Source organism: Suricata suricatta, chromosome 2, assembly GCF_006229205.1.
Source record: "Suricata suricatta isolate VVHF042 chromosome 2, meerkat_22Aug2017_6uvM2_HiC, whole genome shotgun sequence".
Lineage (NCBI taxonomy): Eukaryota > Metazoa > Chordata > Mammalia > Carnivora > Herpestidae > Suricata > Suricata suricatta.
The window spans coordinates 126387776-126459864 of record NC_043701.1 but is presented as its reverse complement, the minus strand read 5'-3'; the positions used below and the strand labels follow the sequence as shown (position 1 = coordinate 126459864).

At 38.8% G+C, this 72089-nt stretch overlaps 1 protein-coding gene across 1 annotated transcript; it reads right to left on the bottom strand.

Moving 5' to 3' along the window:
• Window positions 1-11727: 11727 nt before the first annotated feature.
• REEP3 (receptor accessory protein 3) lies at window positions 11728-50878 on the bottom strand. The gene is made up of 7 exons (XM_029931756.1): window positions 50822-50878; window positions 39545-39621; window positions 36801-36921; window positions 36525-36638; window positions 25428-25575; window positions 16272-16417; window positions 11728-15192 (listed from the first exon to the last, which is right to left on the bottom strand). The coding sequence occupies exons 1-7, from the start codon at window positions 50861-50863 to the stop codon at window positions 15136-15138; spliced, it is 705 nt and encodes a 234-aa protein (XP_029787616.1). The 5' UTR covers window positions 50864-50878; the 3' UTR covers window positions 11728-15135.
• Window positions 50879-72089: the final 21211 nt, after the last annotated feature.

The window sequence follows — 72089 nt, the reverse complement described above, 5'->3', positions numbered from 1 at the left end:
TCAACAGTAACCAGGATGATAACACAGTGCATCTCACGGGGGTCACATCTTCATTCCCTTTCCCTCTCACTCTTGCTGAGTGCCTCCTAAATAGAGTGCCTCTTACTCTGCTGGGCTTAGCTTGTCTTTACCAACACAGTGAATGCAGAGTGGGTGGAGGGGGGACAAAAATATAAGAGATACTTGAAGGTAGCATAGACACCAGTTTGGTGGCTGATCTCGTATGTGGGGAGTAAGGGACAAAGTGTATTTGAGATGGCTCCTAGGTTTCCAGCTTGAACAACCAAGTGGCCAGTACTAGTACAATTCTTGCACATACTAAACCCTCAGTCAGTATTTACTGGATGAATAATGCATGAATGATGCTATCATAACTAAGGTAAAGACTACAGGAGGTATGTTTATTAATGTATCGTATGTAGAATAATCTCAAAGAGATTTTACCAAACCAAAGGGTGTTTCCAATCCTTTCTAATGCAGATATGTATGAAGGAGTGATCAGGACCCTGGGAGGAAGAGTGAAATGTTGATCCCAGAGGAGTGCTGATAGACTGTTCACAGCTCAAAGAGACTTCATTCTTGTTGAATCTAATATTGAACTTAGTCTGTTGCAGACAATACAACAGAGTTGAAACCATCTGAATTGTTCACCATTCACAGAACAAACAGGTACAACTAACATAGTGCTAAGTCCTGAACCTCTTGTTTAAAAGCTATTTTTATTTTCATGAAAACAGAGCTAAAGAGACTTCCAGAGATTATCTGGCCCAATTCCCTGTTTCAGGGATGATTTGACACACAGGTTTAGAAAAGCATTTTTTTATGCAGGACTAACATTCAACTACCAAATAACAATATTATGTTATACAAAAGCTGGCCAAGAAAAGCTTAAAGATCTAAAGAGTAAGGAACACTTTTGTTCAATTATAATAGAGGGGGGTTACCTCCTGAAGGTACAATTTCTTTTTTGTGAAGTTAGGGATATTTTGGCTTAAATGGAATTTATGGCCAAGTATAAATGCTAGAGTAGAAAACGACTGCAAAATAATTATTATATTTGGCGCTAAAACTAAAATTTCTAGCCTAAAAAAATAATGAAAACTCCAGTGACAGTCATAGTAAAGCAGTATCTTATAGTAAATTCCCTGAGAAGGGGAAAATCAAGTAAAGTCAAACATTTAAAATAGATTCTCTTAAAAAGTACTCATACATAGACTACTATGTTCCAGGCACTGTCCTAAGAACTTTACAAATATTATTTATTTAATTTGTTATATTTGTTAAATTTGTTATAATTAACAATCTTATTGGCCCCTTTCACAGATGAGGAAACTGAGGCACTGAAAAGGTAAGTAAGTTGCCCCAGGTCACACACCAGCGTGGTGGGTTGAGGATTCAAACCTGCTTTGCAGGGGCCATGCTATTCAGACAATTAGCATGTTTAAACACCCAGCATGTTTAATCAGAGCACACACTGATTTTACTAAGAAAAGCAGGAGGAACAGAGAGGAACTGAGAAGAAAGTAGATTTGCGTCTCCCATCTCAGGTTTATTTCAGTACATACACTTGCTGAGTAAAATGGTAAATTAATTACCCACACTATTTACATTGTTTTCTTTCTCCATTTCTCTCTCTCCCCCTCCCCCATTGAGTGAGTGTAGTTTGATTCACATACTCATATGCACTTACAATTAAACTCCATTCAAAGAGTCAAGATCCATCTTGGAAGAGTAGTCAATCAGAAACAAGCTCATAAGATTCGGGAACCATGACATTTTCTTGAGCTTACACTAACTGAGGGCTATCTTGTTTCCTCCCTGCTGTTACAAGTGGAGACTCTATATATTCATCCATTTAGCAACTGTTTTCTAGATGCCCTTTATAAGACAGGCACTGGTTTAGACTGGACAAGCTTTGTTGAACAAGATCAACCAAGGCCCTACCCTCACAGAGCATACATTCTAATTTTTTGTTTTATAGTCTTCACACCCCCCACAGAGCCCAACACAGGGGTTTCACTCACGACCCTGAGATCAAGACCTGAGCTGAGGTCAAGAGTTAGATGCGTAACTGACTGAGCCACCCAGGCACCCCTCAGAGCATATGTTCTAGAGAGGAGACAAATAATAATCAAACACACAGGTAAACATATAAGAGATTTGATAAGAAATATGAAAGGAACAGCTCTTTCTGCCTGTGGGTCCTGTCCCTGTGCTTTAATAAAATCACCTTTTTCACACCAAAAAAAAAAAAAAAAAAAAAGAAAGAAAGAAAGAAAGAAAAGAAAAGAAAAAAGAAAGGACATAAACCAGGGTAGTCAGTGAGGGAGTAGCTATGGCTATGTCACATCTATATTAGATGGAGTGCTCGGGGGTCCTCTCTTAGGTGACACTGGCCCAGAGCCCTGAATGAATTAAGGAGCAGCCATGTGAAAATCTGGGTTGAAAACAGGGGAAACAGCAAACGCAAAGACCCTGAAGTAGGAGTCAGCTTGACATTTCTTGAGGAACAATGAGAAAGCTTGAATGACTAGAAAGGAACGAACAAGGGAGAAAGTGACAGAGGATGAGGTGAGAGAATCAGACAAGAGTCAAATCCTACAGGCTGTCATTGGAGTGTGGATTTTATTCCACATGTGATGGGAGGCTAGAGGATTTTGAATAGGAGAATGAGTGCATTTCATTTTTATTTTAAAAGTGCTGCAGCTGCTGCTTCACGGAGAATGAAATGAGGGTGAAGGAGTGGACGAGGGGACAACCATTAGGAGGCTATCACAGTAGGTTTCCCAAGAAACAGTGATGCTCGAGACCGTTGCTAGTGGTAAGACAGGTGGGGTTTGCCATACATTCACACCCATATCCGTATTTATAAATTAGAGTGCCTGACAGGAATGGCTGATCCTGGATGTGGAGTGTGAGAGGGAAGAATCTAGGGTGACAGGAAGTGGGGGGAGCTGCATTATTATTTGGGAAATCTCTCAGGGAAGATGATGACAGAAAATTGTATGGCCGATACTTTGAGGTAAAATGGGATTAGGGCTGTGGATACAAGGGCCACCGTCTTCCTTTCTTGGAAGACTTTCTTGTCAACATGACTGGAGGCCAGCAAAAGGGCACACTTTTCTCATCCAGTCAGAATAAGACACCCTCTGTTTTAGCCCATTCTGCTGGAAAGTCAGAGCCGTCATGGCCAGAGGAAGAAAATTCTACCTTTTTTTTTTTCCGGTGGTGGAGAAACTTAGTAGAGGAGGGATCTGTGTATATAGAATCTAAGCTGTTGATGTACTATAAATACACAGGTATGTACCTCCTAGATTCAAAACAGATACACCAATGTATGTGATATAAATATATCCATTGTGTGCATAAAAATATATTAGCATTTACCTGGTTATAGATACTTTACCTTGCTCAGATCAGGACTGACCTCAGTTCCTTCATCACCATCCCTCATCACCCAGTGATGATCTTTCTCAAGCCCAAAGCCTCTCCAAATCCCTTCCTTACCCACTGTGGGCCCTGGAAGTAAGTATCACCTGGACACAGCAACCTACAGAAATTAAAGAATGTTAGAGCAGGAAGGAAAAGGAAATCCAACCCCTTTACTTTAGATGGAGGAAGCTTAGCAGAATTTAAGACTCAGATACATTCCAACAGCTGCCCTGTGTTCGCAATAGCCTTGACTTTTTCAAACTGATGCATTTTGTGCCATCTAAAATTACTAAAAAAAGGTAGATTTAAAAAATAAAATAAAATATTTTTAAAAGTACCCACATTTCATTTGTTATGGATGCTGCCCTGCTCAGATTCCTCTGTGATTAGCAAAAAGAGAAGGGAATGTGCAGAACAGGAAAAGATAAAGAAAGATGGGTTTGGCACATATTACCACCGCCCTAGTGAAATTTTCTCAAAGAAAAGTGATCTTCTCTGGGAAGTGGATTTAACACTCAAGTCAAATCCATGTTATAAAAAAGTCACATTTATGTATCATTGTTCTTTCATCTAATTTCCTCTACTTACACTGAAAACTCTACCAGGGCAAGGATTTGGAGCTGTGGCTTGAGGGCTGCAGGTTCATCAGGTGTAAAGACTCATATTAAAGGGGTGAGCTCTGGAGCCCACCTGTTGCAACTGCCACTGCCCACGACGTTTATCTTAGTGATACACAGAGTCTGCTCTCATTGACAGTGCGAATAACAATACTGAATTCTTCCTATGCATTGGGCTTTGTGTTATGCATTGGGTTTGCACTATCTCAGTAATCCTCAATCCTTACAACCATCCCTGTGCTGTTATAAGTACAGTTACATTTCATAATGGTGAAGCTGAGGCACCAGGCACCCAGAGGTAGAGTACTGCACCACAGGCCACAGAGGTAAGCAGCGGAAGAGCTATTATTTGGACGCTGTACCCTGACCACTTAACGGACTATGTATTCTTTTGATTGTTCTCAGTGAAGCCCAGCCATCTTTGGGGAGAGGTAACTCATCCAGTCCAAACAAGCTCGTCCAGTTTCACCTGGTGACTAAGGTAGGACCAGAGCCCATTCATGCACTTTGCCCCTAATGGGGGAGATTTGCCATAAATTGAAGGCTGTGAATGGAGAATACGTGATGACTGGGGCTGTCAGATGAAGAAGAACCAACATTCTTTAGCATTTTCCTGTCGGCTGTGATTTTATTTAGGATATTTTTCTCCTCTGTTTTTCTAAATTGCCACAAAATATTTACGTAATGACCTAATGACGTTGTGACAGCCTTAGATGAAAATCTAAGGACAACTTGGATGCAGGGCAATTTTTAAGTAAGAACACGGCCCGCCCCCACCTTGGTTAAACAAATCAAAAGGAAAGGATTTGTTCACATCAGAGGATCTTCCAAGCAGCCCTGACTCCCTAGCAAACACTGCGACCTAGCTAGACGTCAAAAGTCCAGCGCACACACAAACGTTGGAAGGGGCGGGCCGGCAGGCGTCAAGCAGCCTCCACGAGCAAGCTCGGGTTGTTGAGAAAGTCTAGGGGACTTGTGTAGCCCCTCCCTTTCAGGGTCAGGAACTGTGTGAAGGGAACTGGTTCAGGGTCTCGCCAGGTCTGGGAGGACGCCCCTGGCGGTCACGGCGAGGCGCAGTGGAGGCGGAGGCGAGCTGCGAGGCGGGAGGAAACGCCTGCGTGTCTACTCAAGAGCGCTGGGCCTGGAGGGGGGAACCCCATCCGTGGTGCCCGCCGGATCAGCGCGCCCCTCCCCGCCCCGGAAAAACGTGCCTACCTGCCCCTCCCCCATCACTACCTCCTGGGGGCTTGCGTTGTAAAATCCCACGAAGTGGGGCCGACTCGGGAGCCGGGCGGGCCCTTGGCTCAACTCCAGCACCCGCAGCTCCCCAGCTTCCCCAACGCCGTCCTCGGCAAGTTTCTAGGCTTCGTCCACCATCCCAACACCTCTACCCCTATCCGTCAGTGTGGCTCCAGCACTCCAACAGCCCCCCGACCCCGGCTCCCACATCCTCCCCGCCACCCACCCTACCCATGCCCCGGGGGCGGTTCCCGAGGTTGGACCCCTTCCGTTTGGGCTGCGGGGAGGAGTTGCAGCTGCGGTAGCCCCGCCCTTCAAGTTCTTGGACTCCCCCTGCCCCTTGAACATCTGGGTATGGGGGTTAGTGTTCCTTCCAGATGTGGTTCCTGGGCGGCCAGATGTGCGCGCTCCTCCGCCCCGGGCCTGGCGACAGGCGAGCCTGGACGGACGTGTGGGAGGCGCTGGGAGCTTTCCCTCCCAGCTGACTTTAAAGCCTGCGGAACCTCAGCCCCCTGGGCTTCCAGCCTTGGCCTCCAAGCGCTCCCCGACGCACCGCCAAAGGAAAGATATTTCCAACCCGTTCCTGCTGCCCAGTCCTCGGAGCTTCTCAAACCAGCAGGCAAAACAGAGAAAGTGTACAGGATTTCCCAAAGAAAACCCTTGTGTTTAGACCAAGCAGGCCTAGCTCTGGCCTTGGGACTCCAGGTGCGCAGCCAGCAAAACTGCAGGTGTGGGAGAGAAGTTGCAATCGAGTTGCATCTGGGGCTTGCTCTTTGACCGGTTATGGATTTCATTTTTGAAGTTGGAGGTCGTCTTCCACCTGGTACTGGCAGTTCAGGACGGGAGGAAAGCCAAGTGAACCCTGTGACTCAAACCCCTTGGAATGTGCCTGGAATACTAACGGGGACTTGAAAGGTTTTTATGGCCGAGGTAGCTGGTGGAGACGGGGCTCCCGCTCCTGCAGTTGGCGGGCGGCCGAGGGGGGCAGTATTGCCTTTTGCAGTGTGGCTGCATTTGCTAACGGGACAAAAATAGCCAGAGCATCTGGTTTAAATCAACCAAAAAGCATTTCTATCAGCTTAACCCACCGTCTTATGGAACCGACAGGGCAGGACAAGCCAAATGCATTCTCGGTGCTCTTTTAACAATGCAATAATGGCTAAACGCAATCGTATTTTACCACTGGTATGTCTAAGTGTCCTAGTGCACAATTGTCGTTATTTTAATGTTTCAAATTAGACTTCCTTTTCTGAGGTTGTGTGTGGGCATCTGCTCAAGTATTTACATTTGCGAGCAACGTTCTGAATATGTTGCCTTTTATTTCTCTTTCAATTTATGTTGTTGAACCATGTGGCCCTAGAATAGCAAAAAAGAAAAAGTATCTGAGGCCAACATATGGGTTGTTTACACTACTAAATATATAGCCCATTTCCCTCCCTTTACGCCCTACTCGGGATTCCAAAGGCAAGTTGGAACAAAAGGAAAATGTGTCTGCGTGTAAAGAGAATTTGTGCCAAGAATTACAGTCACAGGGTAAATAACCTTGTTTTCTCCTTCATCAGTGGCCGCTACCAAATCTCATTCTTGGAAGGTGGCCAACAGTCTGTCTGGTGGAGGGTGCTGCTAATTAGAGAGAGCCCATAAACCTCTCTGTCAAAGAGGGCATATGACCTTCCCTTCAAGTCTAAACAATAAAGCTGGCGAACTGCAGACTGCACTCCACGCTGACCGCCCTGCGGATTCCCTAAATAGGAACAGGATGAAGGCCAGGCTTAAGAGGTTACCATAGCTCTGCTCTCACACTTTGAGGAATTGGTCACTCCACTTCCCAGTATAACTTGTTTCAATTACCCTCTACAATCTATTTAGAGGAGAGCAGCTTGCAAAGAGAGCTCATTGTCTAATCTAAATGAGGAAGCAATTATTACTTGCAGCAGTCTAATGTACTTTGAGATTGGCCGGTCAAATATCAACCAGATCTCATGTAACTGTGCTTTGCATTTTGGAAGACGTATTCTTTTAATGACAATTACTTATTCTTACCTTTCTGAAACTCCCCCCTTCCTAGTAAGGTTACAATATTAAGGGCTTTTCCCCCTCCTCATGCTTCAGTGTCTTCTCGAATTTTAGAATGTAAGTTTTTGTAAGGTAAAGACCACAACCTCTTCTATACATCAGCTAATGTTAAATATTTTTAAAACTATTTTTTTGGCATCTTCTCAGATTATAGCAAAATAGAGTACCCCAAGTCTTCCCTTCATTTACCCCCCTGGGAGCCCCTTGCAAGATTTCCTTTTATATAACATGTTGCAAACTATAAATAACAGTACCACTTTCTTAGAACATATGGAAACTGTCCCCTGCTATGTATATTAACTGTACTTACTTTCCACTTAAAAGACAGGACGTTCATCTCCTATGTAAAGAGGAGTTTGTCTTGTGTGTGTGTGTGTGTGTGTGTGTGTGTGTGTCTGTGTGTGTGTGTGTGTGTGTCTGTGTTTTATTGGTTAAAACCCAATGTGGAACAATGCACAAAAATTCTTGCAAACAGAGCACATGAAAGGGTTTACAAGGTGTGGTTTGAAGAGAGGAAACCACAGAGCAAGTACTGGTGGGGAGAGGAAGGAAGGAAGGAAAGCACTTCCTGAGAGGATACTCCTCCTGTTGAAGCTACATCCTTTCTTCAGATCTCTTCCTGTTTGTCTTACCCAATAATTGATAGTAAATAATTTGTCTTTATTTTTTTCCTCCATTTGGAAAGCATCCTTTCTCTCCTTACTGAAGCTGCTCCTACGAGTGAAATCTCATCTTAACATCAAATGACTCAAAAGCTTCACTCCATTTAGTTTTCTGAGAACTAATCTGAAAATTTTGCTTTAATAGATATGCTATCTCCATGTGAGCTGTTTAAATATTTTTGTAATTGCCAAGATAACCAAGTGTAATGGAATTAACAAGGGTCTAAAGTCACAAATATTGTGGTTGGGTCATAGGTTGGTCAATATTGAGTCCTGGTTTCTCTGTCTGCAAAATGGATGATACCTCTTCCCAAAATCTGAAAACAAACTGATTGATACACAAGTGTTACTTATCACACCTGAATACAAGAGACATTATAAGCCTTACAAGATACTATTCTTCCTCTTCCAAACCAACCATGTGCTGCAACAGTCCTCTTCTTTGTAAGATAAATAAAACCCAGGACCTGTAATTTTTACATGTAACTTTATATTTCAAGGTAAATATTTTCCTTTGGAACTTAATTAAGAATACTGTGATGGTTAATTTTATGTGTTAACTACATAGGCCAGAGTATTCAGACGTTTGGTCAAGAGTTGGTCTAGATGTTACTATGAAGGCATTTTTCAAATGAGGTTAATACTCAGTTTATCAGTAGACTTTGCATAAAGAGAGTATTACTCTTCATAATGTGGGTGGTCTGCATCCACGTAGTTGAAGGCCTTAAGAGGAATTACTTGTGGTAGACCTTGGGACTGGAGCTGTAATGTCAACTCTTCCTTTGGTCTCCAGTAAGCCATCTGCCCTGCAGATTTTGGACTTGACAACCTCCACAGTTGCATGAGTCAACACTTTAAAATGAGTCGGTCTCCCTTCCTCCCTCTTTTTCTCTCCACACCCATGTACATGCATGCACGGGTGCACACGCACCTGTGATCACCTTTGTGTGTGTGCACGCGCTCGGGTGCACACACACACACACACACACACACACACACACATCTGTTGGTTCCATGTTTCTAGAGAACACTAATATACAGACCCCTAGTATTGATTCCTGCCACTACCATGATCTGTCATAGCATTCAGATTTCGAGTAAAGAGGCCTCACGTTCTGAAGGGAGAAAAGCCACCTATTATCCCATATTCTTTCTTAACACTTTGGGATAGCTTCATGTCAAAACACATAATTCAGCCAGATACTCTAACCTGGCTTCACCAACTCTTCTCACTCACTTCTTCCAAATTTAGCATTAAACAATGCTTGGAAGAGAAAAACTTCTCTCCCAAGGCTGATGTGCAAGACCATCTGCCCCTGCTGAAATTCTGCCTTCACTAAACGGTATGCCCTGAGTGTTGCAGGTGAGAGATGATGGCTTAAGCTAGGTTACTAGGTTAGTAAACTGAACTTGAGTTTAACAAATTCAGAATACAGGTATACCTCATTTTATTGTGCTTCACTTTCCTGAGTTGTGTATATGTTACATTTTTTTTTTTTTTTACAAATTAAAGGTGATGGAGGTCTGTGATGAGTGATTAATGACTACCATTTTCAAGCAATATTTTAAAATTAAATGATGTACATTGTCTTTTTAGATATAATGCTATTATTGCACAGTTAATGGACTACAGTAAAATGTAAACCTAACTTCTATATAGATCGGGAAACCAAAACATTTATTTGCCTTGCTTTATTGCGATACCTGCTTTATTGCAGTGGTCTAGAAACAAACTGGCCCTTTCCCCACGGTATGTCTGTGTATTTTGGACAGAATCAAAAAGGTTTACGAATGTTCTGAATGTAAGAGGTAAGGAAAAGAAGGGAATCAAGGATTAAAAACAAAACAAATAAGCAAACAAAAAAAAAACTCTCTGAAAGAAACCAAATAATTTGATAACCTAGAAGAAATGCCAACATAAATCATACTCAAATAATCCAAACATCTGGTAATAATGAGTTTGGTTTTTTGAAAAGCAGGAATTATTTTCCTTGATTATTTGTTATGTTATCCTACTCGGATATAGGCATTGTTTCTTTTTTAAATGTTTATTTGGGGCGCCTGGGTGACTCAGTCGGTTCAGTGTCTGACTACGGCTCAGGTCATGATCTCGCGGTTCCTGGGTTTGAGCCTGGCGTTGGGCTCTGTGCTGACAGCTAGCTCAGAGCCTGGAGCCTGTCTTCAGATTCTGTGTTTCTCTCTCTCTGACCCTCCCCTACTCACTCTGTCTCTCTCTCTCAAAAATAAATAAAAACATTAAAAATAAAAAATGTTTATTTTGAGAAAGCACACACACACAGGGGTGAGGAGGGTGGGTGAAAAGTTGTGTGTAGGGGTGACAGGGGCAGAGAGAGAGGAGAGAATCCCAAGCATGCTCCCCACTCACGGCAGGGCTCCATCCCCTGCCCAACTGTGAGATCATGACCTGAGCCCAAATCCAGAGCTGGACACTTAAGCAGCTGGGCCGCCCATGTGCTCCTTGAATATAGGCTGTGTTCAGAAACACAATAGGAGCTACTAAAGGAGTATTTGAGTGAAAAAAATTGATGCTAATTTGATTTGCACATAATGCCAAAATGCCACGCTTTTTCTCCCTCTTTCTCTTTGATCTGGGATTGCCAGATAAAGTAAGGCTTTTCCTACTTCTGCTCAGCAGGTCTTTTAGTATCGTATACCGACGATTACCAGTCTTGTGCTTTAAATTTCAGTACAGGGGCACTTGGGTGGCTCAGTTGGTTAAACGTCCGACTCCTGGTTTCGGCCTAGGTTGTGATTTCAAGATTCCTGTGTTTGAGCCCCACGTCAGCTGTCAGCACAGAGCCTGCTTGGGATTCTCTCTCTCTCTCTCTCTCTCTCTCTCTATGCCCCTTCCACACTAGGTGCATTCTCTCTCTCACAAAATAAATAGATAAATGAAATTTCAGTTTAAAGCATTATTTTCTTATCTTATAAAAAGCAAAAACAGACCACAAGGAGAGTGTTTCAAGGCTAGAATATTGATGTGCAGGTGAAAGGGAGGAGTTTTCCAGGGAAGAGTCTCTGACATGATTTTTGTTCCATGAATCTCTTTCTCAAGAACAGTGAACCATTTAAAGGGAGAAGAAAAAGGGGAAAACGCCACGGTTCATATATTAACTGTGTTCTTTCGAATTTTATTTAAGTGTCTAGCTTCTTTGGATCATCACAAGGATGTACCTCCTAATAAAGATGAAAACATAACTCCATTTGTAAATACTTTAACACATTATATATCATAATGAAGTAACACAAAGAAGCTTTCTTAAACATGGGATTTCTCTGAAGCTTAAATGTGAGGCAGTCAGATGTCTGATTTTAAAACAGATGGAACTTCAGAACATTTCCAGGATACATAAAGCTGAATTCTGTGTTATATTTTATGTCTGAGGCAGCTAACCAATAAAAATTAATGGCTAGGGTTTCTGTAATTTTTTTTCCTCTTCTCATTCCAACATCCAATTTAACAATTCAGTGTTTCTTTTGTAATCTTGTGATCGTTCCAGTATGTTTATGATTTTTTGTAATTTGTTCTGTGATTTGGAATCTTCAGTGTGTGCATATGTCATCTATTATTTAATATATATATATATATACACACACATATTATATACATATTCAATAATAAATCATATAAATTTATGGAACCCAACATAGGTATTCTGACACACACATACAAATACAAGTTGTCACTAATAAAATGAGTTTATTTATATTAAATTTTCCAAAAAACACATCTGTAAAATTACCCCCATACTAGGCCTAAAGATAGCCTTTACAAAGAGTTTAAAAAATTCTAAAACTGCTTTCTCTTAATGATTAAAGTACACAGATTTAAGAGGTGTTAGAGGTGAAAATATTAATTCATGGTTAGTTTTTAGAAAGTTAATATACAATAAATCTGTATGACACTACTAGTAGATGAAGTCTTAAACATTTAGAGGAAAAAGCCATATTTTCCTTCAGAAAGTTTTACTCAGTAAAACTTAGTAAACCTAAGTAAACGTAAATGATGTTTACAAAGAAATATACACTGCCTACCCGGGTAACAATGATCGCCTCAAAATCACCTAATTGCTTTGCCAATGAACCAGCCTATATAGGATAACATGTAGGAAAATTGCCTGTCAATACATATTAACTCCTTAATTTTCCCGGTAAGAGAAAATCAAAATAAAAATTTAGTTCATTCCATTTAAACATACACATTACTAATATTTCATAGAAGATAATATTGGATTATTTTAAACAAAAGTTCAAGTATTACAGAAGCTTGAACTGTGTTATTTCAAAAAAAGAAATGAAAGAAAACGTATTTATCTAACCAGTGTTTTACAGAAATTTGGAATATTTACATATTTTATAACACTGTAGAAATCTTTGGTGGTGACATACAGATTTAGTTCCCTGAAGACACTTTAATAATTTTGTTCCATCAATCTGTGTAGTCAAGTACTTATAATTAGCAATGCTGACATTTACCACTTTCTAGCCAAATCCACATACATATATGGACTAGTGAATTGTGCGGAAGGAATCTTGTGCAGGGCCTAGGATGGCTTATGTAATTAATTACTTAGCAATAAGACATACTGCTGGCTCATTTTTTTATCCCAGAAAAAGCATGGTAAACCGAATAGATCAATTGTCACATCGAAAACCTCTGGAAACAGTTAATATTAATGCATGAGTTGAAGGAATATGTAATAAAACACCAGCTGCATAAACAGCTTCAAACAGCTTCTTCAACAGCTACCAAAACAGCGCCCTAAATAGGCGTGTGCTGCATCTGATGCCCATTCACCAAATGGTGGTGGTGGGAAAGCAAGGCACTGTGGCCTAGAGACAGATTTCCCTCTTTTAAAAGCAGTGGACTCAAAAGCAGAGAAAAAAAATGGCCTGCTCCCCCTTAAAAGAGGCTAAGATTTGTGAGCTTATCATACAGAGTTCAAAGGAAAGGGCATGCTAAAACACACACAAGAGAAAAGCAGCAAAATCTCAGAAATGTAAGAAAGGAGAAAAAGGAAATGATAGAACAGCAAAAATGACATCCACTGCACATAACAGCATAAGAGGAGAAATAGATGGGGTGGAGCACTGTGTGGAGAAAGAGATTTAAGAAGGACAGGCATTGTTACCGCTTTGTGACTGGTGTTGTCTTTGAGTAAATGTTTTCTTTGTAGGAGCGTAGAGTGACAAATAATTCCTCTGATTTAGAGCAGTATTTATGAGTTTACTATAATTACAGAATAGGTTTAATACTCAGATTAGTTTTGGAAAACATAAAATGGCGCAGAGCAGCCCCAGAGGTAATGTTTTCATAAAGTCACTTACATGACTTTGTCAGGCAATTTGAGATGACACTGCCTTTGGGTAGGAAAGACAAACATGGTGTAGCATTTACATCGGTAAGTCTAAGACTAGGCAATGAAATAAAAACTCTCTTCCAAGAGTTTATAATGAGGATTCCTAGGAATTTTGAACACAAATTAAAAGAGTCTTTTTAGAAAACGAAAAGGCTAAAAATTAGTCACGGAAAAGTAGATGAAGATACTCACTGAATTAAACTTTCAGAGAAGAGAAGTTGAGGGAAGTTTTTCTTTGTGTTCTATATCAAGAATGTGAGCGAGTCTAGAAAATGTTGTAAGAAAATGTATCAAGAAAAACGTATGAATTAAACTAAGTTACTCCTAAGTAAACATTCTGTCCTCTGCCAACACTCTGAGGAGGTCCTGAATATACACTGCCAGCTGGTTTCATTTCTTAAAAAGTAGAAAGGTCAAAGACCTCCCCAATCTCGCTCATTGTACTCTCTTTTGGACAAAAAGAACAGTCAAGTAAATTATCTGAATGGTTATAACTGTATGCATTTGATTAGCGATCGCTAAAACAACCACCAGAAACAGAGTTAATGCATAGTTATCAATGCAACCTAAAAAGCCTCCACATTTAGTAACTCAAAATCTCTTGGATTAAAACATTTTTCTGATATCTAGTCTAATAGTTTCTAACAGGTAAGATTAACATTTTGCATTGGCATCCATCTTTAGGAAATGATCTCAGCCAGAAAGACGAGGGATTTAAATGTAGTCAATGCAGATTTATAAATCAGCAGCACACACAGGCCAACTTGCGAATGGACTCACTGCTGGATAATTTCGTGACTCTGTTTCACAAAAGCTATGAGTTCTAAATGCTTAAAATGTCACCAGTGTTAACAAAAACATGCTAAGTTTGACTACCAATATAGGGCTAAATATGGAAAACTGGCTGATGTCTAAAACGGCTTCCTATAGAGAGAATTAAAAATAAAGTTGAACAATTAGGTATAGTTTCATATTTTTACAACCTAACAAATTTAACAAATGAAACCCACAGGAAAAGAGATGATGAAATTCAAGGCATAAATGTGACATATCAGGATATGACAAATAACAATAAAGTGTCAATAAAGCTTAAAATAAATGTACAGTTGTAAATAAGTAAACAGTTTTCAAGTGTGCAAAACTAGTCAGGAATAAAAGTGCTATGTGGAGACCTGGCTTTCAAATATTTGTTTCAAAAACGTTCAGCTGTTGGTGGATAAACCAGCAAGTATTTAAAAAGTAAAAATTTGAAGAATATATAAAACACACTGTATCTTACATTATACACTTGTCCTATCACTGCTGGATGAGAACCTATTAATTACTATCCTCATGTGATAGACATAATATAAATGGAGGTAAACACAATACAATACCACAAAGGCTGATGTATCTTAAATCATAAAAAGACTCCTTTCAAGTATACTGTGGGTTTGTGTTTCATCTTAATGTCCCAGGTACTCAATGTTGTTGAAGAATTTGAAAACAGGTAACATAATTTTCTATTATTTCTGAGAGATATATACATATATATAAACAAACTTTGCATAACTACCAGGAGTAGTCAGAAATGAATGTAATGGCTAAAGAAATGCTACTCAAATTGATGAAATAAACCCTACCATCGCCACAATTTAAAGTATTATTTTAATGTGTAAATCCTGAATAGTGTTAGAAGAAGTCGATGGATTAATACAACTTGTCTTGGGATTCTTGAGGTGCAGGTGACTAAAAATACACCTGTGGTCTCTTCTTCACTTTATATTTTAGTGACCCATATCGCACCTGAAGAGAGAAATGTGTCATTATTACAAATTAGACCATTACTTTTGAACTTAGATAAAACTTAATAGCTCATGATCATAGTACTATTTTTTAAAACGTTTCTAATATAAAGAATCAACTATCCTGTAAGTATGTATTCAAAAGACATGGCTACTTATGTAACACGATAAAAACATTAACTGTTCTTATTTGTGCTTTGCCTGGTAGGTCAACGAGCATTGCTCACAATGATCTGAGCCCAGTCACTGAACCCTCCTTTTTGGACACAAAGACAGTAATCATTATGGATAAACTTCTAGTTAATCCTCATACTGGGTTGGTTCAAAGAAAACTATGTGGTTATTTTTGTCAATTGCTTTCTTTGCTTAGCTGTAGGGCTGGCACTCGGTCCTTATGACCACCATATGATTTGCTATATAAGAATACCATCTTCTGCTTACAGGGGAAGACTAGGAATTCACCATTTTGTAAATTTCCAGAGATACTAATATATCCGATCTGAAAAAAGAATTTTTTTAAATTAAAAACATTTTTAAAATGTTTTTTATTTATTTATGTTGAGAGATAGAGCAGGAGCAGGGGAGGGGCAGAGAGACAGGGAGACAGACTCCCAAGCAGGCTCTGCACTGTGCAGACCCCAATACAGGGCTTGAACTCCCAACGGGGGATCATGACCTGAGGTAAAATCAAGAGTCTGACACTTGAGCCACCCTGGATCCCCTTAATAAAGAATTTTTTTAAGTTTATTTATTTATTTTGAGGGAGAGACAGAGAGCAGGGGGAGGGGCAGAGAGAGAGGGAGAGAGAAAGAATCCCAATCAGTCTCCACACTGCCAGTGCAGAGCCTGACTTGGGGCTCGAAATCACAAACTGTGAGATCATGACCTGAGCTGAAACCAAGAGTCAAGCACTTGAACTACTGAGCCACCCAGGTGCGCACTGAATAAAGAATTGTAAATGTAACTGCTGATCTACCACTAGGTTTCTTCATTTATGGATCGCTAATATCCTGAATGATAATGCAGCTGGGAAACACTTTAACACCAATCATTAGGAAAACAACTCTGTACTTGACTAACCTCTTTGCGACCTTTCACAGTTTTCACAGATTTCATGCTTTGCGATCTTCGAAGCCCTTTGTGTGTTAACATCTCATCATCCGAATACGGCCCTTCGGGTTCTTCATCTGTTTTCTCATCCCCGTCTTTCAGTGGAATTCCATAACCTAAATGGGTCAAAACCAGCGTGTTTTGGTGAAAGGACACCCCTACATCCAAGCGCAACTTCTGTGCATGGCCTGCTTTCGCCCCCTTTAATCCTCTCCCTTTCTCCTCTGGAATGCGCTCCTGGCCCTTTATCATTAATCATGGCCCGGTGCACTATTCTAGATGAGGCTCATAACTCATTTCTTCCCCTGACTGTTCCTGTTTTTACTATGCATTTTCCAGAATAACTCAAAATAATTGGCTTTTGAGGAGGTAACACTTTGCTCAAAACTCAAAGAATCTAAGTGGATCTCTTCCCTGCCCTTTCTCCTTTTCCTGAACTCTAAACAATCTAAGCACTTTTGTAAAAGGTTTTGTTTAGTTTGTCATTTGTGCCTTTGACTTTAATTAGAAATTAAGGGTTTCTTTCCACCATGGCTCAAAACTTTTGTGAGGACTGGGAAACGGAGGGTGAATTTAAGGAGTCAAATACGACCCAAAGGGGCTAGAACTTTGGGCAAGATAAGTTCACCGGGGGCAGGTGGTGGAGATGTGAAAGCATCGCTGTTGCAGCTGTGGAGATGAAAGCCAGCCAGGCAGGCTACAGCAATTACAAACACCACAGGCTATGGTGACAGAAGTTAGTCAAAGAAAATAGCCGGTATCAGGAAGGTCAGTAAGAGATCCTGCGGATGTGCTAACAGGCTGCTGTGTGTTGCCACAAAAGAGGGATCACTGGCCAATATGCAAACTTGCAGGTAGTCAGGCTGGTTATTGTCAGGAAGTCTGCTAGCATCCTGACGCCCAAGATTCAGAGACAGGAACACTCCTATTCCTGAAGCAAAGGTAACACTTTGGTTATCAAGTTTAGTGGAGTTTACTAATAAAGGCTTATTCGCGCACATTAAGAGTCCCCTGGGGAACTTACTACTACAAAGTCTGCTGGACCTATGGTAGGGCTGAGAATCTGCATTTCTAACAAGCTCCCAGGTGATGCTTATCCTAGAGTCCAGGGCTCCAACAATTTGAGAACCATTGCCTGGATGAAGCAAGAGAGGGGCCCAAGTCCATGGCAACGAGAGCACGAGGCAAGTTATAAAGACAAGGGTGAGGTTACAAGGCCCCATTAAGTTTCAAATTCTCCTTCCAATAAAGATAAGGAGCATAAATACCTAAATCTTCAGGTGAGAAAAAAACTGAACAAACTTCTATGAATCTGCTCTCCCAGGCCATGCATAACTTGACTCACTGAGCAAACCATGAAGAGTTGTTAATAAGCTGCTTTTTCTCATAATAAGAGACATATCTTTAATTGTTTATTATGCAAAAACAATTTTATGCTCTGCCAGACTACTAGGCTAAAAATTAGGAAGGATTTGGGGGTAGAATTGGTCATGATTTAGGGATTTAGGCCAATATCCATTGTTGTCACCGCCCACCCCCGCCCCACCAGTCCGAGGAATTGTGTTCTAGGTGGAAGAGAGAGAGAGCACTTGCCCAGAGTGAGGGCAGAGGCGCATGACTGCTTAGAAGAGCTGCAAGCAGGCCAGTGTGGCCAGGGGAGGGGAAGTGTCAGTAGTCTTGGGAAAATGCTCCAGATCAAATAATAAAATGAACATATAGAACACAGGACAAAAATAAACATGAAACCATTACATCTATGTTAGAAGTGGCCTTTAGGTGATTTTAAATTTCAGTTTTTAAAAATTTAAATGTTTGTTTTTTGGGGTGGGGAGAGATTGCAAGTAGGGCCCGAGGGGCAGAGAGAGAAGGAGACAGAATCTGAAGCAGGCTCCAGGCTCTGAGCTGTCAGCACAGAGCCCGGTGTAGGGCTAGAACTCATGACCTGTAAGAACATGACCTAAGCTGAAGTCGTACACTTAATCAACACCCCTTAAATTTCATTTAAAATCTTTTTTCCCTTTTTTAGTTAAAAATTGTATTATTTTTTATCATTGGGGAAAGTAAACCAGAAAAAAATTATTAGGTTGGTCATTTCTAAATTTTTCTCTATGGCTGTTGCTTACACAATATTCCTGATACAAGTAAAACAAAGGTAAAACACAGAATGAGGAATCAAGGAGGGCCAGAAGGGAAACAACTGTAACCAGAAAGTTCTCTAAGGTCATGGAGGAAGTGTAAGATGACAGTTCAACAAACATGTTTGGGCTATTTTAATTGCCCCTCATTTTATGAATATGATTAGGAACTGGATACCTTATTCAAAAGATGATTTATGGGGATATTATGGGGATACAATGATGAAAAAGACACAACTGTCCTCTTTTACCTTAAGAAACTTACAGTCCAAAAAGGGAAACAGACTTTAACGGGCCGGACAATACTATAATAGATGCTGTAAACTGAAGACAAGGATGGGTTAGGTGCTCTGGGAGCCGATGGCAAGATAATTAACTCAGCCTGGGGATGGGGAAGTAGGCTGTGAGAGAGGACTTCTTGTAGGACATGGTGGCTAACTTCTGGAAGGCTCATGATTCAATATGGCCAGCACATGAGGGAGTGGGAGAACGAGGCAGGGGAGTGAATGCACCACATGCTACTGAGTCTGGACTTCATCAGAGAGCAATGTGGGGGGGGGGGCACTGAGGCATTTTAAGCAGAAGGGTGACATGATTACATCTGGGTTCTCTCAGAGATTCCTTTTGCACGTTGGGGAATGATGTGGCTGACACTGGACACAGGGATGTTATTGCAGTAGGGCAGGTCAGAAATGACGGGGTCCAAGGAGCAAAGACAGAGATAGGAGCCAAATGCGGGATCTACTAGGAGATGAAATTGACAAGTTTATCTTAGCAATTTATTAAAAGAAACTATGCGTCAAAAAGCCAGGAGTCAAGTCAAATTTATTTACCAGAATATGCATTTTTCTATTCCACTTAAAACCTGGCAATAAGTATGTATGAACATTCTGCTGTGAGTGCTGAAAATAGTGTTAATCAAAGTTGCCCAAGGATTTAAAAATGTTTGGAGTAGGAGGGAGACCAGAGACTACGAGGGAAGCCCAGATCTGGGTGTTCTATCACAGCAGGCACTCTGCGAGTTGGCTGAGTGGTTTATGGGTCTGCCAAGCCCAAGGAAAGTGAAACTGGAGGGGTACTGCTGGGGCCACACAAAAGTGATGCTTAGGCTGGTTGGTTTACATTATTGATCTACACTGGACGGAGCTGTTCCATGCATATTCCTGAGAAGCAGTGATTGGGGACCCAGGGCCGAGGAGCCTGTATTGCCCTGTGCCCTGTAGCTATCTAGCCAGCTCCAGCCCAGATCTCTGTTACCATTTTAGGAAATCAGCAGATGCTTTTGAAAACTGACCTGGTATTCACGGCTCATACATCTTACAGTTGGTATATTTTAAGTTTTCCCATTTTATAGTAATAATAGCCAATGTTAACCCAGTACTTAGCAATCGACTGCTTTAAGCAGCTTCTAGGTATTAATATAAGTGTAGAATCACAGAGTTTGACCTGGAAGGCACCCTGAACCTGTTAGAGGACATGAGTACTTCACTGCCTATTAGCTGTGAGAGCTAGAGTCCATCTTGCCTTCCTTCAGGTCTTTTCTTTTTTTTTTAAATGTTATTTTTTATTTTTTGAGAAAGAGAGAGAAAGTGTGGGCAAGCAGGGGAGGGGCAGAGTCAGAGGGAAAGAAAGAATCTGAAAAAGGCTCTGTGTTGCCAGCGTAGAGCCTGATGTGAGGCTTGAATCCACAAACCATGAGACCATGACCTGAGCTGAAGTTGGACACTTAACTAACTGAGCCACCCATGTGCCCCAGGCCTTTGTTTTCTTAAATGGTAAGGTAGTGAGACAGATGAGGGATGATGGATAGGTTTCTATCCAACTCTGACCCAGCTGAGCTGCTGGGGGCATTATGTCGAGGGGGACTGTGATCTAGCATCGGAAAGTGCCACAGTCCTTCAGCAATGTCTGCCACCATGGGCACGGGAGCAGGAAGCAGGCATGTCACCATTGGCCATCTTTGACTAAAGCATCTCTAAGGTTGCTACCTGTTCAAATATTTAAATTCACAGCTCCAGTCAAAGTGTCTCCCTAAGTGTAGCCTTTTTATAAAATAAAAAGAGAAAGAGTAAGAATTAGCTTAGGAAGCTTGGATACTTCATTTATGTCATTGACTAGGTCAAGGGCTATCCTGACAGGTAATTTAATCACCTTATGTCTCAGTTTAATCATCTAAAAAATAAGTATAAAATGACCTGTATAATCATCTTAAGGATTAAATAAATATGTAAAGCACCTAAAACAAAGCAAAAAATACGTGCTTTCTTTATGTGCTGGTATTGAAACTGTATATTGAGCCACTTTTAACTAATATGGGAGTAGCAGCTTCTTTGCAGAAAAAACATTCCCACTTATCACAACGTGGTGTTCTTTCAAGGGATGTGAACACCATGTTCAAGGAGTCCGTTTTCTTACAGAAATGCATCTGGAGGGAGCTCTTTTTGCCATGGTGACAACATGCAGATCTGAACAGCTTCATCAAAGCAGAACTTTTCTTGACTAGCCAACCTCAAAGCACTCAGGGCAGGCCGTGAAGAGTTTTCAAAATGGATCCACTTTTCCAGATAATTTGAGTTTGCTTGTGCGAACAAGCAAAGCATCTGGGGTAAATGTATTAATCAGATGGACCAGTAAACAGACTTTGCACTGTGAATGTAATTACCACACTGAAAAACTTATTTTTTTTCTTGAGAAATTCTGGAAGTAAATGAAATAAAAAATAATTCATGACCTAAAAAAATGGATACCTGAATTAATTTTCAAAAGGAAGAGTATGGTTCTTTCTGATTTTGAAAATAGGTTGATAAAAAAAATCACTTAAGTCCCATACTCAGAACTGAACACTGTTAACATTTTAGCAATACCTTTCCAGACTCTTCCCTATGTATACACATTTGAAAAATAACTTACATATATTAATTCATTTCACCTCTTTATTGTGTCTCTACAGTATAGGATTATAACACACAGATGGTTTTGTTTTTGTTATTTCCTCACAATCTGGATATGGTTTTATATCAGTAAGTAGAGAATGACGTTATCAATTTTCATGTTTAATAAACCATGCTCTTGCTTAACCATTTCTCTTAGGCATTTAATTTGTTCCAATATTTTGTTGCTATAAACAATAAGATGAATGTTCTTGTACCTACAACTTTGAACACTTGTCTGATTAATTCTTTATGACCTAGTCTTAGAGGGAATGCAATTCGATAATTATTGCCAGATTGTCATCAAAAAGGATTATTCCACTTTAAACTCTCATAAAAAGTGTATGAGAGTGTTTGTTTCCCAACATGCTTGTTGTGGTGATTTTAAAACATGTCCACAAATTCTGACACTTTTCTCCTCCTCTCTTAAATATGTTTTACTTTTTTTTTTTTTAAGATAATCTCTGTGCCCAATGCAGGGCTCGAGCTTAGGACCTGAGATCAAGCGTTGCATGCTCCAACAACTAAGCCAGCCAGGTGCCCCCCCTCCTCCCTTAGGTACTGGTCTCAACAAACTGTCATAAGGCGGAATTGATGCTGCATTCTGCCACTTGTCTTGGAAAACCTGCTCTGGGAGCTTTTAGCTGTCAGGTAAGAAGCCCCATAACTCTTAGGGACAATGTAGAAAGACCTAGAGAAGGGGAGGCCAGAGAGGCCCCAACTGTTTTAGCCAACACCTGTTTGACTCTTTAAAGCTATAACAGCAGACATGTGAAGAAGTGTTTGAGATTCTGACTCTAGCCCCAGGTGCTCTTGGTGGCTGGCCGAAGACCTTGGGCAAGATCTGCCTTCCTGACCCAGTCACCCCCAGATTCATGAGCAAAAAAGTGACTGTGCCTTTTTCAGGCCACTGTTTACAGCTCATTACACATAAATAGATAACTAGAATAGCTAGCAATAGGTAGCACTGTATTTAAAAAATATTTTTGCCAATCTGGTGAGCAAAAATTACTGTTATTATTTTATTTTACTTTCTTTGGCTGTGAGGCTAAATATCTTTTTCATGTATTAACTGGTCAGCTGTATTCATTGGTAGAATTAACAATAATTGGCTTGCAAGAATTCTTTGTATTGTTAAAATCTGAACCCTTTGTATCACATGAGAATATTTCTTCTGGTTTATTTTGTATGCAGTATTTTTCACTTATATGTTATATATATATTTTATCTAGAAAAAGCTCTCAACTTTTTCCTTTATATCTTCTAGTTCTGATGTCATGCTTAAGTCTGGTTCAAATATATACTCAGGAATTTCCTACGATATTATAGCTTAGTATCTTACATTTAAGTCATAATCTTGTAAGTATTTTGCTAAGAGGTTTGAGGTAGAGGAATAACTTCATTCCCTAACCTATCTTCTACGTCTAGCAATTATTCTGACACATCTCCCACCTGCCTGAAAGGCCATCATTCTCATCTGATAAATTTCCATGTATATCCTGGAATTGTGTTTATATAGACTGTCTACTATTATCTTCTATCCAACTATTCCTGTCCTTTTAAAAAAAGAACGCTTTTTCAATCTTTTAAAATGTTTATTGATTTTTGAGAGAGAGACAGAGTGTGAGAGGGGGAAAGGCAGAGAGAGTCAGAGATAGAATCTGAACAGGCTCCAGGCTCTGAGCTGTCAGCACAGAGCCCGATGTGGGGCTTGAATTCATGAGCTGTGAGATCATGACCTGAACTGAAGTCAAAAGCTTAACTGACTGAGCCACCCAGGTGTCCCTAGAAAATATAAAAAAAAAATTTTTAATACATTTTTTAGAGAGAGAGAAAGTATGAGCTGGGGAGGGGCAGAGAGAGTGGGAAATACAGAATCCAAAGCAGGCTCTGGGTTCTGAGCTGTCAGCTCAGAGCCCAATGCAGGTCTTGAACCCATGAACTGTGAGATCATGACCTGAGCTAAAGTCAGAGCATAACTGACTGAGCCACCCAGAAGCCTCCTAAAAAAACTATTTATTTATTTATTTATTTTTTAACTTTTTTCTTTAATGATTTATTTATTTTTAATACAGAAAGAGACAGAGCATGAGAGGGGGAGGGGCAAAGAGAGAAGGAGACACAGAACCAGAAGCAGGCTCCAGGCTCTGAGCTAGAGCTCAGCACAGACCCTGACGCGGGGCTTGAACCCACGATCGTGAGATCTGACCTGAGCCGAAGTCGGAGGCTTAACCGACTGAGCCACCCAGGCGCCCCTAAAAAAAAAATTTTAAGAGAGAATGCTTTTTGTCAAATTTCTTCCTCAGGGAAGAAGGGCTCAAAGTATATACCATTCTGTAGGAAACTTAGAACTTGGGCAAAGTAATGCATATTGAAATTTTAATTTCATAACTGACCAGTCCCTTTCTTGTACTGCTACTACTTACTTCATGTGTCTCTAATCTTAAGTCATTTTAATTTCATGGCTTAAAATTTAACAGAAGACCTAAATAGCACCTTCCTATCTTATAGTATTTTAACCACATTATTTTAAGTTTAATAGATGAATATCATAAAAATAGCTATACATTTTCATATTTATAATCTTTTTTTGGTTAACATTTATTTATTTTTGAGAGACAGAGAGAGACAGAGAGTGAACAGAGGAGGGGCAGAGAGAGAAAGAGACACAGAATCCGAAGCAGGATTCAGGCTTGTGAGCTGTCAGCACAGAGCCCGATATGGGGCTTGAACCCACGAACCTTGAGATCATGACCTGAGCCAAAGTTGGATGCTCAACCGACTGAGCCACCCGAGCACCCCATATAATCTTGTTTTCATTTAATTATTAGAATATTCTTAACCAACTCTAAAGTATAATTATGAATAAACTGCTGACAAAGGACTCAGATAACTGTTCAAAATCAAGCAAAATATATATAGTAGACGCCATAATCAAAATCAGTATATCTAATTTTTAAATGTATATTAAGAAAATGCCAATATTAGAAACTATTTTTACACTGTTAATGTATTAAGGATGATGGTTCAAAGTTCACTGGTTCTCATTCTTAAAAATAGTACTACCTTAACCAATGGCTAATGCTAATTAACTAATTAATTACCGTTTAGGCAACAGTCACCAACTTGGTAAAGTTATTCATTCTACAGAGAACTCAGAAAAAGTTCACTATTTTTTGTCTATAAGGAGGGACTGTTATTTTATTTCTCAAATTGGTTTCAATGTAAAGGATTGGTTTTTAACCTCTCTCAAAAGAAAACTACTTAAACACACACACACACACACACACACACACACACACACACACCCCAAAATGCTTTGTACCTTAAGGAGTTAATAACATATTAATAAGAAATGTCATAAAGATCTTAAGTTTCAGCTAACCCTTGAACTAAAATTTTCTTATATGTGACAAAATAACTAAGGAGGTATATCTTTTTATTTATGTGTATTTCTAAGATCAGAATCCTTTATTAAAGCTTTAGAACATATCAACTATGCCATGCTCATAATTTATATTAGAAATACCTACAAGTTAGTTCTTGAACTAGACTATGTAACTTCAACATATTTTCTATTGTAGTAAGTCTATTTACAAACTGAGTCACCCTTTGTCACCCACTTAAAACATTTTATCTTGTGAGTCAATATCCTTATTTGTTCATGGCATTTACAGTAAAGAGTGTTTAACTATAAAACTCCTTAGATGTCACCACATGATTTGAGTAGAATGACCATTGATGACAAGTCAGAACTGGTGCTGGTGGCAGGGAGGCAGTAATAATCATACCAAAGGTTTCTAAAAATTCCTGGCAGCACAAGAAACTACTATTACTTTCTTAGTTGGATTATCTCTGGAGTCAACAATAGGCAAGCACCAACTTTATTCAGAGAAAACTTAGAGAAAGAGAACTACGGTTAAGTGTAAATTTGCAACATAAGCTTAAAAGTAAATTTCTTTCTGCTCAAATTGAGATAGTTACCATGCATTATTTTAGTACTCACCTGGACTCAAAATTCCAATACTGAAAGGAAAATATATTAAAACAAACAAGCACACCTGCTGATTCACCAGAGACTGATTTGCTTTTCTTCTTTGTTTCCTGTAGAGGTTGGTATGGTCTTTGTCCCACAGGCTCATCCCCTTGGATAGCTGTTAGATCGTGCATACTAAAACTTCGTAAACGTTCCGTTATTGCTCCTTGGCTCTATTTAACAAAGAAGTGATAGATCCGAGAAAAAGAATACACTTTAAAATATTTACTATGCTTACATTTAAATTTCTCCCAAAACTTTATCATGAAGCTTACTAATTATGAAACTTTCAGAAAGGTTGAAAGAATTTGAGAGTGAATACCCAGATATTGTTTATATTTTCCTGTATTTTATCATATATCTACTATTCATCCATCCATCAATCCATTAAAAAAATTTTTTTAATGTTTATTTTTGAAAGAGAGACAGAGTGTAAGTGGGGGACAGACAGAGAGAGAGGGAGACACGGAATCCAAAGCAGGCTCCAGGCTCTGAGCTGTCAGCACAGAGCCCAACACAGGGTTTGAACTCACAGACCATGAGATCATGGCTGGAGCTGAAGACGGACACTTAACTGACTGAGCCACGCAGGCACCCCTCAATCCATTTTTTTAAAGTTTATTTATTTTGAGAGAGAGAGTGACAGAGAGATTGGGGAGGGGGAGAGAGGGAGAGAGAGAATCCCAAGCAGGCTCTGAGCTGCTAGCACAGAGCCTGATGTGAAGCTTGAACTCATGAAACCATGAGATTGTGACCTGAGTAGAAAACAAAAGTCAGAAGCGTAACCAATTGAGCCACCCAGGAGCCTCCATCAATTCATTTTGAAAATGCATTTCAAAGTAAGTTGTAGACATCAGTATATTACACTCCCAAACATTTTGGTTTTGTAGTTTATTTTAAATGTAAAAAATGTATGATGAGCTTACGACAGAGTAGACAGCATCCATTCTTTTGCTCTCTCCTGAAACTGGCACTTTGGGGTTTATGATTTAGAAGAACTTTTTTTTTTTAAATTCTTTTTTTCTGTTTTTTGTTTATTTTTGAGAGAGAGAGAGAGAGAGAGAGAGAGAGAGAGAGAGAGAGAGAGACAGCACAAGTAGGGAAGGATCAGAGAGAGAGGGAGATACAGAATCTGAAACAGGCTCCAGGCTCTAGGTTAGCTGTCAGCACAGAGCCCAACATGGAGCTCAAACTGGCGAACTGTGAGATCATGACCTGAGCCAAAGCCAGATGCTTAACCAGCTGAGCCACCCAGGTGCCCCTAGAAGAATTTTTTAAAGTAAAAGACATACTTTAAAGATAAGCTAAGTTAGCAGTGATAATGGCTCCACTTAGCACAAAGTTAAAAAAAAAAAAAGCAAAGAACCTTGGATACAAAATGATATTTAGTAAATGAATTCACTATCTGGCAAGGAATATGTACTACTATGCAATTTGACTTAAGTCATTTTAAAGCCTTAACAATATGACAGACACTGGGCACATGTGGGTATTTAATTTAAATTAACTAAAATTAAAGAACCTTAAAAATGTAGTTCCTTAATTGCACATTTCAAAGGCTCAGTATTTGAGTATTTCAAAGGCTCAGTAGCCACATGAGGCTACTGTATTGGACAGAGCAGACACAGAACATTTCCATCACTGCAGACAGTTCAATGATTTTCATTATGCATAGCCCTGAAAGAGACACTTCTGAACTTTACAGACCTAATTACATTTCTTTTCCAAATTTAAAGAGAAAAAATCATTTCTAAATTTACCCACTTTGGAAATTTGCATAGCATACAGATGACTCATTTATAGCTGCTTTAAAAATATTATTCTAAAGGTTTTTTTTACTCATTATTTCTTCTTACAAATGTGAATTTATGATTGCCGCTAGTTATTATGTTACTGTAGAAACTCATCCATAATGGTTCATCTCTAAATTTCCAGATTTCAAAGCCTGAGACACTATAAACATTTGGATGTTACTGTATTTTACACTGAAGAAAGATCTTGGTTCAACTACACTCAGTGATATCGTATTATATCAAAACCAAAGACCATCCCTATACCCCACTTGGACTTTGTATTTTTATTATTTTTTTTTAAAGTACTTTCTTCATCTTTATCAGATGTCCCTTTAAGGAGAGGTGACAGAAGACATCAGGGACACACTAAAAGGAAGGGACCAGTGCACATCTGAAACAGACCCTTTTGTTTTCTCACAATTGTCATTTTCTCTGCCCCACCTTTGCATTTCTGTGCCCCTCACAGCAATTCTTGATTTTTACCTACTGCCAAGCAGATGGTAACTGGTGTGCACATCTAGGACACCCTCCATCTGACTCAGGTGCTATTTCCAAGTCTGGTCGTAATCGCCAAAACCCTCTCACTCAATAAAGAACATTTCGGAATGCAATTAAGCCAAACTGCCACTGAATCAGTCTAACATTATATCATCTACAAAGTTTGGTACCTTTAACGGGTATAATCAATGAATTACTTAGAGCACACTTCACAAATGAACTCACATGTAATTGTTAGTTCTATTGCTGTGCTGTGTATATCTTGTTTTCAGAGGAGGAATTTCAGAAACTAAAGGAGAGTGACTAATTTTAGGTTTCTTCCATTCTCCTAGCACACTGGTATGGTAAATGTAATAAGTAAACTAAATATTCTTTTCATGCCTCCTCTTTTTCATTGCTCTTGATTGCTAGAGGGCTCTCCCTTGGCAGCAGTGTGTTTTAATGTACCCACTGGACTATATAAGAGAGATTCAGCAGTGAGTCGCAGGTGTGGACATGGGTGTTCACAGAGGTGGACTACATGGTCCACCAAGGGTTTGCTGTGGGTTTAGATTAAAGGCGAGCAATGACCGGCCCTGAGGATCTGGGTGAGCTGGGTGACAGCCTGGATTTCAGTGGAGCTCTTGAGTGACCATGTACTGTCAATATCATCAAGGCTTAAAGAAAGGCCCAGTACTGTACACACTCTTTGAGGACTCCCAACACTTCAAAAGTCATCACCTCAAAAATTGGATTTTCCACGATATATGTTCTTCTGGGTTCAGAATAGAACTAATGGGGGAAGAGAGAATTAATGCAGTATTGTGAACTTCAGAAACATGACATAAATTATAAGTATCCAATGTGATCACTTTAAAGAAGTGTAATTATAAAATATTCACATTTAGAGACAGACCTATTCCCTCCAATTTTTATGTCTTCAGCACAAAAAAGTCCACTAACAAAGAAATTATGTTCATAATAAAATGTTAAGTGGAAATCCCTCCCCCAGACCTCCGAATTCTAAATCACAGTTACAAGTTACAAGTATGTAGTATGACTTACTGAGGCAGCAAAAATATGCAAAAATAGAAACAGTATGATGTTTAGGCAGATGGGATGGGCGATTTTATTCTTTTTCTCAACAATTTCTGTAATATTACAAACCTAGTCATAGATAGATGGTATAGTGACGTTTTTATTTGTTTTAGATTTGAATACTGTTTATCATATACTGGATGAGATCCTGAGTTCCTTTCGTTTTCTCCAATGCCTGGCTACAACTCTCCAAATGAATGAACGTTTTCTATTCTTACAGTGAAGCTTTAATTGTATTGTGTCCACTGTAAGGATTTCTAATCTATTTCCTGTTCATTTGCTATATCCAATCCCTTATTCCCATCATTAAGAGAAACACTGTTCTCTATTTTGAGGGCACAAGTAGATTTTACAGTCCCTTGTCAATAACAATGCCAAGAAGTACTGAGGTTTTGTTCAAATTAATAATGTTTGATTTATTTTCTTCTTTTTGGTTTATACTGTATTAAACAAGAAGTATAAGAAAAATGAAGAAAGGCTCTAGGTCAAGGAGCAAAAGATGTGTGGAAACAGCAGTATTAGGCATTAGTCAGTAAGGAGGAAGGGAGTTACCATCCACAAAGTCAATATCCCAGATTTTAGATCCTATTCTCTACAGAATTGCATGTACACTGCTGGTGTTAAAATGGATCCTAAAAATTGAAGAGAAAGGAACAGAATGATTACTTTGAGAACACAAAAATCAAAGTAATTAAGAATAATTTTGCAGAATATTTTACCTTAAAACTGATCATCACTAGCAGCAGTGTTCCTAAATCCTTCAGGGACTCAAAGTTTTCAGGGTTTGAATTTGGATGGGACCAGAACATCCGTTTAAAATGAGAATAACTTGTGGGGCACCTGGGTGGCTCAGTCGTTTAGTTGTTTGACTCTTGCTTTTGGCTCAGGTCAAGACCTCTCTGTTTGTGAGTTTGAGTCCCACTTGGGGCTCTGTGCTCACAGTAAGGAGCCCAACAGGGATTCTCTCTCTCTCCCCTGCTCTCTGCCCCTCCTATGCATGCTCTCTCTCTCTTTCCCTCTCTCAAAATAAAATAAAAATAAAATGAGAACACTTGGAAGGGGTTGACTGGCTTGACCCCTGGGTTCAGCTCTAACACATTCATGCTCTGGGAAGTATTCTTCAGCTGAGAAATAGTAAAAGGGGAGCCTGTTTGCATGACTAATTCTAACTTTGCTACTCCCAAACAATTCTTTGTTTATTATTTATTTACTTAAAAAAAATTCTGCCTTTGTTTAAATACTTCATTTCCTCGTTAAACATTGTGTTAAGATTATTATATTTTGTGTTAAATAAGGAGAATTTACCATGCTTACCAGCAGGTTTTGTATAAAACCTTCAGCTTACTCTCGTTTTTGTTTTTTATTAAGAACTTAAAAACAATCTTTTAATCTTACAAGCAATTTTTTACAGAATAATTCTTACTATACTGTTCAATAATTAATAGCCATTAAGCTCTATTTCTTGTCAATCTTTGACATACTACATTAAAATGCAGATAAGGTTACTTCCAAGTTTTTAGGGAAATATTCTTTTCCCCTAAGGACATTTGAAAATTAATCTGATTAAGCCTAGAATGAAATTGATTAGATTCCTGTTAAGTGAATAATAAATTTTAGTGGTTTTAAAATTAAAGTAATAAAGGGCTGCCTGGGTGGCTCAGTCAGTTAAGCATCCAACTTTGGCTGAAGTCACGATCTTGTGGTTCGTAGGTTCAAGCCCTCTGTTGGGCTCTGTGCTGACAGCCTGGAACCTGCTTCAGATTCTGTGTCTCCTTCTCTCTCTCTCTGCCCCTACCCCTATTCTGTGTCTGCCTCTGTCTCTCTCTCAAAAATAAACACTAAAGATTATATATATTTATCAATATATATATATTTATCAAAGAACATCTGTTAACAGAGAAAAACATAAAAAAGGAAGTACAATTATTTGTAACCCACACCAAAACTATCTAAACATATTTATATAGCCTTTTACTTTTTTCTGTCTCATTATACTTCTAGAGCAGGCTTTCTCAGCCTCAGCACTGCTGCTGTTTTGGGACTGGATAATTTGGGGCTGGATCATAGGCAATTAAACAGCATTCCTAACCTCTACCCCCTAGATGCAAGTAGCAGCCCAGTTGTTGACAACCCCAAATGTCTCCAGCCATTGCCAAATGTTCCTTTGGGGGCAAAATCTTCTTCCAGTGAGATCCAACCACTGTGTTGGAACTGTAAGAGGTTTCAGAAGTCAGGTATCACCTCTTTGTTTTATAGGTAAGAAAATTAAAACTTAGATCAATACAGATGGTCTACCCCAAATCTCAAGACTTATTAGGGCAGATCAGGGCTAGAAAACACAGATACTCAGATTATTAGTGAATTAAATATTCATTATAACATTCTGCTTCCCTAGATTGTAGGGAATATAGTATGACCCTTCTTTCCATTGTCTGGACAAATGCTCTCTTTTTAAATGGATGATACTAAGCCCCTGAATATCCTCAAATCCTTTCACAAACAGAAAGCCATTAAAGCAGACCACAAGATGTCAGGATTTTGACCTAATCGTCATCATTTAAAGTCTATTAGATTTTAGCAGTTTTACCTAGAATGCTCTAATTTCTGTGATAATTGATTTTTTTTTTAAATAATACCTGCTGAAGACTTCACCAAGAAAAGGCTGCCAGAGAAAAGTCAGAGATGGTTAATATGACTAACTGTACTTTTCTCTACTGATCCTTTATCTGGCAGTAATGTTGTTCATCTATACAAATGCCGCCTGCATTTCTTATGTGAAAGCTGTGGAATGCTGAACATCCTTGGCAAAATCCTTGAAGGTCCTTCATATGTCTCTGCTTTGCTCAGCCAAAATAAACTTGTACACTGACCTTGTGAACAGATGCCTGGTAATGAGGTCACAGAACTGAGTAACATTTTCAGAAAATTGCTTTATGGTGTAATAAATGTTCTGATTAGATTCCTATTTTCATCTTTAACATGCTCAGGTGGTTCAACCTGGGAATCCTAGTCAGGAAATATTACCGATCTCTAAAGGTCAAACCAAGAGTCCAATCATTTTTAGCCTGAAAGATATTTTTAACAAACTATATGCTGTAAAAATCGTAAATTAATTCTCAAGCCTTACTATTGGCTTTCTTGGAGTTTCTCCTTAAACTTGACCTATTTCCTATTTCAGTTTCAATTTACTCTTTGGTATGAAGTGTCTGGTTCAGTGATTTCTTCCAGTATAGTGCCTTTCTTTGACATCTCCAGCGATGAAACTAATTCTACTCACACGAAAATAGGCACAGTATAAACTGAGGCAAACAGTGTTAACATAATGCTAGTTTGGCATATTTAATGACTATTTCTAATGAATAAAATCCAGGCTGAAGGCAACACTCACTGTGTTCATGCTGAGAATGGTGAGGGCTACCTCACATATAGAGATCTTGAAACAAAAGGACCACCACATCACAAACAAGAAGGGAAAGTTCCAAAATGAATTCAAATTATGGGACGTGCATTTGATTTGCAGTGGTTAACTCTAATGATTCCCATGTTATTTCCTGCCTTTAAATGGGAAGGTGGTTTTATGATGCTAAACATATAGATTAAAAACAATGAATCACAAAGAAGAAAGCAGAGAAATATAGGTATAGGATTGCTTTTATAACCTTCCTAAAGGAAAGTATTTCTGTTAGTTAATGCTTATTTTAATAATGGAGGGCAAGGGGAAAGCTCTCAGCAACCAAGATGAGATCAGATTTTCAGTTAATGAAAACAGATATTCAGCAAGCCAGCAGCCAGTGAGAGCAGTGACCATATCTATCTTGTTCACGGCTGCATCCCTGGCACCGACCATATAGTAGGCATTAAACCAACAGATGTTGAGTAAATGTGCAGGATGCTAAACATGGATGGCAGCAAAGAATAAAATAAAAACAAATAAGGAGGGAATGAGGATAAGATAACATAGTGGGGATTTCTTTTTCTTTTTCTTTTTTTTTTTTTTTGAAAGAGAGCATGCTTGTGGGGAAAGGTGTGGAAGGCGAAGCAAGAATCTTAAGCGGGCACCATGCCCAGTATGGAGCCCCACACAGGGCTCCATCCCATAGTGTGTGGGATCATGACCTGAGCCAAAATGAAGGGTTGGACCTTAACTGACTGAGCCACCCAGGTGGCTCTAGTGGGGATTTTTGTCATCCCCCACGTAGAGGGTTTGGAAGCAATAAACCTAAGTGAAATTAAAATACATAGTCCATGAACTAGTCACAAGATGTAGGAAGGTGTCTCATAGAGTAGCAGGACTAGAAACTGTATTTAAGTGTTAAAATGAGAAGGGAAAATGGGACTTATATACTTCTACGTTTCCTAAAACAATGCTCTAAGATGTCCATATTTTCTAAGCAATTTTTCAAGTTGAAATTTAATGTTTAGGTTTTTGCCATAGAATCATGAGGTGTGATGCTTTTTTAAATATGGAAAACTGAGAAAGCATTTTCGTGGGGGTTACGGGCATCAACTACCAGGCAGTGAAAAATCTGCCTATAAGTTGTGACTCCCTTGAATGGAAGCCTCACTGGTAAGAGCTGATTAACATATATTTCATATGTTATATGTATTATATACTGTACTCTCACAATAAAGTAAGCTAGGAAAATACTACTGAGAAAGTCTTAAGGAAGAGAAAATACATATACAGTACTGTACTGAATTTACTGGAGAAAAAAAATACTGGCATGTAAGTGGACCTGGGCGATCGAAACGCTTATTGTTCAGGGATCAACTGTACTGCATTTGTAAAGTCAAATAAAAGTACATTTTATAACAAAGGAAAGCAATATGCTTTCTTGTTTTGTCCCTGGTCCCCTTCTCCTCTGTATCCTCCTAAAGGCACCACTTTAAACTCTACCTACCTCTCCTAGCTGGCAGGTGAGGATTTTCTTTCTCTTCCACTTCCTTATCTCCTCCCCCCACCTGCCTGATAGAGCAAAATCACAGTTGTTCAGTCTGTGTTCTCACGATTCTGATGTAAATGCTGCTTGCTGCTGGGCCTAGTCATGCTCCATTATTACACTTCCCTTCTTATATAACTTATATAACCGTTATTTTCCGGAGTCAACAATTATCCCGTTTTTAAAATACTCCTTGGATGAGTCATCCTATGCCTCCCTCTTCACATTGCCTCCAGTACATCTTTTGTGGTGTTCAGTGTATCTTCTGACTGGCTGTAGCATGTGCTAATTTAGGTATCATCCCTGCATATGGTTAAACCTATTAGATACTCACATCCCCATACGTTCCCCTGGGACACCTCTCCTGGCACTCTGCACCCATCACATCCAATTTTAGTCAATTGCACTTGACTTGCTACGTAGTTCATTCTGGAAAGTGCTGTCCCTTCCCTTCTTTGCTAGATACCCTGTCTCCTGACCCCATGGGTTTCCTTTTCCATGGATCATACCTTAATTTTGGCAGGGCATATCTACACTGACAAAGAACAAATAGGAGGCAAATTTTGTGACTTCGCATGCCTTAAAAAATTAGATTGATTCTAAGCTCACACATGACTGAGAGCTTGACTGTTTCAGAATGTGAGGGTGAAAATCATTATGGTATCACGAATGGTATTACTCTTTGGTCTTGAAGCTTCCATTGTCACTATTCAGAAATGTAATGCCATTCTGATTCTTGATCATTTGGATGTGACCTACTTTTAATTTTTGGAATCTTTAAATACTTTTTCCTTGTGTCTGGTGTTTCTGGACTATTCCAATAACCTTGCTTACAGTCAGTCTTTTTTGATTCATTGTGCTGGGTACTTTGTGGGCTCTATTTTTTTTTTTAAGTAAGATTCATGCCCAGTGTGGAGCCCAGCGCACAGCTTGAACTCTCAAGGTGAGATCAAGACCTGAGATGAGATCTAGAGGGTTGCTTAACTGACTGAGCCACCCAGAGGCCTTGTGGATTCTTTCAATATAGAAATTCATGCCCTTCAGTTCTGGGAAATATTATTGTATTATTTCTTTGATAACTGCATCTGTGATCTTGTGGTAGAATTTATAGTTGTTGAATATTAGGTCTCTTGGATGATCTTTTATAGTATATATGGAAATCAGGAATGTATTTTCATTAAGCAAGAAATAAAAAAGCAAATGAACTTTTTTTACACTGGAAAATGGTCCTTCAATAAGATTAAAATTTTGCTATTTTAGTATTTGTTTATATCTATACTAATAAAAAAGAAAAAGCCTTTAAAAGCCAGGTAACAGGCAAACTATTCTTCATTAAAGTGCTGGTAGTTAATAACCATTAATAATACAGTTGTCTTACATGGCTACGGCTGCAGAGTTAATAAGTTTCCACTTAATTCTTAATGCCAACACATTTGGGTATATAATTTGAATATAATTTTGATTTTTAATTTTGTTGATTATATTAATTATACTTGAGCCAAAGATCACTATGAAAAATTAAGAATCATTCTGGAAAGTCCACTGACATTTTGCATCCCTTCACCATTGCTATTATACAGAATCACCACTTAGAATATTTATTTATATAGCACTGTTATTTTAGTTCAAGATAGCCAAGTTGAAAAAGTCTAACTCAGAAGCTGGAATTCTACTTAATCTCAATTTAACTTCATAGCAACTCAAACTTTCACTTGAAAGAGAGATACACACATATGATATTAATGTTTATTGGACTCCTTCTATGTTTTGGCAAGCACTGTGCTTTTGTACATGCATATAGGCATATTACGCCTATTTTTTATTTTTAAGAAACTTACTTCTTTTTCTTTCTTTTTTTAATAGTTTTTTTATTTTTGAGATAGAGAAAGACAAAGCATGAGTGGGGGAGGGGCAGACAACGAGAGAAACAGAATCTGAGACAGGCTCTAGGCTCTGAGCTGTCAGCACAGAAACTGATGCGGGGCTCAGACCCATGAACCGCAAGATCATGACCTGAGCCAAAGTTGGATGCTCAACTGACTGAACCACCCAGGTGCCCCTATTACCTCTATTTTATACATGAAGCAACCAGTGAAAACAGAGGTTAAGTAAATCGCCAGCAGTGATTTAAAATGTCACACTCAGCATTTTCGAGATCTGAAGCTTGTTTTTTTTCCATGTACTACACACCAAAATCAATTACTCCATGGTATTTAAAATAAACCACACTAATGACTACATGCAAAGAAATCCAAAAGCCATAATGCAAGTTTTCACAGAAGGCATACATTTGATTTCACTTGCAAAAAAAAAAAACACAACACATGACATTAGTAACTGGCTAAGTAAAAATCTGAAGTTTTAAGAACAGAATTTTTTCATGCCTTATTTTGAATAATCAGTTACCTCAAATTGGTTGAAGTAGGAGTGCAGGAGTAAGCCAGAAATCCTACCAAGAAATTGCCATCGAGAGAGAAAGAGAGAGAAATACCAGAGACAGGGAAAGAAAGAATGGTCATCTTTACAATAGGTAATTTACTCAACCTTATTTTAAGGTTATAAAGTAGGAAAATTATGACAAAATGACATCTTCAGGTATGGTTTTATATATTAATTAGCTCTCATTTTGTGATCAATTAAGACTTTTAAAATACTGAGCAGTTATAAAACACATGCATTAAAATGTTTTTTAAAATTATATTTACATTACAAAAATAAGCAAAATTTTTTACAATGGTCTGGAATAAAAAGCTACCCTACTTTGTCCATTGACTTAATGGGACATTCGGTAAAAGAACCTAAATAAACAATTACCTTCACTGCTGCAGTGACAGCAGCAGTGGCTGCATAGGCCAAACCTTGCCGCCCGAAGTTTACCACGGTCTCATAGCCCCGCTCCTTCGCTTGTACAATATAGTCATCGATCTCCTGGGGGAAAAACAAACTCCTGGGTATAAATTTCATTTAACAATAGTGTCAACAGACCAAAACCCAGGACTTTCCACCATAATATAATAGTTTTACTCGTTTAAGAGCATAAAACATGTGATGATGTACATTTCTAACAATTTGTGGATTTATAGATCTTACCCTTTCCTTTGAAGAAAGAAGTGGATGAAGGAATTTTCTATATATTAGACTTGCTCCTTTGGTATAGGGAGACAACAGCCATATGACAAAAGCAATCTTAAGCTCATAGTACAGGGGGAACCTAACAAGAAAAAATTTGAAAAAACTGCTGGTGAAAATAAACTACAATGAAGAAATCAATTCCCCCCCCCCCACACACTTTTAAGAAAGTTCAATAGTTGTGTTAAGTTTTCACATGTAAAAGTGAGTGATTAAGGAAATAACTATGTTTGAATTGATGAATTAATTTCATTAACTATAGATCAGTTAACCAAAGAGTAACCTGATCCCTGCAGTGATTCAGAAACTTCTAGAACAACTGTTTAAGAAACCATAGGCAAGTTGCCCACTGACTGTAGCAGTCCATAGAGAACAGTAACAGCATTTACTCAGGGCAGTAAGGCACGCCACCCACCATTCCATGGAGCCCAACTATGGTATCAGTGCCAGACATCTCTCTAAGTGCCAGGACACAGCTTTATAATGATCCAAGGGTACAAAGTTACCCCATGAACACATCTTCTTTCTCAGCACTCCCCCAGAACTCCCCTTTCAATCTCATTTGGCTGGAATTGTGGCACTTGGCAGACAATCACTCACTTGTAAGGAGAATGGAATTACGCTGTGGTAGACTGGGAATTAGTGTTAGCTACCCACGCTACCCTTTCCATGTGACTTCGTGGTGCCTTCTCTGTGGGCTGAGTGCACTTCCTTGAGGAATGACTGCAGGGTGAGCCATGTGACTTACTCTGGCCAACATAATGTGAGTGTGACATGTCACACACACGCAGAGGCTTTAAGTGCCCTTTGACCTCCTCACCCCAACACCCCCAACCTCTTGCTTTAAGTTTTTGCTTTCTGCCATGAGAACAGCTGCTCCTTCAGCCTTGGGCCTGAAACGAGAAGACACTTAGAACTGAACTGAGCCCCGCTGAGCTGCAGTCACCCTTTTGTTCTTACATAAGTTGAGCAAGAAATAAGTTTGTTTTTCTAACCCCTTATGCTTTTAGGGATGTTTGCTGCCACAGCAGAAGTGAGCTAATATACCAGAGGGGGGCTAGCATCCTATGGGTCACAAATGATTAAGATACACAGTAACTGAGCAAATCTGGGCTCTTTTGATGAGGCAGAGGGGGGGTCTAGCGCAGTAAGGAAAGGCTGTCGTGTAGTCAACAAAGGGTCTCTGCCATGGCGCAGTTACAGAGGAGTTTCTGGGCTTTCACTATTTGCAGTGAACTTTTTGTACACGTATATGGGCAACATTTGCAATCAGGAAAAAATGAGAAGTCTTGAAAAAGAACTGTGAAACTTAAGAGACCTAGCATGGTTTGAAATCTGTGTTCTGCCATTTAAAACCAACCAAACAAACAAAAACCTCCTCCAAAACTCTCCACCAAGCACTTAACAGGTAAACAAATGAGCTATGGGAGAGAGGAAGGACAACTTACATTTCAAATCAGAAGAGAAAGACGGTTGCAGACACAGAGAAGTTCATAAATAAGGGCAAGTTGTTAAGGACGTTGAAGTCTGATGACTTCTTTATTTTTTCCTAGCAATCCAATGTGACTTAATGTGCTGTGAGAATATGACGAGAATAGCAAAGCCAGAAAGACAGTTTAAATTTTTTTTATGTCTTTTATTTATATTTGAGAGACAGAGAGACAGTGCAAGCAGGGGAGGGTCAGAGTGAGAGGAGACACAGAATGTGAAGCAGGCTCCAGGCTCTGAGCCAGCTGTCAGCACAGAGACTGAGGCGGGGCTCGAACCCATGAACAGTGAGATCATGACCTGAGCTGAAGCCGGATGTTTAACCAACTGAGCTACCCAGGCGCCCCGCCAGAAAGACAATTTAAAGGAGAGAATAGCAAATGTCTGGAACAGATATAGGAGGGCAGGGAAGCAGCAAGTCAAGGGAATGGGGAGGCTCAAACTCATACCTACATGAGAGCAGCTGACGGATGTTCTGGGGAGAGCTGCATTGGGCAGCCCAGGAAAGGAAACAAAGAAAGGCTATTTTAGGCTGAAGTTTTGTGCAGAGAGGGCAGTTTAAGATACTGGCAAGGTATGAAGTTTAAAGACTTTGAAAGGAGGACTTCTCCAGCGATGGTAAGGTTTACATGGAAATGCAGCAGTAAAATATGGCACAAGGAGATTCAAGTGGTTCCATTTGGTATTACTTCTTGGTAAAATGTTAAATCCTTGAGGGCATAAACATGCTTTAATTTTGTCTCAGCTATTTGGAACAGAGCAGCCAAGGAGCTGGTGGTGAGTGGGCGTCCACATGGATGCTGACGTCATCCAGCTTGACTGTTTGTAGTTGAGAGTTTTAAGGATGGGGAGGGAGTTCTAGAACCAGATGCTAGGGCTTCAAAGGGGGAGTCATTTAGGAAGTGATAAGGAAAAATAGCCTCAAGTCATCCTGTGGAAAAAGGCAATAACAACCAAGTTTTTATATTCCAAGGTCCTCCAACCTGTGTGGGAGTTGGGCAGGGAGCAACACATGGGGAGAAATGAGCTGCCTTTATTGGAGGGGGGACTGTAAGGAAAATAATGTTCTTATGGGGAAACCAGATAAAGAAAGTGAAACACTGGATAAGTAGGTAACTGGATCAAATTCACCTGCTTACCAGCCAAGAGCAGGATAAGAACTCAGGACACCTGATGAGATGTGCATAATCTGGCCCTTTCTCAGTGCTAGGACTTACCAAGCAACTGTTTGATCTGTTATTGTTTCAATCACAGTATAGAGGGCAAAAACAATCCAGTACATCATCCATCGGACCTGGGAATAATAAAAATACTCATGAAATAACAGATGAAAATTATTTGCAGCTCTGAATAATTAAATATATAGTTCAATCAAATGCAGAAGTTGATGGTTTAATTCTCAATAGGCTTATGGCTGAATTCCTCATATCACAATATCAATAATCTTGGGATACAAGACAAGAGTCAAAGAATAACAAATCTCCAGTTCTGTCACAATATAATGTAGGAAACTGAATGAAAGAATCAGAACAATAGGATACATTTTTCTTAACTGGAGGAAAGTTCTTTGAAAGATCTTACTATTATTTAAAAAAATTTTTTTTAATGTTTTTATTTTATTGAGACAGAGAGGAACAGAGAATGAAGGGGGAGGGGCAGAGAGAGAGGGAAACACAGAATCTGAAGAAGGCTCCAGGCTCTGAGCTGTCAGGACAGAGCCTGAAGCAGGGCTTGAACCCATGAACTGTGAGATCATGACCTGAGCCGAAGGTGGCCACTTAACTAACTGAGCCACCCAGGTGCCCCAAGATCTTCTTATTATTGACATGCTCCTTTATGATGATGATTATATAAATAACAGCATAAAAAGATATGACCACATTTAATCTTTACTAGTCTTTTAAATTTTACATTCCTTAATTCTCAATACATAGAAACTGTTCAGAAACCAAAGAATGATCCTGAGTTTATTACATCCATAATGCTAGTTACCCAGTTTGAAAGGCAGGTACTGCACTCTCTCTCTCTTTTTTTAATGTTTAACCCTTTATTTTTTTTAGCTTTATTTATTTAAGAAAGAGAAACAGATCATGAGTGGGGCTCTGAGAGGCAGAAAGAGAGAAGGCATGCAGAGCCCGACAAGGGGCTTGAACCCACAAACGATGAGATCATGACCTGGGCTGAAATCAAGAGCTTATTAATCACCTGGGCGTCCCACATGCCCCAAGTTAGTGTATTCTTCTTCCCCTACATGTAAGCCTGTAACTTCTCACACACCGTTTTCCATCTTCTACCAATACCACAATGATAGTTGCAACAGGCTGAATGTTTGTGTCCTGCTCCCCCTCAAATTCATATGTTGAAATCCTACCCCCAAATGTGTATTAGGACGTGGGGCCTTCAGTAACTGATGAGGTTGTGACGGTGGGGCTCTCATAAATGGAGTTACTGTTCTTCTAATAGGGCCTCTGAAAATATCTCTCATGTCTTCTACCACATGGGAACACAGTGAGAAAACAGTCATGTATGAACCAAGAAATAGGTCTCATCAGAAACCAGCCCTGCCTTGATCTTGGACTTCCTAACCTCCAGAACAGTGAGAAATATGTTTCTCTTGTTTACAAACCACCCAGTCTATGGTAGTTCTGTTACAGAAATCTGAATAGACTGAGACAGTAGTTCAAGACATTTTACCTCTTTCCTGGAATAGAGCATCCTAACTGGTTCCTGAGACTAGTGTCTCTTTATAACAATCCTTTTCATTGAATGCTGCCAGATTAATTTTCTTGAGTACACAAACTCTCATCACTCAAGTAGGTTGGATTTTCCTCAAGCATTAAAATCTCTGCTCTTCTGCTCGATATTATAATAAAAGCTAATACGTAAAACCATGCTAACTATGGGCTTGGGACTGTACTCACTGCATCACATATGGTAAATTATTTACTTTCCGCAGCAGTATTACAAAATATGGGACATAATTATTTCCACTACAGATACGAAACAGTGACAGACAGGTGAAATGACTTGCTCAAGGTCATTTAGCCAGAATTTGAATCCAGGGTCTCTGACCCTGGATTTGGTGCTATTAATCAATTATACTATGTAGAGAAAGGATTTGAGGATTGGCTAAATGAAATCTGAGAATAACCACAACTTCCCTTGTTCTCTTCCCAATGAGATGACAAAAATTTAGGTCTCTATAAATAGCTAGAAAATTGACTTACTATTTAATTTTAATATAGAAGCTTGTTTGGGTGTTCTATAGACAATAGAAATTAAATATAATTCAAGTGGCTTTTATGGTTTTCTATTTACATGGACAAATAAATTAAAAATAGCCACAAATAACTTTGGAAGCAATGTATTATGAAATAGAAATCATACCAATTTACTCTAATTTATAGAGTCCTAAAACCTTAAAAAAAACTGCCCAAAGCAAATAATTGGGTATATTATCTGTATCTGAAAAGCAACAAGATTTACAATGATCATCTCAAATTAAAAAAAAAGAACAAAATAAAACAGCCCAAATGGATTCTGTAGTTTTTCACTTTTCATGAGTTCTCTAAAATCTCTCACTGCTGCCAATTCCAAGCTTTTGTCCAAATATGGGGATTTTCTTCCAGGGCTAACATCCTATGTATATTTCCTCCTGCCCCTCCCTTATTTAAGGAAAGTGATGCTCTTATAAGAGCTGATTCGCTGGCCCCTCCAGAGCCAAACACTGACTCAGCACTTTTACCTTTCAGCTGTATTCAGAGCATCAGCTTGTACCCTGATTAACTATATGCCTCTCCCAAAAAAGAAATGAAGAAAAAAGGCTGCAAACAGAAGAATCAGCTTTTACACAGCTAGAAGGAATCTTAGAGGTGATTACATTTTTTAAAACTATAGAGCCCTTTACTGAAAAACAAAAAACAAAAAACAAGACAATCACAAATGAAACTGGTTCCGCTGGGCCCCACCCATCCACCCATGGTGGGACCCTGGAGGAGACTGGAGCACTCGAAGGGCCAGAGTTAGAAACTATATGGTAAACTCCTCTTACTTTCCTGAGGGCAGAAATAAATAAGGTGCATAAGGCTGGTGAGCTAAGAAATGGCTGGAGTAGGAACAAGTCTATCCTGAAGCGAAGGAGGCCGCTTCTCAAAGCGTGATGCCTACAGACCAGATCTTTAGATCCCCTGTCCCCTTCTTTGGACTCAACGCGGGGATTTCAGGTTAAACTACTCCCTTCTTTCCCAGGAAGAGGAGGCTTAAGTTGAGTCTCTTGCAGAAAGCTTGGGAAACTTTCAGAAACATAAAATTATTTAAGTCAGTGCTTGTTAATTTTCGTTATTTCACTATTTCCCACTTTTGTTATGCTTGTGAGTTTCCAAATGGATAACAACTCCCCAAGTAGTCATAATTTACTGGTTAACGAGGAGGAGAGAGAGGAAAAACGGACTGCATGGAGAGTGGCTGGTGATACCCCCTGAATGACTGGTCTTGAATGAGTGAGAACCACTACACGTCCCACAGATTTCAAGTGCACACTTGCTTCAGTAAGTTCAAGTGCTTAACTCAGTTTCCAAATGGAGTTATTAGGTTTTTTTAAATGTTTTATTTATTTTTGATACAGAGAGAGACAGAGCATGAGAGGGGGAGGGGCAGAGAGAGAAGGAGACACAGAACTGGAAGCAGGCTGCAGGCTCTGAGCTGGCTGTCAGCACAGAGCCTGACGCGGGGCTTGAACCCACGAACGTGAGACCTGACCTGAGCCGAAGTCAGAGGCTTAACCGACTGAGCCACCCAGGTGCCCCTGGAGTTATTAGTTTTAAAACCCACAAAACAAAAGTGCTTCAAAGGATGTAATTTTAACTCTTTAAAAAAAAAACCCACTTATTTAGGTTGTGAGAATATTTAGTAATGTCAAAAATAAAGGAGAAAAAGGTCATGCCTTTTAAAAATAGATTTTCATTTTTTTCTTTTTTCTTTTGGAGAGAATGTGAGCAGGGGAGAGGGGCAGAAGGAGAGAGAGAGAATCTTAAACAGGCTCTATGCTCAGTGCAGAGCCCGATATGGGGCTTGATCCCACCACTCTGGAATTACTACCTGAGCTGAAATCAACAGTTAGACGCTCAACTGACAGCCACTCAAGGGTCCCAAGCCATGTCTTTTAGTTAAAACACAACAAACTACCCAGTCAAGAGGGGATTCCTGGACATTTTCTTAGAGTATTAATAACAATTTTATATAATCAAAACTCCATGGTATATTAATTTTTCCTTAATAAACAAATTCTTTGATAATCTGCGCTTAAATTTAAGGATTTTTTGGTTGTCCTTGCCAGAAATATAGGTCTTAAAGTATAATAGGGAGGCAATAATTAAATGAATGTAATGAGTGTGTATTATTCATGGGAGCAACCACAAAGGAAGTTAACCTTGAAAAGATATTGCTTCCCTTTTTCTATTAATGGATTTGGTTGGGATTTTATACCAAATGATTACTCAGCACAGCTTTTATTAAAACTATACCTCAAGGCCATGCAGCTTACTGTTTAAGGTTTTGCTCCAAGGAAATAGCAAGAAAGAAGTCAAGGTCAAAAAGATAAGGCACTATAAACTATAGTTTATAAAACTCTAAAAGCGTAAGTAAATACGTGAAGATTAAAGATAAAACATTATTTAGGCCAACAGAAAACATCAATAACAAAATGCAAAACTAAAACCAAAAATTAGTAGGAAAGTGATCACATGATAATCTTTCTTTTAAAAGCTTATTTATTTCGTGGGGGAGAGAGGGAGGGAGGGAGAGAGGGAGAGAGAGAGTGAGAGAGAGTGAGAAAGAGAGAGAGAGAACCCCAAGCAGTCTCTGCACAGCCAAGGCAGAGCCTGACACAGGGCTTGAGCTGACAAACCATGAGATCATGACCTGAGCCAAAATCAAAAGTCGGATGCTTAACCAACTGAGCTACCAAGAAGTCCCTCACACTGATAATCTTATGAATGTATATAACCAAATATAATCACTGCTAAAATGTTTTGCAAATGTAAGTCATAATTTAACTGGTAACCTTAATAAATCACACACCTTTTAAGTTGCTGGGGATAAAAAATTACTGACTTCATCTTTATTTGGTAACAATTTATGTTCTTGGGAAAAGCAGGAAAAAATAGTATAATATCTTCTAGTTCAGAAACAATTGGCAAAATCAACAAATCATTGTCTAAATATCTCCATGAGGATGAGTAATAAGAAAGTTGTACTCAACTTTTTCTTGAAAGTCTCTTTGGTCCCAGAGAATTGAATTATCCAACAAGGCGAAGATTATACCTATAAGCACTAAGATGGATATACACACCATACTTTTGATAAATCCTTCATAGCAAACATAATTTAGACAATTCTTAAGGACTCAGGTGGTATCATTACATACAATATCACTGATATGACTGTAGTAAACCCTACTTTATGTTGTGAGAATAGCAACTGAGAATGATAGTTCCTATCCTCGAGGATTTAACATTTTACTGGAGAGAAAAACAAGTAAAACACTGTGATTTAAAAAAATGATCTGGGGTGCCTGGGTGGCTCAGTTGGTTAAATCAGTTAAGCTATGCCTGGTTTCGGCTCGCACTGATGGTTTAGAGCCTGTTTGGGATTTGCTCTCTCCCTCTCTCTCTCTGCCTCTCCCCTGCTCATTCTTTCTCTCTTTCTTTCTCTCCCTCTTTCTTTCTCTCTCAAAATGGACAAATAAACTAAAAAAAGTGTTCTGCTGTTTTTACTACATTAGATGTCCTAGCTTCCAGTATGAGTCATAAGAATCTGAGAAAAGCTTAGTAAAGGGACTATTTATAAAGTTGTGGGCAAGGTTTAGGAAACCCAATGAAAGGATACTGAAGCACCCTGGAGCTAGCAACAGTAGGAATTGGCATAACCCTGGATGTGAAAAAGGGAAGACAAAGGAAAGCTTCCTGGCATCCAGAGAGGGCAACTGTAGCCTCAGGTAGGGAGGGAGGGAGAGCAGTAGCCTCAGGAAGACAGTCACAGCCAACCCCTGGTGGCAGGGAGGAAGGGAGGATGCTGGGAGAACAATACTCTGACCTCATGCTCATTCTGCCTTCTGATCTTCTGCAGAAGCGTGAGGAGCCAAACCAAAGGGAAGCCAGATATGATGGAATCTGTATGGATCAACTTCCTGGGCCATTAAGCAAGGTGGAGAAATGTGTAACATGCAGGGGAAATTCCACTGCAGGGGCGAATGAAAGGTGCCTGCACTACTTAGCCTGTCATCTCTTTGATCTACCCTGAATGGATCTCTCACTGCGTCCACAGATACCTCCTTCGCCCAGATGACCATCATATCGTCTCCTGTCTGGATTGTTCCAATAGCAACTTAACTGATCACTCTGCCTTTTTGGGGTCTATTCTGCATACAGCAGTCAGAGCCTCTCCTTAAAACAGAAACAATTGGTGCCTGGGTGGCTCAGTTGGTTAAGCATCTGGCTCTTGATTTCAGATGGTCATGATTTCATGGTTCCTAAGTTCCAGCCCTGTGTCAGGCTTTGTGCTGACAGTGCAGAGCCTGCTTGGGATTCTCATTCTCTCTCTCTCTGCCCCTATCCCCCCGCCCCACAAATAAATTAAGTAAGCTAAAAAAAAAAACAAAGCAAAACCAGAAGCTTGTTATTCCTCTGCTCAAGCTCCTCTTATGGCTCCCGTCAAAATCCTTACCCTAGTCTAGAAGACCCTGTGGATCTGGCACCAGCTACGTCTCCGGCCTCATCTGCTACTCCTTCCTGCCCTGTTCTGCTCTAGTCATACGGGCTCTTTTACTGTCCCTTGGATACGCAGATATGCTCCGTCTCAGGGCCTTAGCACATATGAGTTTTTGTTCTGTTTTGTTTTTCTTGCCTGAAATGCTTGGCCTCTGGTTATCCACATGGATTGCTTTCTCACTTACTTTAGGTCTCTGCTCAAATATTCACCTGAGAGGTCTTTAAAGATATCCATGTCCTCTTAGCCCCCGTATCCTCTGATTTCTCTTTAGAACATTCCACAGATCCTTTACACACCTAACAAATGTTTACTTTTTTATTTTTTGTCTTTCCCTACTAGAACGTAAACTCCAGGAGGACAAAGACTTATTTTGTTCACTGCTGAATTCCCCAGGCCTGGCACAGATAGAGCTCAGAAGAACATGTTGACAAGTTGCTGAATGAATATGGACTGCACAGCTCAGTGCGCTCCTTTTCTGTTAGGATTGCAAGAGGCTAGACACGAGACAGGAGATGCAGACAGGGCAGGTGAGCATGAACTAACCTTTGAGGAGATCTGGCTTAAAAAGGAAAAAGGGGGGGAATAAAAAAAACAGCATGAAGCAAAAGAAAACGTTTATTCTCTCAACAATTAAAATATTTACAGATAAGAAGATAAAATTCTCTTCAGAGAAAGCAGGAATATTTAATGGAAAAGATTCCACAGGAGATCGACAAGAATTAGATTAGGGAGGAGAGTGGGCTTGAGATAGCAACAGAGATGTGTCCTCCGCTGGGATTGAAGGAAGAGTGGCTTTGTTGGGGAGAGGACCACAGCCAGGGCCCCCCATTGGGGGGCAGGTCAGCCTTTCAGGCTGGTGTGAGTGGCAAGGAAGGTGGATCTGAGGACAGCAATAAAGGTTTAGACAAGTTGTTGATCTGAATGGGAAAGGGAGCAGCCTAGGGTAGAGAAGCTGCAGATTACGTGACAAAGGATGTCCTCAGTTGCTCTGGAGGTTAGATCCAAGAGGCTGCTAGAAGTCTAGGACTAGGACAGCGGAACAAGAGAGACGGAGGTGACAGCTTGCTATTTGTAAAGAGGCCTAATAGCAGGAGGGTGACTAGGACCCTTTGCAGAGAGGTGGGGCCAATTCTCTCCAACAGATTGTGAGCTGAGGCTTTTGAGAAGTGGGGGTATCTCCCCCACAGGCTCTTCCCCTTTCCTGTGGGCCAGAAGGGCAGGGATCAGGGCAACCCTGGAGGTTGTGTGTTGAAGATGAGCAGAGCCCTGGTTCTTGAATGATGCACAAGAATTTGTTGCTAAAATGAACATCTAACATGGACCACTATGTGAGAAAGAAATAAACTTCTATATTCCCTCAGCTGTTGCATTTTTGTTACATATTATAATTACAGCAACTTAGCTTACATTAACATGAAAGGTTAAATTCTAATCTCTGTGGAGACTGAGAAAGCAAGGCTGGAGTAGCATGAGGTTAGCACTGGTCACAGCGCCATCCGCTGCCATGTGCGGCATGGTTAATGCCCCGTGGTGATGATGGGCGATACCTCCGCAGTGACCTGGAAACAGAGAGGAGGACAGCTGTGCTAAGAAATTCTAGTTGAGACACCTTCTGGGGGCTCTCAGAAGGAACTGGAGGGTAGGAAAGATTGATGTTCTCATGCAGCAGATTGGAGCAGGGCCAGAGAAATACTACTTGAAAATATCTTTGTGATCCCCTGTCAAATGTGGCTCTGTCTGTGTGAATTTGGTCACTATCACTGGCACTGTCACTGTGGATGGCTTCAGCAGCAATCCCCTCTACTTCCAGTAGGCCAATAAGTCGGAAACACAAGCTTGTTTGAGATATGTGCAAAGTTTGAAAGTCTGAAGTGGACATATTCTGAGTGGGAGGCCAAGACAGCCAAAGAATAAAGTACATAAACGTCAGCGGGAATACAATCTGAGAAAGGTTGTTTGATGGTCTGTTTTGCAAACTTTGTTTTGTTTCTCAAGGATATAGTTGATGGCTACTATGGTACCTGGAACAGAAAAGATACTCAAACATATTTATTATAAGAATTAACAAACGGGGCTAACTATACGCAAGATTGTAACTTCCATTTTTCCTAATTGTTTGGTAATCAACTTCTTTTGAAAGCAGTCATAATGAAATGGCAGTCATATTTAAATCTTGGAACACTTTATATACTATATTTTTTATGACTAGAGAAATGTGGTGAATATTTTAATTTAAAATATAATATTTTTAAGTAAAAGATTCCTCAAATGGAATCTTAAAATCATTTAAATATGAAAATGAATTTATATTCCAAGAAAATATATTCTTATAATTAGGCAAGTTCTTTTGGAGATTACAGAATCATCTGTGATGTAAAACCACAGTATCTAAAATAATATTCTGGTTTATATAGTGCATGGATCAGATTATCTTATTTAATAAGCCAGCACTTGCTTTATTATTATTCAAAATCCATAAGGCTTTTACAAAGCCTTAGCATTTCAGAAACCCAGACAGTCACGTGATGGCATTCTTAGCTTTATTCTCTCAAAGGCATTAGAGGTATTTTAAGCCCGAGTGAACACTGTAAAATGAATATACCCATAGGCTAAATTTACTATCAAAAGACCATGCTCCATTTAATAGGTATGAATTTATCTATCCTTGATGCCAAAAGTAGGCCTCATTTCATAATCTTTTAACATTTTTAAAGAAAACAAGTTTTTATGATTTACATTCTTAGGCAATGAAATTAATTTAAATGCCCAAACAAATAAAGCAAACAAAAAGTGAACAGCAACTTTAAACAATTCTCATGATTTCCATCAAAGAAACTGAGAGCAATGCTCAGGCCCCAAATACATAGAGGGATGTTACGTTCTGGTGGAAGGCATCTTGCTGTAGATTTAGGAGTCATGGTAATAGCAGTAAATGGCATATTAATTAAAGAAATGTAATAGCAGTAAAATGGCATATTTTTAAAGAAAAAAAAATTTTTAATGTTTATTTTGGAGGGAGGGGGCAGAGAGAGAGGGAGACATAGAATCTAGAAGCAGACTCCAGGCAGGCTCTGAGCTATCAGCACGGAGCCTGAGCTGGGGCCCGAACTCATGAACTACAAGATCATGACCTGAGCTGAAGTTAGACACCCAACCAACTGAGCCACCTAGGTCTCCCCCACCAAAATATTTTTCTTAAACTGTATCTCTATATACATTATTATTCCTATACTAGGACCCATGTGATATTATAACAAGAATGATATTAACAGTGATGTATGTTAAATGATATAACTACTGAATTACACTAGCATGATGAAAAGAAAAATTATGTGCTATATTAATATGAGAAATATTACTCAGGGCCTTATATAAACAAAGCCCTCTGACATGAACTAGGCATAAACTCTAAGGTCAAGGTGTTTCTGCTGCCAAGAAGCTTTCACGGGAGGGATTAGTAAAAGAAGACAAGAAGGGTAAGAATAGGTGATTACCAGCATAATGTTTGATCTACAACATAACTACTATTTTATGCTATATTATATATATTTTAGCATATATATATTGGATTTGTATGAATGGAATTTCTTCAGTTCTAAAGGAAAGCCTTTCCTAACTAATTCCTCCCCCTCTAAAGGTCATATACAATCTTTGGGCACCATATTTTTTCTTTGTGGCATATCTGAGCAATGGTTTGTGTAACATCTGCCCCTGTCATCTGACTGTAACAACCAAAAAGGACAGAAACCATCCTGTTTTCATCATGTTCCCAGTACCCATGGTGAAGCAAGTACAGAGGAAGACTTCTACTTAAACGTCTCTTAATTCTAAGGTCTGAATTGATGCAAGACTCAAACAAGTAACTCTGGACTGCAAACAGCAGTGTATAACATATAAAATAGTCTATTTTGTCAAAGTTGTTCTCAAAGTTATCAGAGATTAAACAATTTTCCAATGTTTCTTAATTTCAGATTCTTTGAACCATAAAGCAATTAATCCTGGTCTTTAAGAAAAAATGAAAAGTTATATATGCCTAATGATTTCAATTATAACCACACTAAGTAAATCCAGATCATCAAATGCTAAAATATGCTTCCCTGGGGGGGAAAAATCTTTGCTGAGTCTGAAAAGAAATAAACACTGCTGAATTTCAGACCACCCAAAGAGAACTTTATTTTCTGACGATTATTATTCACTCAAGTCAATTCACCCAAAACATTCATTCTACACCACATTTCAGAGACAACAGAGAGAACTTACAATATAGAATTCTTTAGAAATAGTATAGAGTTGAAAAGATTTCTCCCTTTTCATTAACATTATGCAATAATTTGGTTATTTCATAATGATTTTCCCCCATTAAAAACAAAAAGGAACAAAATGTGAGAAATCAATAGAAAAACTCCCTCTTTTATCCAACCCAGATGGCTCAGTTATGGGATTTTTCCCACAGCTGTGCCAAGTTAGAAGCATGCTTGAAAATAAACTAGTTGAAGTTCAATCCAAAGTGCATAGAGACCATGGCTGAAAAGAGTTCTTTCTAAAAAGAGGCATGCGTTCAGGGTGAATACATTAGGCTGGAATTGATTTGAGCTTCCTCAACTCTGGGATACTTCTTCCCTCCTTGCCCTGTTTAAGAAGATCATCTTAACTTTGTACAGCTTCCCCAAACTCAGATGTTTGGGGGTTATACTTTCAGATGCTGAGGTTGCAACAACATAGTTTACCTCCAGCTTCCAGCCATCATGCCCAAAGAGCTCACAGATCATTCTTCAAGTTTGAAGGATTGTAACTAGAAAGGAAAACCTCTGTCAACGACACTATTTTGTTCCTCCCCAGTGGTTTAAAATAATTTTTTTAATGTTTATTTTTGAGAGAGAAAGAGAGTATGAGTGGCAGAGGGGCAGAGAGGGAGGGAGGCACAGAATCCAAAGCAGGCTCCAGGGTCTGAACTGTCAGCACAAAGCCCAATACAGGGCTTGACCTCACGAGCCATGATATCATGACCAAGCAGAAGTTGGACGCTTAACTGACTGAGCCACCCTGGTGCCCACTCCCAATGACTCTGAATCATAGAAGCCTGGCGTATCCCATCCCTGAAGGATACATCCCTCAGCAGTTTGAGGAACTTGAGAGAAAGCAAAAGTGCAAAAATATTCTAAAACTAACTGATTATTAATTTAAAAGAAGTATTGGAAAGAAGATGTAAAAAGTAGGATCTGCTTATGGGAATCATTCCCGGGAGCAGACTTTAGGAAGGAATGACCTCTCAGTCCAAAATAACTCTCTCCATTCACACAGGCTGAGAATTTAGAATTTGCTGTTTTTGTTTAAAGTATTATTGATTTAGTTGGAATAATAAATATTTTTGAGAAAGACAGTTCCCTTCTAATAGAACCACACAGAATTTCTCTGGATTGTAGCATGGGAAAGAGCATATCCCGATAGAGAGGAGTGAAATGTGCTCATCTTAACACTAAATTGTCACTCTACCTTCTCTTTCCCTTGGTGTTCCCAAAGTCTTGGCCTATCATGTTTCCCAAGGACTGGTACCATTTCTTAGGCACCTACGTACGCGCATTCCATCTGTCTTCACATAGACAATTCCACTGTACTATTTCTACGAGTGAGCTAACCGAGCTACTAAATGGTATGCTCCTTTGTCCAGGTGACAGGCAGGACTACGACTGACCTAGAAAATGAAAGTTTTCATTCTCTAGGTAAGATATGCTCTTTTATATACAACTTATAGCTTTACAGTCTAGCTGAACAGCATACTTTATTTATTTTTAAAGTTTTTTATTTTTTGAGAGAGAGAGAGAGACAGAGAGTATGTGGAGGGGAGGGACAGACAGAGAGGGGAGAAAGGGTCCCAAGTAGGCTCCATGCTGTCAGTGCAGAGCTGGGTGCGAGGCTTGATCTCACAAACTGTGAGATCATGACCTGAGCCGAAATCAAGAATCAGACGCTCAATCGACTGAGCCACTCAGGTGCCCCATGGACAGTACACTTTACATGTGCAATAATCATTCAAACAGTAAGAACCAGGCTTTTTACCACATAGGATAACACAGTATTCTTGAGAAATGAAGACTGGTAGGCAAAAATTCCAGGAAGAATAAATCTTTGTCATGATTGAAAACAAACCTACAATATCAAATTACTTTCCTTCAAAAACATGTGCAATCAACCTCACCTAGAGAACTGAAGTTCACATTTGGATGAGTGCAGAGGGACAAGTGAGGGGTCACAGGATACTTGGGGCAAGAAAGGGCTGGCTCAGTGCCAGAGTGCAGGACAGCATGAAGGACCTGGATAAACACAGTGGGAGGAACAAAGAGGCTGGAATAATGTGCGAAATTTCACTGATGTAGAAAATTTTGTTTATGGTCAGCCCTACAACACAGAAACTAGGTGAAAGTCTAACTCAATATCCTTACCCTGATAATTGTATCATATGGTTATTTTTGTTATGATACTATTTTCCTATAGTATTTTCCAAGTTATTAATCAGCCAATGTACATACAGATGTTTCTAAAACAAACTGCTTGCTATTTAGTATCCATCTGCATACATAAAGTTATAGTAAAAAAGAGCAATGTGGTTCACTTTTCACAATAACATAAGATACCTCTTACTCCATTATTTTCCACCTTGGTTGTAGATAAAAATTCCGTGGGAATTAAAAAATATTTATTTAGATTCTAGGCCTCATCATTACCATATCCAGATAGTAATTTAAAAGACAAGCATGTTTTTGGGGTGCCTGGGTGGCTCAGTTGGTAGAACGGCCAACTCTTGATTTCGGCTCAGGTCATGATCCCAGGGTTGTGAGATCAAGCCCTGCATCAGGCTCTGTGCTGAGTGTACAGCCTGCTTACAATTCTCTCTCTGTCTCTCTCTCTCTCTGTCTCTCTCTCTCATCCCCACTTCCCCTCTCTCCTGCTTGCACTCTCTAAAAAAATTTTTTAATTAAATTAAAAGAATAAATAAAAGAGTGTTTTTGATATGTAACCAGAGGTGAGAATGTGTCCAAAAGTCTTGCTATTTGAACTGTGGTGTCAAGTCATACTGGAATCACCTGGAAGCCTGATGGAAATGCTGCAGAATTTCAAGCTCAGGCCAGACCTACTAAGTCAGAATCTGCATTCCAACAAGATACCAGGGGGTTCCTATGCGTCTTAAAATTTGGGAAGCACTGTAACAGGAGAATGCTCTGACAACATCACCTAGGGGAAGGTGGGTATCATTCTTGAGAATGTAAGAAGAGCCTTGGGTTCGTAGAAAAGATGATGAATTGTTTTCTGTGATGATTTATTCAGTGCGAACAGTTAAAATGTACCCCTATTTTCATAACACTGCTTAAGCACACCATCATTTAAAGACAAAGCTAAAAAAAAAATGAAGAAGCTGGACCTTTAGCCCACTTCTCAGAGGCCCTGTTTACAAACCTTTGGGTAAATCCTCCTGGAAGAGCAGCCTACAGGCTCTTCTACCCTGAAGAGATTCCACAAGGAATGTCCCTGTTGTCTACCCATCACCAGACCCCAGAGGTATCTGGACACTGACCACTTGGTGCAGACTCCCTCAGATTCTCCTTCTTAGAGTAAATCTAAATCTGCCTCTTATAGAGAAATGGTAAGAATGTTGACTTAGTAGGCTGAAATTATATTCAAACATCATATTAACGGCAGGAACTTCTCTGGGTGGCTCCAATAATTGATTTTGATAATCATTGTAAGAAGGATATGCCATGATAAAGCTGGAATGTTAGAACTTCATTTAAAAGAATGGATGGTTCCGTTGGTGAAGTGTCTAATTCTTGGTTTTGGCTCAGGTCATGATCTCACAGTTCATAATCTCATGGTTGATGGGTTCGAGTGCTGCATCAGGCTCTGTGCTAATGGTGCAGAGCCTGCCTGGGATTTACTCTCTCTCTCTGCCCCTCCCCTGCTATCTCTCTCTTTCCATAAATAAATAAACTTAAAAAAAAACCCTAAAATATAAATAAATAAGAGTTGTCTTTTGGAAACCTTTCAAAGTTAATATAATATTTTAAAATAAAACTATTAAACTCTACCTATTTTTGTGACTTTTCAAGAGCTTTTGAAGATTTTTCCCATTTTTAAAATTATTTTTTAATGCTTATTTATTTATTTATTTTGAAAGATAGAGACAGAGAGAGAGAGAGAAAGAGAGAGAGAGAGAGATTGAGAGAAAGCATTAGCAGGAGAAGGGGAGAGAGAAGGGGAGAGAGAGAAAGAATCCCAGTCAGGTTCCACGCTGCCAGTGTAGAGCCCAATGTGGGGCTCAAACTCACGAACTGTGTGAGATCATGACATGAGTCAAAACCAAGAGCCGGATGCTTACCTGACTGAGCCACCCAGGCCACAAACATTTTTTCCCATTTTACCTAGAGTTTGGATCTGTGGTTTAAACAAAAAAAGGAATCAGTCTATATTTATTCTGATAGCCAAGACACATCACTCAGAATGGCTAAAATCAACAATATAAGAATGAGAGGCATTGGCAAGGATGTGGAGAAACAGGAACCCTCCTGAACTGTTGGTGGGATGCAAACTGGTGCAGCCACACTGGAAAACAGTATGGAGGTTCCTCAAAAAGTTAAAAACAGAACCACGCCATGACCTAGCAATCACACTACTAGGTATTTACCCAAACAATAAAAAGATACTAATTCAAAGGGATATATATACCCTAAGGTTTATAGCAGCATTATCTACAATAACCAAATTATGGAAAGAGCCCAAGTGTCCATCCATTGGTGAATGGATAAAGATGATGTGGTATATATTGACATCTATCTATCTATCTATCTATCTATCTATCTATCTATCTATCTATCTATAAAAGAATGACATCTTGCCATTTCTCCAATGACATGGATGGATTTAGACAGTATTATGCTAAGTGAAATAAGTCAGGCAGAAAAAGACAGACAGATACCATATGATTTCACACATATATGGAATTTAAGAAACAAAACAAATGAGCATAGGGAAAAAAAAGAGAGGCAAACCAAGAAACAGATTCTTTACAGAGAAGAAACTGATAACCACCAGAGGGGAGGTGGATTGGGAGATGGGTTAAACAGGTGATGGATTAAGGATTGGGATGAGCACTGGATGATGTGTGTGGTGTTGAAACACTGTATTGTACACCTGCAACTAATAGTACACGGTGTATTAACTGGAATTTTAATAAAAACATTAGAAAAAGATGTCTATTAGAAACCTTTGTAAATTAATACAATACTTTAAAACAAAATTACTCAACTCAGCCTATTTTTGTGACTTTTCAAGACCTTTTGAAGACTGTTTTCCCATGTTACCTACAGAGTTTGGGTCTGTGGTTTAAGGAAAAAAGGGAATCAGTTTATATTCATTCTGATAGCTAAAAGACGACAGGGCATGAACAGGGGAGGGGTTAGAGAGAGAGGGAGACAAAGAATCTGAAGTAGGCTCCAGGTTCTGAGCTGTCAGCACAGAGCCTGATGCAGGGCTTGAACTCAGAAAGAGTTAGATCATGACCTGAGCCAAAGTCAGATGCTTAACTGACTGAGCCACTGAGGTGTCCCAAAATTTCATATTATTTATATAATTTGATATATTTAAAATTTTTTGTAATCTGTCAAAAGAACTTCATGTTTTTACAATTCTGTAATATTTCTTAAGTAACATTCCTCATGCTTTTAAAATTAGATGAGGTCTGGGGAAAGACTTTTCTTTTTCTTACTTAGCTAAAATCTTAAGAATCAGTTCTAGCTTTTATATTTTTAGGAGAACCTTTCACAGTGTGGTGGTGATATGGCCGACAATCTATCACATCTGTGGTTGGGAAAGCACTCTAGTTCTAAAATTACACTATGGACAGATGAAGTCCATATATGAACATATCAAAGGTAGACCCTGGTATTGTGTAAAAGGGAAAATTTCTCTGCAAAAATATTGTCAACTTTGGCTGAAAAGGAAAAGGCTTAGGGGTATCGTATCAGAAAAGATTCCATTTTCTAAAAATAAAAAATTTTTAATAAAAATATGAAATTTAACAAAATTTTTAAACATTTTATTTTTTTTCTTTTAGAGAGAGAAAGAAAGTGTGTGCACATGCATACATGAGCAGGGGAGGAGCAGAGAGAGAGGAAGAGAAAATCTTAAGCAGGCTCCACACTGAGCACAGAGTGCAAAGTGGGACTTGATCTCATGACCATGAGAAATCAAGAGTTGGATGCTTACCCAACTGAGCCACCCAGGTGCCCCAATAAAAATTTTTGAATAAGAATTCTTAGTAGTTTGGCATTTTCTAATTTTAATTTAGCATTGCTTGCTTAAATCTTTTCTGATCTCTCATTGTGTCACTCCCCTTTCTATTCCTCTCCCTACCTTAACTATTTCAAGTGTTTCTCTTATTAGACTTACTTAAGGGAACAACTCTTACTTTAATTACCTCAATTTTGCTTTTTATTTTTATTTCTGCTTTTTTATTGCTTTGTTCATCCTACTTCCTTTACAGATTCTTTTATTTTGGTATTTTTTTCTTGCTTTGTTGAGTTCAGTGTTCCATTTTCTTCCTTTTTAAAATACAGGCTTTCTTTCCTTTTTAAAAAATGTTTATTTATTTTTAAGCAAGAAAGAGTGAGTGGGGGAGGGGCAGAGAGAGTGGGGGAGCTGAGGACAAAGGATCTCAAATGGGCTGTGAGCTCCATGTGGGGCTCAAATTCATGAACCGTGAGATCATGACCTGAGCTGAAGTTGGATGCTTAACTGACTGAGCCCCCCAGCTGCCCCTAAAATACAGGCTTTCAAAGTGATTCAGAATATCAATTGTAATATGAATTGCTGTTGTATTTGTTTTTGAATTCATTTAGTACTGCACTTCTGATTTTCTCTAGTACTCAGTTGTTATTTTTCCTTTTTGGAGCTTATTGGGGGTTTCTTCACAGCAGAGAGGTTATGATTTGTGAGCAGATAAGGAGGGCATGCAGAGCACTGGCTGCCTCTAAACACGTTCCCCCACACTGAGGGTGGTGGCAGTCCTTCGTGGTTGCTCTAGCTGTTCAGATTTTAAGCTGTTCCATCATGGTATTAGGGTGGAGGTGGCTAGGCCTCCCTCCAATTTACTACTTAGCAACATTTCCTTTCATGGAAACAACCGTTTCTGTCCCTGTTTTTAAAAAGTCTATTTCCATTGGCATTACAGTTGGTAAAATTCTTCCTAGACATTAGCAAAAGCCCGAGTTAGCCTCTTAAGTTTAAATGTTAACTGTATGAATTTTTTTCTCCCTATGTGTATGTTTTCCAAAGCATTTGCACGGGAAGCTAGTAAAGGCTAAGACTGCTGCAGTCAGCTGGCTACATTTTAGTGTGAAAACTGTGAGGATGCTTTCGAATTACTTCATAAAGGTCAAGGGTGCTCTTATTCACATTCTAAAATTTTATTTTATTTTAAAGTTTATTTATCTATTTTTGAGAGAGAGAGAGAGAGAGAGCGAGAGAGAGAGAGAGAGAGAGAGAGAGAGAGAGCGAGAGAGAGAGCCCGCAAGCAAGTGCGCACAATCGGAGGAGGGGCAGAGAAAGAGGGAGACACAGAATCTGAAGTAGGTCCCAGGCTCTGAGCCCTCAGTGCAGAGCCTGACATAGGGCTCAAACTCACTAACTGTGAGATCATGAGCCAAAGTTGGAACTTAACTGACTGAGCCACACAGGTACCCCTCACATTCAAAAATTTTAGAAAAAACTGCTAAGCATTCATTAAACACTTTCCCCAATTAAATAATCTTATTTAAATTTAACAGTGGATCCACTGTTATGGTCATGAGATGATCATGAAGAAATTGTTTCTAGAGAACATAAGTGTATAAGTCACTTAATTATAACAGCATCAATTCCCTCAGCAGTGAAGTTACATACTGATATGTATTATATATGTATAATATGTAAACTTGGCACATCAAGAATTAGGTTAATAAAAGAATATTTGTCACCTGCTTTACTTCAAGAAAATGTAAGTAGATTTAGTTCATTAAAGGGTAATTGTCCCAAACCACTTTATTCAACTGTCCTAAATAAAAATTGTGATTTTTATTTATCAATACTTGATTTACAAACCATATAACTCAAGACATGATACACATGTATTCACTGTATGTCAGTTAAGATTAAACTTCAAAACTATTGTCAAAGATCTAAAAGAATGGTATCTATTAATACTTTAAATCTGTCTTCTATGTAAGCACATTTTAAAAACCAATGATAATGGTTTATTTGATGATAAAACAAGTTTTACTTGGTATCACAGTATATTTCAACTAGAAGTATTCCACTCACCAAGTCAATTTGGGAATCTGGGTAAAGATGATAAACTGCACATACATACGTAATTGCATCCTCACCACAAAGCTCATTAAAACAACAACAAAAGTGATTTTTCAAAAAGACAAGTCCAGAAGAATAAGAAAAGAAGCCAGCAATCTGAATTTTGGGGAAGTAGGAAAGAAGTGGAAGAGGAGCAACTGACTTAGGAGGCCTGAGAAAATTGGATATAAGCCGATAGCGGGAAAACTGAGAAGCAATCTACCTTTACATAGCAGAGCTCCTCAAAGGCTCAAGAAATGGTGACACAGTTCTTGGCCACGAGGGCAAAAGATAGGAAGTATGGCTGTTAAGTCCGCTTGAGGAGCAGGTAGGCCCCCAGATGTCCTCTCCTTTTCAGGGTCTGGCAATGCCCGATCCCTCCGAGAGGAACCTTGCTGCTGATTCTCTGGGAAGAGTCAGGGGGCCTCTGGATTTGCAAATCTCTGGCACAGTTGAGAGTAGGAATTAAGTTCTAGTTTATAAATTAAATATTGAAAGCCCTCAACCCTTAGTCTCTCACCAGAATGCTAGCAACCAAGTACCTTTCAGAATAAAAGAATCTTGTCTGAAAACTGTGACATGAGAGGAAATATCTAAACATATAGACACTGATAATTTTTCCAGGAAACAGCTGTTACGGTTTGAACTGTGTCTCCTCAGAAAGATATGTTGAAGCCATAACCCCCAAGGACTTTATTTGGAAACAGGGCCTTTATGGAGGTAATTAAGATTAAATGAGGTCATATGGGGACCCGAATTTGATAGACCTGGTGTCCTTATAATAAAGAGACACTCACCAGAAGTTTCTTCACAAAGGCATCCAGAAGAGGCCACATGAAGACACAGAGAGAAGGTGGCTATGTATAAGCCAGGAAGTGGCTTCACCCAAAAGCATCCCTGATGGCTCCTAATCTTGGACTTTCAGCCTCCACAACTATCAGAAAATAAATGTGTGTTGTTTAAGCTATTCACTCTATGGTGTTTTGTTATGGCAGCCTAAGCTGACTAATACAAAGTTCTCACCCTCAGTGCCTCAAAATGTGACATCATTTGGAAATAGGGTCACTGCATATTTAATTGGTTATACTGGGGTCATACTGGGATATGGTGGGCCCTGAATCTAACATGCCTGGTTCCTTGTAAGAAGGAGAGACTCTGGAGACACAGACACAAGGGAAGAACATCATGTGACAACAGAGACAGAGACCAAAGTGCTGCAGAGTAAGGAACACTGAGGACGGCTGGCAACTACCAGGAGCGACCAACAGGCAAGAAAGGATTCTCCTCAGAGTGCCTAGAGGGCTCCATTGGCGCTGACAGAGAGCCTGCTTGGAATTTTCTCTCTCCCTCTCTCTCTATCACTTCCTCCTCCCCAAAATAAATAAATAAACTTTAAAAAAAAAAAAAAAGAAAGGATTCTCCTTAACAGGTTTCAGAGGGAATATGGCCCTGTCCACATCTTGATTATTCACTCCTGGCCTCCAGAGCTGTTAGACAATATATTTCTGTTTTTTAAAGCCACTTGGTTTGTGGTACAACTGGGAACACTGGGAACAAATACAGCTGTCTTTTCAGATCACCCTACAGTGAAGATGACATTTAGCAAGCCTCTTGATGGGCACAGGCCTTCTAACCAGCTTTTGATTATCATACTCAAATGCGAGTGGAGGACCAAGGATTATCCAGCATTTGAGAAAATCATGCATGAGAGAAAGAGGCTCAAACAAACAAAAACCAGAAGTCAAAGGAGAGACTATGCAGAAAGAAGAATATGTCTAAAAAAAACACCCATTATTCATATACATAGACAAAAAGGAGCTACTTTAAACAACATAAGCATGGAACACTATAGGAAAAGGAATAGTCAGACAATAAAAAGAGTTCTTAGAAGTTAAACACACAGGAGCAGAAATTAAAGATTAACTAAAGGGTTAGAAGATAACACTGAGGAACTCATTATAAAATAGAGCAAAAAAGAAGTGATAGGAAAGAGAATAAAAAAGATCAGAAAATAAGATAATCAGTCCAAGTAGCTTTATAACTGAATAAATGGAATACCAGACAGAACAAACAGCGAAAATGAAGTGGAAAAAATCGATAAAGAAATAAATTTTAACCAAATTTCCTAGAGCTGAAGGACAAAGGATTTCCCAAGTTAAAAGGGAGTAATGAGGATTTAGCAAAATCTATCACAATTGACTCACATCAAGGCACATAATTATAAAACTTTAAACATAAACAAAATTTGCCTTTTATACAGCCTCCTCCGGAAGGATGTATTTCATTAAAATGAGGAAGTAAACTAAAAAGGAGGAAAACAGGAGATTAAGAAATCTAAGGATCTAAAATAAGAGCCAGTCTGGAATATCCATTGGATGATAATGTGCTGAGAAGAAATCCACACAACTGCAGCAGAGTTCAGGTGTAAATGTGAAATAATAGAGAATCCCACATAAGTGAAAAACCGACCAAACAAAAACAAACCAGCAAACAAGACAATGAATAACAGCTGGGAAAACAAATCATTGTGCAGAGAAAAAAATGGTAATGGTAGGTAGGTAACTGTAGAGACCAAATGCAAATATTGTTTATATCATGAAAAATACTATAAGACAGGTATGACTATATGTCAGGTACTGATTTAAATGCTTCGTGTTCATTAACTATATAATTCTCACCACCACCGGAGGAAGTAAGTACTATAATAGTTCTCATTTTACAAATAAGGAAACTGAGGCACAGAAAGGTCAGATAACTTGTACAAAGACATAGCGAGTAACAGATGGGGCTGGGATGTTAACCCAGGCAGACTGGTTCTAGATGCTGTGTTCTGTATTCATTTAGTCTACTGCTTCTTTCTTTCTAACTTAGCCTACATAATGCAAATATTGAATACCGATCCAAACAAATTGCACTGTAATGACTCTGGGAGGCTATAGTGGCCAGGGAAATATGCATGTGTGTAGTGATATGGGGTAACTACTATTAATCATCTTTAATAATAGAAAGAAGTCAACTGATAATGTCCATCTGAAAAATTAAGAAATAGCAATATAAGCATGTTATTTAGATATGGAAATAAATACTAAGGGATTCAGCTAAAAGAGCCAAAAATAATTGCCTCTAGAGAGAAACAGGGATGGGGAAGTTGGGGAATTCTTGTTCTTTTCATAAGAAGCTTTAGAAAACTATTTGATTTTTAAAATTATAAATAATCACAGCTTTGATAGAAATAAAAACTAAATTAAAAGCAGATCAGAGTGAAAATACAGAGATAAACATGTGGTCTAACAAGACTAAATTTCAAAAATTCCATCTTAATCAGTGGGTTAACCTTTACATGTCCCAAATCAAAACCCTTGATTTAAATAGGTATTTTTAATCCAAAATATAAAAATATGCCCAGGAAACACTTCTTGACAATAAAAAAGGTACCTATTGCATTTCCCCCTTCTATATCCACTCCAAAGCTAGTAAATAACTTCAGATTTTACCAATTCACAAGAACTGTAAAGCTAGTGTGTGGTATATTTATTCATTTTCATATTACCCAAGTATTTAGGAAAAATTACATCACTTTCAAAACCAAGTTAATAGGGTTTTAGAGGGGTATTTCCTTTTTTTTTTTAAGTTTATTATTTATTTTGAGAAAGAAAATGCATGTGTAAGTGCAGAGCCTGATGTGGGGCTTGAACCCGAACCATGAGATCATGAACTATGTTAAAGTCAGACTCTTAGCTGGCTGAGCCACCCAGTGGCTCAGACTCAGGCTTAGGTGCCTGAGCACCCCTAGAGGGCTATTTCTAAGCCTTTAAAAGAGTAATCTCCCAGAATTTCCCCTGTTCTTTGTTCTTGTTCACAGTAAACCTCAGGACCAAATGTCTGATTTTGATTTTTAAGTGCTGTTAGCCAATCTTTTCATTGCCACATTCTCCAACATTCTTAGAATAAGAACACGGTTTCCTAGAAAAGCTACAGCAATTACACACGACTTGGAAATAAACACTCTATTTTCAAGTCACGAGATGGTATAAGCCTAAAAAAATTTGCAAAACCATACTAAATCTTCAGTAAGTTTACATTTCAATTACTGCAAGGCTGAAAGACTTTAAGTAGGCCATATCAGCCACACTATACAGGAAATTATATCCTAGGAAAGCTCTGTTTTAAAAATAGGCACAGGAAGAAAGTAAGGTTGCCAAAATACACAGCACTTTCCATTTGTTTTGATTTGAGCACAGCATCTGTTTTATCAGGTGCAATCTACTGTTTGTAGGCTTATGGGGAATGGTAGTAGTTAGGGTAGAAAGAAGTAAATTAATCTAAAATGTTTGCTTTCTGAAAACAATTTTGAAGTAGGTATCAGTGGAATTTAGGTAATAACCAAATACCACAAAGACACTGAGCTTTGGGATAAGTCAGACTGGACTGTTGTACTCCTTACCCAGCAGAATCAAAGCTGAGAAACTAGACCAATCTACTTAAGAAATGTACATGCTCTTCAACTCTTCGTTTAAACAATATTAAGCACCTATTATATATACATGTACTATTCTAGGTAGGGAAACGTATTGATTAACAAAGCAACAAAATTCTATGGAGCTGTTTCTGGTGGGAGGACAAACACGTACAAATACTATATCAGATAACATAAAAGGCTATTAAAAATAAAACAGGGAAATATGAAGCTCTGGAAAACAGTGTGGAGGCTCCTCAAAAAACTATCGATAGAACTCCCCTATGATCCAGCAATACCACTGCTCTGGATTTACCCAGGGGATACAGAAGTGCTGATGCATAGGAGCACATGTACCCCAATGTTCATAGCGGCACTTTCTACAATGGCCAAACCATGGAAAGAGCCTAAATGTCCATCACCTGATGAATGGATCAAGAAGATGTAGTATATATATACAATGGAGTACTATATGGCAATGAGAAAGAATGAAATATGGCCATTTGTAGGAAAGTGGATGGACCTCGAGGGTGTTATGCTAAGCAAAATAACTCAGGCAGAGAAGGACAGATACCATGTATTTGCACTCATAGGTATAACAGGACAAACCTAACAGAGGACTATAGGGAGAGGAAGGGGAAAAGAGAGCTGGGGAGAGTGAGGGACACAAATCATGAGAGACTATTGAATACTGAAAACGAACATGGACTGAAGGGGAAGTGGGAGGGAGGGAAGGAGGAGATGGTCATGGTCGGCGGCACTTGTGGGGAGAAGCACTGGGTATTATATGGAAACCAATTTGATAATAAACTATTAAAAAAAATGTAACAGGGAAGTATGGAGTAGGTTAACTTTGCTAAGAAACTACCATATGTAAAACCAAACAAATTAGGAGGGGATCACTATATAGGAAAACCTTATGAGAACAGAGTTCTAGTAAAACTGTCATAATCAGAGCTTAAATTAAGATTAGGTGGGACTCAGCAAGAAAATAATATTGAAACATTTTGTCAAAACCTGGGTGACTCACGGGGGTAAGGTTCCAACTCCTGATTTTGGCTCAGGTTTGTGAGACTGAACTCTGCCATGGGCTCAGCACAGAGCGCGGAGCCTGCTTGGAATTCTCTCCCTCTCCTCCTGCCTCATCCCTCCTTGTGCACGCACGTGCATGTGCTTGAGTTCTCTCTCAAAATAAATTCATAAACTAAAAAAAGTAAATTTAGGTTGGAAATACATACTTGCCAACACTTTCAAAACCTAATTTCATCTTCAGCCATTGTGATCATAGTTGATTTTGATGCTTAGGAGTCCTGCCCTAGTACGGGATAAACAGCCTCACTGCCCTTCTTTGAAAATATCCTTATTTTTGTGGCCCCTGAAGGTCTACTTTGGAAGCACATCCACTGGCTGCTTGTGAAAACTGTTTTACAAGCTAGAATCTTCACCTACTTTTCTAAAGGTAGCATAGTAGAAGAGAAAGAATTAAATATTTGTAACAACATATCCAATCTGGTACCATTCCTGCCTTAATGGTCCATGTTACCCTGGGCAAGTCAATTTATTTCTCTGAGACTGTAATACTGAAATTTTATTTATTTATTTATTTATTTATTTATTTATTTATTTATTTATTTATATTTGAAGTAAGCACCAGTGAGATATTATGGTGTGCAGAAAAATGTCTCTTTCCGGCAAAGATGTCCATGTCCTACCTAATTCCTAAAACCTGTGAGTATGTTAGGTTACATGGTAAAGTAGTAATCAGGCTGCAGATGGAATTCAGGTTGCTAATCAGCTGACCTTAAGATGGGAGAGGCTCCTGGGTTACTCAGGTGGACCCAACATAATCACAAGCATCCTTACAAGTGGAAGTGGGAGGTAGAAGAGAGAACCAGAGGGATGGAAATGTGACAGGTTTCAGCTCAACATTTCTGGCTATAAAGCTGATGAATTGAACCATAAGTCAAGGATGCAGTCAGCCTGCTGAAGCTAGAAAAGGCAAGGAAAAAGATTTTCCTTTAGAGACTCCAGAAAGATGGGGCGCCTGTGTGGCTCAGTCGGTTGAGCGTCTGGCTTCTGCTCAGGTCATGATCTCACGGTTGGTGGGTTCAAACACGCGCTGGGCTCTGTGCTAACAGCTAGCTCAGAGCCTGGAGCCTGCTTCAGATTCTGTGTCTCCCTCTCTCTCTGACCCTCCCCTGCTTGCGCGGTCTCTCTCTGTCTCTCAAAAATAAATAAAAAAACATAAAAAAAAAAAAAGAAATTTAGAGACTCCAGAAAGAGTAGAACTTTGTAGGCCCACCTAAGATTTCTGATCCCCAGGACAGTAAGAGAATAAATACATTTGGGTTAGTTTAAGCTGGCAAGTTGTTATAGTAGCAATTGCAAACAGTAATGTTTAAAAGTATTTTTGAAATTGGTAGAAAATTATGTAAGTGCAAATGTTCTAATATGCTATCTTAGCTTGGTCTCTCTAGCAGCCCTGATGGCAGACAACTTGGTCACCACGTCTTCTGAGCTGCAGCACACTTCCTTGTGATAAGCAAATGTCCTGCCTTTTGATTTAATGCCTTACCATTTTTGCTTTAAGCTTTCATTTGTGGAGAGTTGATTTCCATGTAATTATCAAACCAACTGCCTTTCTACTTCCCTAGTTTTTCCATCAGTTTGAATATGAATGTTACTGGAATCTCTTCCATAGGTTATCTTTAACTTATGAAGTAGAATTAAAATTTCAGGGTGTCATGCTAAGCGAAATAAATCAGGCAGAGAAGGACAGATACCATATGTTTGCACTCATAGGTCCAACAGGAGAACAGGAGAAACCTAATGGAGGACCAGGGGGAGGGGAAGAGGGAAAGAGAGTTGGGGAGACAGAGGGATGCAAAACTTGAGAGACTATTGAATACTGAAAATAAACTGAGGGTTGAAGGGGAAGGGGGAGGGGAAAGAGGTGGTGGTGATGGAGGAGGGCACTTGTGGGGAAGAGCACTGGGTGTTGTATGGAAACCAATTTGACAATAAACTATTTTAAAAAAATTTCAGGGTTTAACCATTCTTATTCATCCCCAATTAAAAAAATTTTTTTTAAATGTTTATTTATTTTTGAGAGATAGAGAGAGAGATAGAGTGTGAGCGGGGAAGGGGCAGAGAGAGAAGGAGACACAGAATCTGAAGCAGGCTCCAGGCTCTGAGCTGTCAGCACAGAGCCTGATGCAGGGCTGAATTCATGAACGGTGAAATCATGACCTGAGCTCTGAAGTCAGACGCCTAACTGACTGAGCCACCCAGGGGCCCCTTATTCATCCCAAATTTATAGAATAATACAGTAATAAAAATTTGAGTATTTATTTAGGATTCAAACACACAAACATGTGTTTTTAAGTCTAAAAGTTAACACTAACAAAGTTAAACTGATGCACAGTAAGAAATAGACTAATATTTTATAATGGGTCTTAGGCTAATCCCTAAATAACACCATCTTTTCTGCTCTTTTAGCATTAGTTTATAAATGACAGGCCTATTTCATTTTATTATAATTTATTATACCTTCATATTTCTTACTTTTATCCCCTTTTTATTTTAGGGCGTGGTATCTGTGTGCCCACTGCTTATCTCTATATCACTAGAGCTTCTCATATAAACTTATTTTCAATTTGTACTTAATTTTTTCCCAACAAAATCACCCAGATTTGGAGGGAAGATAGGAGAATACCATAAGCACAGAAACATACACAAAGACGCATAGAGACACGAGTTATTACATATCCTCAGTTTATAATACTTTATAGATGAAAGAATGGTTGCAAAGTTGAGAAACTTCATCCTGTATTTCAACTGTAGAGTTAATCAGATTTAGAAAAAAGATCTACTTTAATAACAATATGAGAAACATTCCAAATGAGGAATGTATTGGCTAGTACAGTTGACCCTCGAACAACACGGATTTGAACTGTGCAGGCCCACTTACACATACATTTGCTTTACAGTCCCATTAATGTATTTTCTCTTCCTTTGATTTTTCTTAACCTCTTTTCTCTCCCTTACTTTCTCTTTTCAATGTGTTTTTTTTGAGAGACAGGGAGAAAAAGAGAGAGAGAAAAGAGAGGCAAAGAGAGAGGAAGTCACAGAATCCGAAGCAAGCTCTAGACTCCCAGCTGTCAGCACGGAACCCATTGCTGGGCTTGAACGCACAGACTGTGATCATGACCTAAGATGAAGTCAGACACTTAACTGACTGAGCAACCCAGGAGCCCTCCTAGCTTACTTTTAACAGAGTATATAACATACATACATGTGTTTATCTTATGTATAAGGCTTCTGACCAACAGGAGGCAATTAATAGTAAAGTTTTTGGGGAGTTAAAAATTATACTGCTGTCGGCGCAAAGCCTGCTTGGATCCTCTGCCACCCTCTCTCTCTGTCCCTCCCCTGCTCACACTCTCCCTCTCTCTTTCCCTCAAAAGACAAATTAACCTTAAAAAATGTTTTTTAAATTATACTCAGATTTTCTATTACAGGGGAGGGAGAGGTTGGTGGCTCTAACCATGATTTTCAAGGGTCAACTTCTGATTTAAGAAGAAAAAAGATTGCTATGTCAGTAGTGATGAGGCATCTGTATACTTAAATCAATTAAAAAGTGACAAACCAGTTATGAAAAAAGGAAAAGGTTTGGAATAAGAACTATGTTCTCAGTGTACCTCTAAATTCACAAGGCTACAAAACAGACAGCCTCCTAACTTCTTATACTGGAACTTAAGACAAAATGAGTAAGAGATCCAATTACTCACTGGATCATACACTTATTTAAATACCAACTGACAGTGAACTTTTTTTTGAAACTCCACTTTAAAATTATATTCAAAATTATTTTAAAAAGATTAACTTCATATTTATATAATATTTTTAACCAAAAACATTATTCCAGTTATTTCTAAACTAATAATTTTCTCGTCTTATATATCACAGATACATTAAGCTAGAATTAGTCACTCATAAAACTATACTTACATATTCCTTCACATTTTTTGTTTTCACAGCTTTGTATGAATAATATGCAGGATAAAGCATTCCAAACACCAACCTAAAAATAAAAAGAGAGACTGATCAAATACAACAATGCTTTTAACAGCTCATAAAAATTTTACCTAACAGAAAAGTAGGAACTACACGGGAAACATGCAGTAAGATACGTTTGTATAAATGCGTATTTGTACACAGACTAAGTCCACTGAAAGCAAAGTGAAAATACTTTTGTAACAAAATGAGGATTTCAATATTCTAGGTGTAGGATCATGGGAAAAATTACATTTAAAAAATCACCTTTAATAAAAAATCTTTATCCTTGCACATCTGAAACTAACAATACAGTTATTATATGTGAATTTTAAAATAAAACGCCTTTTCATCCCCCCAAATATTCATGATTCTTTGAACATTTGGAAAAATGTAGAAAATCACCAAAAACAAAAAATTGTCACAACTCTACCAGAGATCCCTGTATGCAAATCCCCCTTTTTATTCACACATAACATTCATAAAACCTAAATATAACATGTATGTACATGCACAACGTGTAATACAAAAGTGGTCCTTTACTCCATTATCTTGAGAAGCACTGCCTTCTAATATAACAATGGGGCTGTTGATACTTGATATGTTACAACATGCATTAAAATAGCTCTCTTTAAACATTTATCAAATGCCTAAATCATTAATGGGACTTAATTTAATGCCATCTGTTAAGATTATTTTGCCAAATCCCAGACGTAGCAGATACGTACAATCACACATAAAATGAAAGGATAGACCCAGAAATGGCATGACACAGTATATATACGGTTTACAGTTGGCATTTTCATGTAATACACCATGGTACTTTTTTGTCCCCGAACATTCTACAGTGTGTATTCTTAATATCTTCGTTACATTCCACACTGAGATTCCCTTAGTTCATTCCTGAATAGCACTACATATGATTTTCTTTTCAAGTGTTTACTGGCCTTTTGATGCATAGGGTATATGATATTTTGTTGTCTACTTTTCTAGCCTATATATGAAAGAATCTGTTGGAATAGTTTAAATTTTACAGAGGAGTTGGGAATATACTATAGTTGCCGTCAGCTGTATATGATGTTTCCCCTAGTATCTAGTCTTGCATTAGCATGGTACATTTGTCACAATTAACAAACTAATATTGATACATTATTAACTAAAGTCCATCCTCTATTCAGATTTCTTTAGATTTTACCTACGATCCTTTTTCTGTCCCAAGATCCCATCCAGGATAGCACCTATGTTTACCTGTCATGTCTCCTTAGCTCTTCTTGGTTGTAAAAGAAAAACCATTTCTCAGGCTTTTCTTCAGAAATAACCTTGACAGTTTTGAGGAGTATTACTCAAGACTATTGGAGGAGGTCCCTTTATTGGAATTTATCTGATGTTTTTCTCATGATTAAACCGAGGTACGGGTTTTTGGGAGGAAGACCACAAGAGGTAAACTACCATTTCATCCTTATTATATCCAGGACACACTACTGACATGACTTACCGCTAGTGATGTTAACCTTGACCACCTGGTGGAGGTAGTGTTTGCCAGACTTAATTGTAAGGTTACTCCCTACCTCCCCCCTGTCCATTCTTTGAAAGAAAGCCACTATACACAGGCTATAAATGAGTAGGGAGTTATGTTCCACCTTGACAGTGTGAAGTATCTACATGAGTTATTTGGAATTTTTCTGCAAAGGAGATTAGTGTATTCTCCATTATTTATTCAATGATTTATTTATATCAATATGGACTCCTGTATTTTTATTTTATATGTTGGGTTCTAATCACCAAAAGTACTTTGTTTTGTTGCTCAAGGCTTTGTACGTTAAAGTCTTTCAGTTCTCACCTGTGTCCCTCTGACAGACCTAGAACTGTGAGGGTTTCTGACAGTTTGCTACTTTCTTGCACTACGTGATGTCTGGCTCATCTCATGCATTTCCTGCCTCATTCTTAGAATCAGTCATTTCTCCAAGAAGCCTTGGTTCTTTTCAGTGGAGGAGGTATTTAAGACCAAGTTCTGGGTACTACAGATGCTCACTGTTACTGGAGTCATGTAGGTTCTAGGCCCTTCTTTGCCTATTTTGCATATTAGCCAATATTTGTCTAAGTTGTTACCTTTTGATTCTAAAGTTTGCTAAAATATGTGTTAAATTATGTTTGTTGGGCTGTCATTAAAAAGATACCACAGGCTTGATAGCTTAAACAAAGATATGTGTCTTCTCATAGTTTTGGAGGCTACTAGGCCAAGATCAAAATGTCAGCAGGTTTGGTTTCTTTTGAAGTTTTTCTTCATGGATTGTAATGGCCACTTTCTCACTGTGTCCTCACATGGTTATCCCTTGAATTGTGTAAATGTGGCTTATAAGAACACCAGTCATATTGGATTAAAACACTCTAAAGGCCTCATTTTAACTCAATCACTTTGTTTAACTTTCTACCTCCAAATAGTCACATTCTGAGGTACTGGGGGTTAAGCCTTCAACAAATGCATTTGGAAAGGGGGTACAATTCAGCCCATAACATATATATTTATTGGCTTAACATATATATTTATGAGATTTTATATTAAATAGGTGTTTGCATTTATATTAAATAAGCTTTTCTTACACTGAGAATGAATATATAAATTTCTATAATTTTAGTTCATTTATAGTTTATTTTTTGGTGGGGGAGGGATAGTAAATTCCTGGTGACTTTATTATCCCTCAAACAAATGAATCCTGGGTTTGGGGCTGATGTTGCCAGTTCAGAGGAATAGGAAGTTTTCTGATGGGGATTTTACCTTCACCAACTGGAAGCCACGTCATTAATAATCTCTATCTTACCTAACAACACTACCCTGTGAAGGCTCCTTCAGCAGAAGCCAATCTAGACTCTGGATATGGGATTTTTAGCTGTGTCACAGAACCCAGAGCTTTACCATTTAACACAGGGCACAGAGGCTTTCTAGCCTAGTGACTTCTGAGAAAGCAATCAACATTAAGAACTGAAGAACAAGAACACAATTTCCAGGTCTATTGTGTGTTCATCCCCACTGCTGACACAAGGTAGTATCCCAGTTAGTCCTGATGTTTCTAGTTTACATATTCAAGTTAATTTTAATTCCGTTTGTATTTCCCTTTAGACTGGATACAATCACTTATCTGCCATAGTCCCGTGTCATCGTGTACCACCGGATTTAAATTCAACACGAGACTCTTAATTTCTGTCACCATATGGATCTTCGGCTCCTCCTTCTCCTGCTATAATATCCATCCAATCTTTAACCCAGTCCTGTTGGTTTTTCCTTGGTGAGAGTCCAAGCATCCATCTTCCTGATTTATTTTCAAACCCATGGCCAATGATACATTTAGGCTCATGCCATCTCATCTGACTTACTGAAAAATTTCCCAACACATGCCTCTGGCTCCAATGTCAAACCAATCTTCCTAATATGCCTACTGCACTGTCTTGCTTAAAGACTTCAATAGTTGGCCTCCTTACTTCCTTGTTGACCAGCCTCTATAGGGGCTCATCAAAACATACTCTGAAAACTTCTTCCTTATAAAATCCATCTGTTCCAACATGGTTTTCTCAATATGCCTCTTTTTCCCCCCTTATTCAATTAATCTCTTTTTTCTTCAAGATCTACCCCTACCCCTTCATAGACTTCTACCCCTTCATAGACTTCTAAATTGTTTTGAATTTTCGAATTTGTCAGGATTAATCATTTTGCCTTTAGCATATTCTAGATTGTATTTTTTAATGTCACTGACTCCCAAAACAGGTAATTTTCTCGGCTATAGTAAGGATTTGGTGCTAGTTAATACAATGCATATAGGTGCCTTGACTTTATTTTTTAACCTCTGTATTCAATAGAATCAGTCAAATAAATAAACACAATATCCCCTAACATCTAACTCTTGCAAGAGGAGAAAACAATAACATATTTCATTTGGAACACAGGAAAGGCTAAATGTCTTAGTAAACAGCGGGATGATTTTTAAGGACCACCACTATTATAATTTATTACTGCTCTAGTGTGAATATCACTGAGTAATTTATTACTAACATCTGTAATATTTTCTAGGTGGTTTTTTTTCTGGTTTATTTTCTTTAATATTGGGTCTTAGTCT

Coding starts and splice junctions, on each gene's coding strand:
- REEP3 (XM_029931756.1), bottom strand. CDS start 50,863: ATGATCTGTGAGCTCTTTGGGCATGATGGCTGGAAGCTGGAG. Junction 36,922..39,544: donor ACAGATCAAACAGTTGCTTG/GTAAGTCCTAGC, acceptor TTTTCTTGTTAG/GTTCCCCCTGTACTATGAGC. Junction 16,418..25,427: donor AGTCTCTGGTGAATCAGCAG/GTGTGCTTGTTT, acceptor TGACCCATTTAG/GTTATGGAATTCCACTGAAA.